A 72,089-nucleotide genomic window follows, 5' to 3' on the forward strand; every position below is an offset into this window, starting at 1 on the left:
TTCCATTGGTGTGGTTTTGAGATGCAGGCTGGTTTACTGGGTAATTCCTGCAGTCAACTGGTCAGTCAGTCCATTAACTTTAGTACGAGACACAGGACATGGGCACATTCTTCTCCAGCTCTGAAATAAAGTTATTGAAATGGCTTTGTCAGTAAAGCAAAAATACTATAAACTGAACGCACCTTATCAATGAAATATGGGGTCTGAGTAATTTGTACCTTCTCCAAGATAGGCAAAACAGTAATCATAACATTAAATGCTTGATTTAAGACACGGAAGAAAAAATAACGGTTTCAATTAACGCGCATCTAAACAGCTGCTGAACTGGTGAAATATACATGTGTGTATTACAGATCGAAATCATGGAACGATTATAAGGCCAAGTCATTATGAAAGAAAAATCCGGATACTGGGCTTACCGTAAGACGCTAAACACAATAAAAATACCGATATACGCCTATCATTCAAACAAATTTATTGTTGTTTTTTAACATTAATATTCTAAAATTTATACAATGGTACTTAACCATCCAACCTACTTAATTAACCATGGAATCACTTGTTCTGAATCATCAACCGAAAAACAAGTAGAAACTATCAAAAACACATTTTTTTCCACTGAATGTTGACCAGATAACATTCATATATCCAAAACACAAAAATAAAAAAATGAAAATTTGAAAGAAAATGATAATTAAATCGTCGATTGGAATTTATCAAATATGTGTCCCGTCGCTAACCGAAAGACGTTTTAACGAGGCAGTTAAAATTTACTTCTAAGTTGTCCGATGAAAAAAATAATGAGCAATAATGATGCAAAATGATCTAAATCATATTCTTATAGAATTATATTATTTGTAAAAAGCATATGAAAAATATTATGAAAATGCTCGAGACATATTAGGGAAAGAGTCGAAGATGTCATTAAAACATTATTGCCTAACCAAATTTTACAAACTTACTTAGATCTATGAATAAGGTATTTTAAATATAGAAAAATATTTCAAAAACCAACAAAGAAGTATTTTCCTTCAATAACATTTGCTTAGTTAAAACAAAGGTTGACCATATCCATTACACACAATCAGGTACAAAACATCACCAATTACCATCGAGTATTGCAACCCGCTATCGGAGTTGATGTTTAAAACAACACCATTATCACCCGATTGATGACAGCCCACAAAGTAGCAGCATGAAATGTTTGTAATGTTTAATATATATGTTTTACTTTTTTCGGCATTGTGTCACGTTGAGTCAATTCAATAAAAAATACGCATTGATCGACCGCTGTACGTATACAATTAATAATTGCGGGTAATTTTTGGCACAAAATGGACAGGGTAAATTATTGCTGATTTGGGTTAAGTAAAAAAAAATGTACAGTTGATTGCAGTGTAACATGTGCGGAGTGTTCCTAGCGGCTGTACACTATTTTATACAAACTTATGACAGAACTCTTTTATAAATGACAAAACATGGAACTATATAATAATTTTCCTCAAGTTTACTTCTACTTTTTATTGTGTACACATGATTTTGATTCAGATAAAAAAAATAGTCACAGAATATTTATAGAATGAGTTTCCAAGGCGGTACCTAACAATTCTTGATAAACATACCAATTATTTATATATATATACACTTTGCTGTTTGTAGAGTTGTGTGCTGTTCTATGTTTCTTGTTTGTGAATTTGTGTGCTATTTCTTTGGCGTTGCCCATTGCCACTAAACCGTTTTTATGTTTAAACTTTTTGCTACTGAGCATGTTTCTGTAGCTTTGTGCATATATATTAATTAATTGTCCTTGTGTCTTTTTGCCTATGCTCGGTTTATTGACTATAAATTTCAAACTTTCCAAATCTACTGCTATGTCAGTGACCCTCTGAATTAACAGAAAGCTGGGCTTTCTTTGAAAGAACACAAAGGGTAGATGCATTTACTTCCTATATGACGGCAATCGGCCTAGCAATAAGTACGCTCCAACTACGTCAAACAGGAAAGCAGAGATTCTGTGAGAGATTCTAGAAGATGCAACTTGCTATGTCTCACAAAATAGCTAAGGTTTCCAGCAAGTGAATTGAAATGTTGGCTTTAAATGAACTATCGTATTTTTCAACAACCCGGTCAACTCGTCAGCTATTAACTAAACAGTACGTCAAAGCTGAGCTTTTCAGTAAAGATGGTTAATATTTTAAATCAGGAACTACAAAGTTCAAGTTGATGAAATAGCATAGTGCACAGACAGAATGTAACCATGGTTGGAGCTACCCTAGTTGTTTAACGTGCCCCAGTGTATAGAACTGTCACACGGGACTTATATTTTACCTCCCTCCCGGAAGACGATTAGCATTTTAAGTGGTGCGGCGGAGAATCGACCTTCGACGCTTGGATTGACAGTCAAGTGTGTCACCACTTGACCACGAATCCGCCACATGCCGCGAAAAGCGCTCGAGCAAAGCGAGGTTTTCATTGGTTATTTAGACTAAGCGTCGATTGTTTGAAAACCAAGCACCTTGATCGGTCGCAATCAGGATTCTGATTGGTCAAAATTAGTCTCATATAAATAACCATCAAAGATGATTCTTGCTTGCTATCATTCTTTCATCTTCATTATGCATTTTAATATAAAATCATCGACTTATGCAAAAGGCTTATTAAAAGTTGAGTTTTACCGATTTATATCAATTATAAATAGGGAACATTGTGAGTCGATTGATCCATGGTGTTGTATCACTTCGAGTTTGCTTCGGTCTCGTGTGATACGGATTCTTCCACAAGCAACGAGGTCTGTCGGGTAATATTTGTACTTTGCTTGTTTGGATTGTCAAACAGATTGATTGACAGTTCTTCCTGCATTTACAATCTTAACTCTAAAAATCGAAAGGTCAATCTGAAAATAGAACCGGAATGGCGGATATTACCGAACATGTACGATCGAAAAAATGTAGTCGTGGCCTAGTTTGTAATACCAAAATAGAAAGCTGCAGTGTGTAATTCGGGATTTTTGTCCGATTATTTGTATTTTTCAGTACAAAAAGCATTTTGACAGAAAATATATAGGTTTGACGATGGCAGTCAGAATTTAAAAAATAGATTACAGTCAACAATTTTACACAGCTGGGGTAAAATTCGCCACAGCAGTTTTGTTCTACAATCTGCCATTAACAAAGTAATACCACATCAGAGAAGAAAAAACCTAAGTGTGCGTTCGTATATTTAATTATAGATAACTGTTTGTATTTGTTTTGCTTTTGCTTTTACTTTTAACCATATCCGTTCAATCGTATTTCGGTTGGCGACGGTAGATAACTTTTACAAGCTAAATCAGCGAACTTATTTTGTCAATAAATTCATAATTTCTAAATATGTTTGTGTAAAATTTGATTACAATACGCATAATTGATATAAGAATAGGATTTTTAAGAACATGTTTTATAAGAAAGCGTATTTACGTTTTTTTGCGAATTTCGGTAATCATCTCCGTATTTCGGTAATTTAACCTACACTTGGTTATCTTATTAGGATTAAAGAGTCAAATTACTCCGGTTTACAATAACAGTGTGCATCAAGGACTTTGTAAAGACCGACCGAAATATTGGTTAACATTGTAAACTTCACGGGGCCGACATTTTGTTTTTTGAGTGTTGGAGGTCGTCCGGTTGCGTCCGGTTGCGTGGTCACGTGACGAATTATAATAACATTTAGGGACCACGCATATTCTCTCTTTACCATAAAAAAATAACAATGGTACGGTCATTGATACGGAGCCTTGGTTGTATGTCTAAATCTCGAGTTGTTTTGGTTGTTGTGGGTTGTTGGTGTGTTCTGGTCCTCACGAAGAACATGGACTTAGGAGAAATTATTTTCAAGGTATGTTCACAGTGGATTGGTGACTTAAGCTCATTTGTACCCTATACTGTGATATGAATCATTCATTTGGGTTCATTCCGCCATATTTACACTAGCTTAGCCCTTATGTAGATAACACTGGCCGTCCATATTATATTTGTTCATTCAGCCATCAACGCAAGAAAAATATGCGACCAATCCTTAAGTATAGGGTACTTTTGAATTTGTCATATTTCATTTTATGTCTAAGACAAAGTTTAATATTGATGATATACATGTTGTATGTATAAGTATGTGTAAAATCAAATTTGTCTAGTTAAACTGATTTATTATGACTTATATGACCTCTTGTCATCAAACCACTGTGAGTATGTTAATTGTCCACGAACTATCATATAAATATACCACTGAAAATATATATTTGTTTTCCAAAATATTCACAGTTCATTTGTAAGAGCAACGGTAATGCGGTAGTACCACACATATATAGTGGCCATTTATATATATATATATATATATATATATATATATATATATATATATATATATATATATATATATATATATATATATATATATATATATATATATATATATATATATCAATGGACTTTGAAAAGTATTGCCTATTTCGGGCGACTCACGATTCATTACATACACGTTCGGTATGTTTCTACTTTTGTCATTGGTGTGATGTATTCCTTAACAACACGGAATCATTGTATAAACAGAATATTATGGAGCCTACAGCTTAAAAAATGGTTGCAACCAACTGACTAAACTCGTATTTAAAAATGACAATAGAGATAGCCACTTTGTTTCTAAGAAGTGTTTATAGGAGTGTATGCCTTCCATTACTGTTGTACATGAAATGTTGCATGCACATTGTGTACACACTTCATTCTGTAGTTTTTTTTTTTTTTATTTTGCTGTATATTCTTCAGTTTGAACGGGATCTTCATTACACAAACAACACCGTCAGTGAAGCATCATACTTCAGGACGTCCACAGATATGACACCACATGGAGACAGGAAATATATTCATAGACATATTTTAATAGAGAACGTTACCTCGTACAATAAGTATGACGTCACCGTTGTCACTGCGTATTTCGATCTTGGAACATTTAAGAAAGGATTTGCTGGCAAGTTCTCTACTGAGACCTACCTCAATTGGGGCAAAATATTCAGATATTTGCTTAACCCGTTAATAGTATACACCGATTCACAGAAGTTCTATAATTTAATGAAGAACATAAGAAATGAAACTGTCAAAACAACACGGATTCATCTGATCAAAAGAAACTCATCTTGGGCTTTCCAGCTGCAAAGCAATATATCAAAAGTATTTTCCCAAAAAGGTTACCCTAAACACTATCCTAATACAGTTTTACCCGAATACGCATGCACACAGCTCGCAAAATATGATGTCATATCCCGTGCTTCTCGCGACGACGAGTTCAAGACAAATTATGTTATGTGGCTGGACGTTGGATACTTCAGAAATAGAAGGGCAATCAACAACTTTTCACTAAGAAGGCCGAACGGCTACAACGAAAGTCGTGTAGCTATGAATGTAATCCACGCGAATACACACATGACTATGCCAGTGAATAATATATTCCGAAATAATCTAGTTTGGGTCGGCGGTGGTCTGGTGTTTGCTAATAGGGATATCATTCTTCGATACGAAACCCAGCTGAAAAAAGCCGTGGATTATTTCCTAAGCAGGCGTCAGATGAATACCGATCAGCAGGTTGTGTACGCGTTGTTTAGTGATGAGGGGCGACGCGCGATCCGCCCTCACATTGAGCTCCAGTTGTACACCCCTCCTGTGGACAATAACTGGTTCTACCTGGGAAATATCATGCTTCAAGAAGACCTTCCATTTATTTCAAATTCCACCAACAATAGAAAAAAACAGAACAAATTTTAGTATATAAAAGTTTGATAGTTGCCTATGTTACATATATATAATTAATACATTTCAAGTATATAATATAGTGAGCGACCTTCAGGGAATTGTTTAACTAACATATAAAGTGTCAACTGAAATACTAATAGAACCATTGCAAATCACCAGATTTTAGTACGATATCTTATAAGGGCAAATAATAATACCTCTTAAAGCTGCACTCATACAGATTTACAGTATTGACCTCTTATTCGTTTTTGTCACAGAAGCATACAGTAATAATGATGTACACAATTAAACAGATTTGCTGTTTCCCAAAAAACAATTTCCATTGGATGCTTTTGCGGTATTATTAAGTATGATTACAAAATATGAGCCCACTACAACATTCGTTCTAGTAATATAGTAAAGTTTAATAAAACAGACGTATGAATATTAACTTGATTAATACACAATTACACAAAAATATTTGTTTCACCTCAGTAGTCAAATCAAGCATCCCAACATTCATAAACATGAAGACAATTTTTATTATAATTATCATTAATTTTCTAGTATTTAACCCCAGCTTGAGCGGTAAGATAAATAATTAGCCAGAAAAGCTCCTGGGAAAAGGAGATAACTGGTTGTAGCACCTCCGTTGTTGAATAAATACAGCCTAACTTAAGTGGCGAAAGGTTACAAGTACAGTTAGCACCATTTTTCCAACCTTTTACCTGAACAAGTTTTACCTGAAAGTAGTTAGCTCAATATAATATTATCAATTTTGCCCATATAAGGAATGAACTTGAACTAGAAAATTTACCCACATATAAAGGGTACCTTGGTATGCTTGAAAAAAACAACAACAAAGTGTCATATTTGACCAAAATTGATATTGGCACCTTTTACCATTGAAACCTCGACTTTAATACTATACAATGTAAATTTACTGGGTGTTTAAACCAGTTTAAGTGCACACACCTCACTCTTATCCCAACAATCCTACGTGTACGGGAATTAGTTTATTTCCATACATACATAATAATATTGTACGGGAATTGTACACGCCCGTATATTTATCGTGTACGGGAATGGTATTATCCCGTACTCTCAAAGTGTACGGAGGAGCATAATTTCCCGTATTTTCAACTTATACGGAGACCGTACAAGCCCATACACTCGAGGTATACGGAGACGTATACTCAGTATTGTCCAATTTATTTATTTGTTATCATTCAAACCTCTTTTTAATTTCATCGGCGACGCGTTATCGAGAAATAATGTTGCAGAAACCTACCTAGAAATGTTCACAAACCAGTGCTAACATACTTTGATACTAAGAAACAATCAAGTAGCCTGGGCACAAATTGAAAAAGAAACAGCCGCGATTTTGTTTGGATGCCAAAAATTCAAACACCACATATACGGCAAGCGGACCGTAGTCGAGAGTGACTGCAAGCCAGTCATTTCAATCCTGAAAAAGCCACTATGTGTAGCCCCACAACGTCTGCAAAAATTAATTATGCAATTACAACCATTTGACATAGAAGTCATTCACAAAAAGGGATCAAACATTCCGATCGGCGACGCGTTATCGAGAAATAATGTTGCAGAAACCTACCCAGATATGTTCACAAAAATGTATGCCTACATACATGCGGTAAAATCGCTACCGATAAGCGATGAAAGAATAGAACAAATCCGTATTGAAACGCAAAACGATGAGCAGTTGCAGGCTGTTAAGCAGGCTATCCTCAAGGGATGGCCAGGCGAGCTGAAAATGTGTAACAAATTAGCCACCGAGTTCTGGAACCACAGGGACGAATTAGGTTATGACGATGGGCTCATATTTAGAGGTCCTAAAATTGTGATACCAAGGGCATGACATTTAGAGGGCCGTTCACATAAATCCCCTCGGTTTCCAGAATGTGATAAACCGCGCTCGCGACATTATGTTCTGGCCAGGCATGACAAACAGATTACGGAACACGTTTTAGCGTGCCTACTTTGCGAGAAATATCGCCCCGCAAACACTAAGGAACCATTACGACCGCATGAAATTCCCGAGCGACCTTGGCAAAATGTCTCGTACGACCCTTTTATGTTCGAAAACAAACAATACATGGTTTTGTCGACGCTTTCAGCCAACACATAGCGATAGATCATTTGCCAAACATTTCAAGCAAAACCGTGGTTAGGAAACTCAAAGTTCATTTCAGCCGATTCGGTAGTCCCGTGCAAATTAAAACAGACAACGCGAAAAATCTGACGAGTTTGGAAGATTCGCGAAATGGCGAAACGTATATTACGCAAAGCCAAAGACGCGAACACCGACGCATACTTCGCTTTGTTAGAATTTCGCAACACTCCACCACCATGCGGATATTTACCGGTGCAGCTTCTTATGTCCGGACGCCTCAGGTCGATTTTGCCAACTTCTAATGAGTAGTTTACCCCAAAACCGGTCGACATCAAATCAGCGCGTGAAAACATGCAAACCATACGTGAAAAATCAAAAATGTACTATGACAGAAATGCCAAGCCTTTACCGACATTGCACCCATGTGACCGCGTCATGTTTCAAAAGAGTGATATCTGGAAACCCACAAAAGTTGTTTCCAAGTATATTAACAGATCATACACAATACAGAGCGCGGACGGCACAAATTACCGCCGAAATCGAAAATTTATAAACAAATGCAGAACTGATCATTTGAGTACAACGTCTGATCAAGATCTCCCCTGTACATCCCCCTGCCTGATGAATCACCAGACACTGAAATTCCACACCCAAACCCCAGACAGCATTATGTCAATAGAAAAGGTCGAGAAGTTAGGCCGCCAACAGTGTACGAAAATAATGAATGGGTTAAATAAACTTGCTGTATGAGAGACTGAAATTTTTGTAAAATAAATCATACGAGCAACATATGAACAGTTTTTTAACCGTCAACTTTTTCTGTTAAAATGCATTTTGACATGTTGATAAAAATGTGGGAAATATTTGATCAGTTGCCTCAAAACAATATCAACAGTGTTGTAAAAATGCAAGCGCTCATCAATTTCCTTTCAGTATATATTCAGTATTCAAAATTTTCTCAAAACGAACGGAATGTTATAAATGTTTATACATGATCATATTGTATGCAGTGCGCATGCCCAGAACCTTACAGATACTCCCGCCACTACAGTAACATCCTGGCAGTCGTAATAGAATAAAGCATAGTACAACACGTATCGTGTGGACTCTCTCTATATATAACTCCAAACATAACAAGTCTTATCATATCACAAGCATCCATTTTCTTTCTGTATTGGAGGCCAAAAAGTTCTCTCAACTCTGGTGATGTTCTGTCTCTCACATGGGTAGAGAGAAAGGGTGCTACCCGCGCTGCCGGTAGCCATAGATAGCCATTGTCATCTGGCAGGACATTCTTCGGTTAACCAATATGGTAGGTGTGTGGGCCCCTATAATTCCGAGACTGAGGCATTGAAAAGTCGCTTCATTTTGTTTCCAAATACGAGGATATGCACATTTTGAATCCAATAATTAAGCACAGAAGAAATTTAAATTTGGTTTTAAACTGAAACAAAAATGATGTTCTGTAGTTTGTTTCTGAACAATTAGCAGTATGTATTTATGTTTTATATTAGCTACCATGTCAATTTAAAAATACGTCAATTTTTAAACAGTTACCATGGTAGCGTAAGAGTCAAGTGTTCTCAGGAATTTGTCATCGATGTCTAAACATCTTAGTATTTTCAATGTGATACTTTTGTAGCAAGTCGGTTTCAGACAATAAAATATATTTATGATTTAAACTCAAAGTCATACTTATATTACAAGTTGAGAGTTGTCTGATGGTGATCAGTTTACCGTTGCAACTAATATCAGGCAAATCAATGCAAGATATACTTACACAATTCTCCTTTATCAAAAAGCGATGCTTCTTAGCATTTTTTTCTATTGAGCGGTTACCATGGCGATTTTTGTTTGTTTGCCTTTTATCTTCATTTTTATTATACTTCTATGTGAAAATGCAACAAAGGTCCATCAGTGAATGTAAGAATATAAAGGTGTCTTTTACCTAATTGCTTTAAAACATACGACATTTTTAAAAAATCCTGAAAATAAACATACATATGAGGTAATAAAGGCAGTGAATGACTTAAAGTTAAATAAAGCTTCAGCCGGAGAGCTATTGCCTGCACATTTTAAATATGGTCTTTTCTATTTATTGCCATATATGTTACGTATTTATAACCAAATATTTACATCAGGTCAGTTCCCGAGAAGCTGGATGCTATCTATTATTATACCAGTGCACAAAAAGGGAAGTTGTAATAATCCTGATAATTACAGGGGTATAGCCCTTGTTGATGTATTTAGCAAAATATATATAAGCATTTTAAATAGAAGACTTACCTATTATACTCAAGTTTATAACTCCATCTCGGAGTCGCAAGCAGGATTTAGATACGGTTATAATACAATTGATAATGCTTTTGTTTTATATTCTGTTATAAGCAAGTATTTAAGTACAAAGGGTAAGAAGTTATATGTTGCTTTTATAGATTTTAAAAAAGCGTTTGATTCTGTGGATAGATCAAAATTATATACAAGCTTATTTAGACAAAATGTTAAAGGAAGGCTATTGGATGCTATTCAATCAATTTATAAAGATGTCAAAATGTGTATTAGATGCAAGGATGGAAAAACAGAGTGTTTTGACTGTCCAAGTGGTTTACGACAGAGGTGTAATTTAAGTCCAGTATTGTTCTCACTTTTTATTAATGAGTTGTATAGTTATATTGAACAAAGTGGTGTACATGGTGTTCAGCTGTCCCCTTCTGATATTGAAGTGTTTCTACTTATGTTTGCAGATGATGTTGCTCTGTTATCTGATACAGTTGTAGGTCTACAAAAACAACTAAATGCTCTTAACTTATTTTGTGCTGATACTAAGTTGCAATTTAATACTAGTAAAACAAAAATTGTTGTTTTTAGAAGAGTTGGGCAGCTGGCAAGTAGAGAAAAATGGAAATATTATAATGAAAATATAGATGTTGTATCAGGGTTTACTTATGTTGGTTTATATTTTAGCTGTACATTGTCATGGTATAAGATGGCAGAGAATTCTGCTCTAAAAGCTAAGAAAGCTTTACATTGTCTTTTTAAAGGCATTGCATCGTTACCTTTTGTTAAGTCTTCAGTGTTTTTAAAATGTTTGATACAAAAATATCACCTATAATGTTATATGGTGCTGAAATTTGGGGAATTACTTCATACTCATTTATGAATGCTATAGAAAATGTCCAATTATATGCATGTAAAATGTATTTAAATGTATCTTCTAAAGCTTGTAATGATGCTGTTTTAGGTGATCTAGGTCGTTTACCTTTACATATATATGCTTCGAAACGTTGTCTTAAATATTGGTTAAAAATGTTGAAACTTCCTGATGATAGATGTGTAAAGTTGTGTTACAATATGTTAAAATTGTATGATAGTCTATGTCATGAAAATTGGGTAGTGTATTGCATATGAATCTGTTTAGGAATGGTTTTGGATATATTTGGGAGTCACAGCATGTAGTAAATGAAAGTGCCTTTCTTAAAGAATATGTAACGAGATTAAAAGATCAACATCTACAATTATGGAGTCAAACTTGTTCTGAGAATATGAAACTTAATAAATTTTACATGTATATACAATCGTGTTTAAAAGCAGAATTATATGTGAACTGTGTTACAGTTGATAAATTTCGTAAATGTTTAGCAAATTTTAGATGTTCATCGCATCGCCTTGCTATCGAAACAGGCAGGCATACCGGAATTGACAAAAAATGAAGAAGTTTTGCAAAAATTAGTTATGTATTTGTATTACGCAGACAAAATAAAAGACAGTTTATCAATAATTGAATAACATGTATGATGCCATATTAACAACTAATATTTTGTGAATTCTATGCTTGGTCAACTCCACGTTGTTTATATGTATTTATGTATGCATATCTGTATATGGGCCGGAGGCCTTCATACAATACATATTTGAATTTGAATTTGAATTTGACATATTACTTAATACATAACTGTTACCATTTTTTTTCAGTTGCTGTGAAACAATATATATCTTTATTATCAAATACATCACTTTCAATTCTCCTATAATTAATGTGGAATTGAGTGATAAGTAATGGTTTCAAAAGATATATACAGTATCAAAACGCATGTCCTTAAGGTTTAATTCATAAGCTAGTCTGATGATTTGGGCTGAATAAAATATTGTATTCTACATGTTTTAGCATTTATTGGACAACGTCTGAAAATAAGGATTTGCCAGAGTGTTTAGGGATCGTGTAAAATAAATTATAGCATGGTTGTCTTCATTAATTCCGCTTTTTGTCCAAACAAAATTCAATTATATAAGAAAATATATAAAGTAGCAGTCAATAATGTTGCTGACTACTGACACAAATATAATAAAGAAAAACTTAACTTAATTATTGTGTACCCCCACCCCGGTTTGCTTTTTCTAGTACATTTATTCTTACTTCATAAGACAAAAAATAGCTGTGAAAATGCAACATAGGTCCATCAGTGAATGTAAGAATATAAACGTGCCTTTTACCTAATTGCTAGCTAATGCTTTAAAACATACGACATTTTTAAAAATTCCTGAAAAAAAAACATTTTTCATCAATTTTTGTGTAATAAGTTGTAAAAGCCATACTACCTTTTACAATTTTGTTCAGTGTTTAGATTTTTTTTTTACTTTTGCGTATAATACAAATTCATCTGAGGGGCGCTAATGCGTGTATATTTATCTCCCTTCAGCGCCTTGGCATGTATTTTAGGCTCTATGATTTATTCTGAAGTAAATCTACAATTATGTCAATTATACCTTGGTATGTAAAACTACCTTTAATCCAACGAAACGAAAATATAAAAATAAATCCAACGCACGAGTGACCACGCTGACCAGGCGGACACTGGTTTTCATATTCTGGCCAATAAATGTAAAGACAATTATTTAATACATCAACTATTTCATTGCAAAACACGCCAGTTAGTAAGAATATTGTATCAGGTTGGTGAATTATTTTGTAAATTACACATTGTATCATTTCATTACATCAGTTTGGTTCAAAACAACATTTACCCATGTATACAATAATCTATGTTCGTTTTTATGGTTTGTATATAAATTTCCAACTTCTGATAATCCATCAGTTGCCATTCGCTCTATGGTTCTCTTTAGCAGCGTAAACCGTGCAGGATTTTTTGGGTTTCCAGGGTCTGCCGAATGCGGCAATGCATAATACTGACCCATGTCTGGATTGACATGAGTTAAAACAACATTTTTTACTTTTAATCTAGCAAACAAATCATCATCCTCTCCTCCCCATCCGAAATATAGGTTCGAAAACCCATTTAGTTTCCGAAACTTGTCATCGGTAAGAGCAAGCAAACCTCCTATGTAGTCAGGGCAAGGCATTGCATATTTGTTACTTTTCAAGAAATTCCTGTTAAATGTTGACATGTGTAGAGCATTTTCGTCGCATAGATACATGTTTCGTTCGTTAGTTGGAATAAGATCAACATCATGAAAGATGAAGCAGTCATACGGTTTCTCAGACTTTGCCACTAAATACCCAATGTTCAAGAGTAGACCTCTATTAAAAGTTATTGGTAAAGCAAGTTCTAACACGTACACTCCATATCTGATATGTTGCTTTTTGAGAAATCTATGTATTGCCTTTACAAATATTTTTAAATGTTCCGGTCTGTCCCTATATGGCACAATGATGGCAACTCGTTGAGATGAAATGCAAGCATCCGGTTCATAAATTCCACCTGGTAAACTCCGTTAATATCATTTGATGTATTGGAACATAATTTATTAATATTCTGTACATCTATTTCCTCCCTGAAGCAAGTGTTTGATACGTTACAAATACCCAATGTCCAGCAATCTTTTTCTCCACGATTATTTTTTTGAATTGGAAGAAAAAGCCCCTTAAAATAAATCCCTTTTGCTGTAAAAACTATTGTAAGAGCAAATATAATCAAAACAAAGTTGACTAAAACTTTTTTTAACTTCATTTTGATCAAACCAGTTTTTCAAATGTAATATTAGAATCATATACAAATTTGAATATCAAATTGCAATAGTTAAAAGTTTTATATAACTTTTCGTTATTTCATAATGATAAAACCTGTGTTTCAATTGTAATTGTGCAGTCATATACTTTTCATATAATTATATCAAATTACTGAAATAAGAATTTAATCCACCGATCAAGAACTGGTAAAAAATTCAAAATTCGTGACATGTTGAAATGATACCCCCTTTTCGATACTCTTACCAAATTAGGATTTTGGTTAGGAATAGACATTTGGCGACTGCATCTCTGCAGTTGCTGAGCTGATCCGGGCATTCAATGTATCATTGGAACGTTTTTTTTGTGCACGCTTTCAATAACAGCTAGCTGCCCGGCCTTTTTAGCGCTCGGCCAAGCTCAAGGCCATCATTGTCCTTTTTCTCTTTATATATCAAAAAAGAAATTAAACGCACGGACATCGGATTTTAGATGTGATATCACCTTTATATTTTATCAAATTTGAGTATTTCTAGAAGTTTAAAACAACCAATACATTTAAATAGTCCCCTAATTTAGATGTTAAATGCAAATTGTAACACAATTAGATTTTCGCATTTTTTGTAGTATCAAGTTATACATTGTATTGAGATTATTTTAAGTATTTATAGCAATTAATATCAGATAATAAGCTAAACGGTATATGTATTGGTAATCAAAACACAAAGTCTGTCCCATATAGTGTGTTACACAATGAATACGTATGAGAAAAAACTACAGAAACAAGCTCAGTAGCCAAAAGTTTAAACATAAACCCCGTTTAATGGCACAGGGTAAACGCCAAAGTCATAGAACACAAAACAAAATATCGCAACAAGAAACATGGAACAACAGCACAAAACTCCACAAACAGCACAGTGCATTTATACTACAAAAAAAACTAGGCATCTTTATCAAGGATTGTTAGGTACCGCCTTGGAACGGTCAGTAAAATGTAAATTTACTGGGAGCTGAAACCACTTTACGTGCATAAACCTCACTCTTGTCCCAAAAATCCTGAAAAAAGAAAACTCTTTCTGCAGACGGAGGAATACAATTCAGCGCACCTAATGCAATAAATTTTCAAAGATACGATGCAGTCATTGTTTGAAACTATGATCATCACATACTGTCTGCCTTAGAAAATAAATGGTTTTAAACTGTGTGATCACAGAGTTTCTTATAAAAAGCATCATTATACTAAAGCTGAGAACAAATAAAGGAAACATTAGGCCACCACTTTTATATAAATTGGTTTACAAAACAAAAAAAGTACAAAAAAAAAAAAAAATTCCCTTTTTTTTCAATATTATTTTCCCGACCGTATTTATTTTGGTGCTAAACGAAAAAAAACACGAACAGATAAGAGTGTGAATGCAGTAGATCTAGACTGGTTTGTTGTTCCGTAGCCGTATTCGACAATTTCGTCATATCACTCTTTGAATGAAATAATTAATTAAAATATGCAAGAAATGTTAAAACAACAATAGCAATAAGCATTGACCAATGTAACAGATGACACAAACAATAACTGTCACGTGATTGTTGTTTTTCCCCGCTAATTTAGGCCATAAAAATATTGTTGTTTATAGATGGAAGATAAAAGTGTCAGCGGCTGCCATCGAATTAGTAAACACAACTAATTTTAAATTATGTGTAAGAAAAACATTTTATGACATTTTGTGGTTAAATATCGAATAACAGTGCACTAAGTGTGAGTGGTGAAATCGAAAGTAAAATTTCTAAGTTGACACCGGTGACCTAGTTTTACAATTTAATCTCAAGTTCGGTCGGTGGTGTTTATGGATTTTAAATCACAGAATTGTTTGGAAATACTTGTCATTGAGTCAATATAAAGCTAGTGTTTATTGTAGATTACATGTCTTTTCATGTTTGAGATAATAGTAGAGTTAAAACAATGAAAGAGTTGAACACATGACATTTACTGATGCCGGGAGTTGTAACTGTGCAAAACATTTAGATAAAACAACACCGAAAACTATTTTGAATAAGTCCATTTCAATTTGTAATGAACTTGATATTTCACTATAAATGAGATTTTTGTTGTAACCAAGGAATACTCTTTAAAATGAAAAATAAACCAGCATGAACTATAGATGCCTTTTGAACGCATACACAAAATGGCGGAGTTGGGAGAAAATATCCGATACATAATTATGGATTTCTCTGTCAGTTTACTATTATTGGTACATAAAGTTAAGACACATGCTAGATTATTTTGCTATGCGATTTTAATGTACTGATGTGGTAAATTGCTGCAAGATTTAAATTTGAAAAGGATTTGGTGAACATCCCATGGTAAATATCCCGGCCCGAAAATATACAGACTTAGCATGGATTGGGTTACAAACAACTAGGTCCGAATATATTCGGACCCCGCATGGTAAGGCTTAAAATTCAAGTTTCAAAATTTAGCGTCCTGTCAGCTCGCAACACATCGCTGGAAAATTTGCCATGAGGGAATGTCATTGTCGGTATGTGTTAATCATTGTGATGTTTTCGTTTATTCCTAGATCGCCTAGGTTGAGTCAATAAAATTGAAATGTATCAAATTGTATAGGGGTCATTATTTAACACTGTTTAACAAATGTCAACACTGCTGAAGGATTTTTTTTTAAATGTTTGTTCAATAAATGTTTTTTTCCACTGAATTCAATATTTCATCTTGATGCATAACCTAAATGTTCTTTTTGTGTTTACCTATTCATACCAACAATGCAAGCTCATTTACAGGTATGATGTACCACCTCCTTCCCTGTTGTGTATTAAACCCTGTGGCCTCCGTAATTGTGCTCCCAGTATGAAGCTGGAAGCCATGACTGCCGAAACATTACAAAAGCTCTCTAACCAACTGAGCTAGCTGGACGGCTGGACCCAACCCGCACACATCCATTAACTTTTAGGGAAAATGAAGGCACTCCTGCCATTTACCGCTGCCAACATTAAAGTAAACCTAGGTGGAAAAGTGCTCCTATTGTGAGGCTCAAATCCACGACTGCTGGAACACAAGCACGACAGTGAGCTTACTGGGGGTCTGGGTCCAACCCACACAATAAAGCCTGTGATAGATCAACAATCGAAAAAATGGTAAAGATTGTTTATGTTTTATGTTGATTGGGGCACATTTTATACACATATTCAACCATATCAATTAACGTTAAATAACGTTAAATAGTTGGTTGAAAAAAAAACTAAAAAAAATCGGCAGTGTGCTCATGGCGGGGATCGAACCCACTGAGTACTATTAACATTACTTGCATTTTATTATCTATGTGCTTTTATTCATAGTTTATGTGATATATTGAATCAATAGATTTCAGTAGTACATTCAAGGTATCCAATGTACAAAAATAAGATCTTTTAGGGCTCAATATTACTTTGATATCAATTGATTTGTTAATGCCTCCAAGTTCAACATAACTGCTATGTTAAGAAAAACACAGTCTGTTTTCTCTAAAATAAAAATGAAATTGAATACTGAATTCAATATTTTCTTACTCCAGCATCCTGAATGCCTTCTGAGTTGAGTGGGTGTTTACTATCAGATATAGAGCCCAAGCTGCTTTACATATGTCGGAAATCATGCAACTTTCTGAAGATCAACACAAATGAGGAAAAGTGTGATATATATTTTGTACAAAATCTATTGTGTCATTACAAAGTGAAGGATTTTGTAAAAACTATAAAAATTGCTAAAAGAAATTGAACATGATTAGTGTTTATCTTAGTTTGATTGCTTCATCTGTAAGATATATTCAAATATTCATTTGTACGTAACAATGTTATGGCATATTAATTGGCATCTCGAAATTAAGCATGTTTCTTTCAGAAGGCAAATAGTTATATGGAATTCAGTTAACATCAGCTGGATAATGATGACACCATTTTGAACCCCTTTATAAACATCCTGTGTTTGTTTCAATTTGATTAAATACATTTAGACTCTGTTGTAGTTTTATATGTAGAAATAAAATGTAAAACAAAGTTGTTTCTCTATTAATGTATGTCAGTACTGTCGAAATGATTGAACAATATTTTATTTTAAAATACCAGTGTTTAATTTCAAATTTATTTGCTCAAAAAAACACTTCATATATGATTTGATGATATTTTTCTTGAATCTTTTATGCTTATATGGATTTGTTATTTTTAACGTATGAAGAAAAAAATATCAAAAGAAAGATAATTATATGAGTGATACATTTGTATGTTGTTTCGTACAAGTCGTAATTGTATTTATTGCCATTTGGTCATTTTCTACTCATTTTGATACTTGACAATCAGTATTAAATATTTATTTTAACATCATATTGAATTTTACAAAAGTAAATTTAGCTGTTTAACACCTTTTTATGTATTGGTGCATTCGAATTGTATCTAAAAATATGTATATGATAATCAATGTGGCAAATTCCAGCCCTATAGTTTGAATATTAATCGTTATTGCAAATGTAATGTACATCCAATCAGAACATTGCTGTGATCGTACTTATTTCTGAACTCCAGTTGTTGTAACAGTTACTGACCTGACCGCATTACCACAAACACTTAACGAATTGATGTATGGAAAACATGAGGTTATGCAATCGAAATGATTTCTTGTTTACTAGCTATTCAACTGTCATTGATCAAGTTAGGATGGTTTGTACATGTTTCTAAAATGTTTTCTCATACCCAATTGGGTGTGGCGATTTGTTTGCTGGAAAATCATAATAGTATGTAATTCAATCACCTTTCAGAATGGCTGCAAACAATCATCGACCAAATTTATTGGATATCTATAATAGTAGACAGTTACTGGAGAGATACCGTCTGGAGAGAGGATAGAGTTTTTAGAAGCAGAGTTAGATCAGTTTATAGGTCCTGTGGCAACTAGGAACAGGAGCATGAATGGTACAGAAAAGATTCTGATACCACTGCGCTATCTTGCCACTGCGGGGATTCAACTGAATGATGGATATATCCATCATGTATCCCAACCCTCTGTCTCAAGAGCAGTAGGCCAAGTTATTGATGCGCTGGCAAATCAACAGTTGAGCAGGCAATATTTGAACTTTCCATTGACACCACAGACACTTCATGATACCAAATCAGATTTTTCTGGTATAGCAGGATTCCCAAATGTTATTGGAGTCATAGATGGGACACATGTCCAAATCAAGGCCCCATCACAGAATGAGCCAGTGTATGTAAACAGAATGGGTTATCATTCGATCAACACGCAGGTATAAATAACAACAACATAAGTTTACGGCTTGTTTTTTCCGAACATAGGAAAAACAACAATTGTTTAATGTACCTCAGTGTCACAAATAACATAAACAATTTCATGAAAACAATCTTGTTGAATTGAGATATCTTGCTGGATTCTGATAGCGATAGACTTCGATGCCTATCGGAAATGGAAATTGATCTACATATTTAGTTCTGCTAATGACAACATTCTGACCAAGTTTCATGAGATTTTTTTTTGCATACATATGGTCTCTTTTTTGTTCACAACATTTCTAGGATAAACAATGTATAACATTATGGCATTTTTATTGACACTCTGTGTTTATATTGGTTCAATACTTTATCAAGGCATACATTCAGATTCATGTAAAATTTAAATGAAAGATAAAAGCAATTTTCCATACTTGATATATTGACAACTTCTTGATGCAATGTGTCACAGTTTCAAACTCGTCCAAGATTGCATCTTTGCTAACATTTCAACTTTGTAAAAGTATTATATTTTGCAAGTTAAGGACAAACTGTCTGTTAAGAGATGAAGAAAGTAAAAGTGTGTGCTGAAAGATACTGAGTTAATCCTGAAATATTGACAGTTAGTCTTTGATTGCCGGGACAATACTATATATATTGTTGCAAGATGGCCTGGTGCTACCCATGATAGCAGAATGCTTAAAGAAAGTGGACTTCATGCTCTGTTCCAGAGAAGGCATGTACCTCGTGACCACAGTTACCTACTGGGTGATAGTTGTTACCCATGCAAAATGTGGCTACTAACACCTTATGCAAATCCCTAACCAGGAGCCCAAACTCGCTACAACAGGTCAATATGTTCATCATTAAGTAAAATTACTATGAGTCAATAAAATATTACTTTCTATGCTTAGTTGTTAATTAAAGTATGGACATAACAAAAAGATAAAAGTGTCGGTTTCGGTCATATTGTATTTTTTAACGAATTTTTGCTGACACATGAGAGGCAAACTTAGCTGTATTTTCAACAAAATTCAAGAATGAAACAGACATTGACTTTGTCAATCATTATATGCTGTATTATTACATATATCATTGTTTATACATCGTAAAACATACCCCAATACAGGATATTTAAAATGTGTTATGTATATGTTCTTACAGGTAGGCTTGAGAAAATACTCTTTAACACAGAAATATAACACAACAAGCTTTAAAAACTAACAGAAAATGACAAAATGACACACATTGCCTGGGTCACAGTCTGTGAGTATAATGTATTTTAATTGAAGACTTATATTGCTTGTCCATTTTTAAAAATTGGACAATTATTACAATAGGAAATAAAATTATGCACTTAGCAGAAACAAACCATGGAGAGTCCCTGGCTAGCGCCAAAGGGGCCGTTTTCAATATTAAAGCTGCATTCTCACAGATAAACAGTTTTGCCATTTTTATGTCGCAGAATCAAATGAGTTTGACATGAATGACTCTCATATACATAGGTCTCACAGGTGACAACTAAAAATAAAAGAAGTCAAACAAATGGTTAGCGTGTGAGATTGCAGCTTAAATGCAAATCTAACTTCAAAAGAATCCTTCTTGAAATGGTGTACCTGACTATCATGTTAAAGGTGCTGTCAGTAGCCATAGGTAATGCATCAACCACAGAGGCAGTACTCCTACCGACAACATCCATCATAGCCTTTGTGATGAGGCTGTATTTCGAAGACAATGGTCCCATCCCTTAAATCAATGAATTAGCATAATGATACCACATACATCATACTTTGCATGCAGTTGATTTTCGACAGATATAAGAAAACAACAACAAAACTACACAGTACAAGTCCATTAACTTTACTTGTTAGGCCTTCATTAAACACATTGGTTCGGGGTATCTTTTTTGCCTTGTATATTCTATTTATTATCATATACTCATAATTTTGTGATTTTATTAATAATGATAAAATTACTATGCATGCATATATAATACAGTTGATATTCAGCACAATGAAGTCGTTGCTTCAATCATAATAATGTAAACTGATTTAATTTAAAGTGAAACAAATTTATTTTCAGGTGGTTTTATTTTATGAAATATATCTCAGCTTACCTGTCATGGCCAGTGATTTTGGTGGTCAGCATAGATGGACCTGTGTTGCGCGCACAGATTGTCCCACTCTTTTTCCAAGTGGTCTGCATCCCGTTGCTCAGATGCAGACGCATTAAACTTGGCCTGTATCATATTCCAGCAAGTTTTCTTGGTCTAACTGGTAATCCCTTCAAAATACACATTCGCTTATTTAAGTTTTAAAATAAAACCCATTCACTGTATGTTCTTTTGAATATGTCTTCAATTTTACATCGGAATATTTCTCTAAATAATCTTGACAGGTAAATGAATAGACATATACAAGATTATTTCTTTTAGAAAAGTACCCAAACATTTATTTTACAGATGCTGTTGAACACATATGTGGATTATATCCTAGTCTAACTATTATTTTTTTACAATACAATATACAAATACAATGCAGGCGTGTAGCACTGATTTAAAATACCCCGTCCTACACCTACCCCACAAGGCATCGATCTGCATAATCCCAAATTAACCCTAGCTACGCGCCTGCAATGCAGTATGGTTAGTTCAGTAACCTGTCAGAGTCCAACTGTTGCTGTGAAAAGATCAACTATAAATACTATTTTAGCAATGTTTAAACTTACCATTTGTGAATCGATGTTTTAAAACACTGTTAAAAGACATCTTAATATTTGCAAAATGACATGCCATTGATCTCGAACATTAATCAGCTTTTATTTACCATTTCGTTTCCACAAGCATTACAAATAGTAAAACGCCATTTTAACCGGAATGGCAAACACTCACGATTAAAAGGTCATCGGTAAAATGCGTGGAAAGTAAACGAAAACAACACTGAACCTTTCCCTGATAAAAAAAAACGAATAATCATTATACATTTTCAAATGTTACATGTCAGCTTAAATTGTTCACACGTATATAACACATTTTATTGAGATATGTTTTTCATACACACATGATAAATTTTTAATGATCCTTATATGCGCACCGTTACTATATATAGGGAGGAATACCCCACGAAAATAAAAAAAAATAAGAATCATTTTTGGACGAAATTTTCAACTAAGAAATAAATTGAGCAAATAAATTTCTTCACTACTCTGTCCACGTTACGTCATCATTTGGACACAGTTTCGGATTTCGGACCGGATATTCTCGTTATTGTCATCGGAACAAATGACGTGTATTCTTACGATGTGACTCCACTGACTGTTGCAGCGAACATTACTGACTTAGTGGACACGTTATTGTTTGTTCACCATATCCCAAAAGTGATAGTTTTGCAGACGCTTCAAAGACAACCATGTCTTGTGCATACCAGATTTCCAGTCGACATACATTGGTTCAATGCGAGAGTTGACGACCTTAACATGCTGTTGATGGACAGGCTCAACCACACCAAACATCGCCGTTCCTATTTATGGCGTTTGAATGGTTTCTGGTCACCCGAATGCAAACACCGGAATTTTGCCCCGGATGGCTGTCATCTGTCTCATGACGGTCAGCTTCGCTTTGTTAGCAATATCATAGCTGCTGTGGTCACTGCCCTGCGAAAGTCCATCACTCATTGATATACCAGATACGTATCTGCTTGTTTGTTCCTTTTTCTTTGTTTACGTTGTTGCAATTGGTGGATTGCTTACCTCACTTTTCCAATGGTTACGTGCACTTTATTCTTCCCAACTGCAGCCCAGTTGTCGTGCTGTCTACCATTACATCTTCACATCGCCACAAACCATTTCTTTAGATGTATGCATATGGCTTAGTTTTCGTGCATATTTTTATACTTATCTGTATATTTGCTCGTATTGAACGCACACGTTAGTTTACGTGTTTTATTACTATGCTCCCTTCTGTATGGTTGACTAACATATGGTTTAGTTTTCATGTGATGCTCTAACCGCCCCCCCCCCCCCACACGCGCACACTTTTTGCTCGCATATGGCTTAGTTTTCATGCGACGCGTTATCACCTTTCTTTTGGTTGTTACGGTTTATATCCATGCCAGGTATCCAATGATACTTATGCTCGCATATGGCTTAGTTTTCATGCGATGCTTTATACACTCATTTTGCTTCCATGACACGTTTACGTTCGCATATGGCTTAGTTTACATGCGACTGTGTCTGTTGTGAATCTTTACCTTTGACATATATTACAACAGTATCTTTTGATGATTGGATAACTGTTAAACATGAATTTGTTAGTAATCTTATCATTCCTTCACTCGTGTGTTTTGTCATATTTCTAATTTTATTGGACAGCCGTAATTGTTTTGTTCAATTTTATATTACATCTTCTAGGGTGTATTTTTCAGATGAAGCCAACGAAGAAAGGTAAACGGGCTAATTCCACGCCTGCCTGTGCATGCTGCGCCACAGCGACTCGACCACAAGGAGTCCAGGACACTGCACCGTTGGTGGCTTCGCCTCTCTTGGGCTCATCTGACCATCCTAAACAATCTTAACGGGGGAAATCCAGGAAAAGAACTGCTGTTCAAACTCCGCTTCTTCAGAGATCTGTCGCTAATGGACCCAACCTCCCGCTCCAAAAACCCCACCATCATACCGCTGGTGTTCGACAGCGATCCCTGCTGGACACCTTTGTTGTTTTCTACATGGTTTTAATATGGGTTAGCACGGCCCTCGCCTTGCCACGTCTTCTTCCAACCTCAAATCCTGCTTTGACCAACCTGACAAGGTCCGCATGAAAATACTGAAGGAATTAGACACCGGTCGTGTTCGGGGACCTTTTCCTTCCCCTCCTTTTAAAAATTTACGTATTAGCCCCATTGGTTTGGTTTCTGAAAAAGCCACAGGTCAATTCAGTATGATTTATCACCTTAGCTACCCGAAGGGCTGTTCTGTTAACGACTTTATCTTTATTGACGCAGATTTGTCTACGGCCAATTACAGTTCTTTCGATGATGCTGTTGCACACCTACTAGAACTTGGCCAATGTACATTTTTTAGTTAGACCGACATTGATTCCGCTTTCCGCCTCATCCCTATTCATAACACTGATCACCACCTCCTTGGTTTCAAATTGGATGACAATTACTACTTGCCTTGCGCCATATTCGAACGTTTCAGTTCTGCTCTTCACCACATTGCCAATAATGTCCTTCATATTCATCATATGGTTCATATTCTTGATGATTTCTTGATAATGGGCCCATCCAACTCTTCCACATGCCAGACTGATTTAGACAATTTCTTACAATTTTGTGCCCGGGGTTCCGCTAAAATACGAAAAAACTGAAAATCCCCCCCTATTATTACTTTCATGGGTTTAGAACTGGACTCTTTGCTTATGGAAGCTCGATTGCCTCAGGACAAATTGATTAAGCTTTGTTCTCTTCTTGCCTCTGCTTCTAAATCCCGGGAAATCACTCTAAGACACCTACAGTCTTTGCTCGAATTGCTAAATTTCTGTTGCCAGGTTGTTCTACCAGGTCGTTGTTTCTTACGCCGTGTGACCGATCTCACCAGAAATGTCTCCAAACCACACCACCGGATCACTCTATCCCGAGAGAGCCGAAAAGATCTCCACGCTTGGCATTTATTTGTTGATCATTTCAACGGCCGCAATTTGCTCCTACATCAACGATGGGTTACATCTGTTTCCTTACATTTGCATACAGATGCATCTGGATCCCTTGGTTACGGCGCTACTTTCAATTCTCATTGGTTTTACGGCACTTGGCCTTCTCTTTGGCAGCCCAACGACATTACTTTCAAGGAACTACTGCCCATAGTTTTATCCCTTGCAATATGGGGCCCACAGCTCATCAACCAATGCATTACCCTTCATACTGATAATGCAGCTGTTGCTCACATCATTAATAAACAAACATGCAAAGCTGCTTCAGTTATGTCACTCGTCCGTCGTTTGGTCTTGGCCAGCATGAAATTCAATATTCTTCTACGATCGGAACAAACACAATCATTTACCTGATCTCCTTTCTCGTTTGCAGATCGAGAAATTCCACATGCTGGCTCCACACATGGACAAGCACCCCACCACAGTTCAAGGTCACTTGCTCCATTGAACCAAGCGGTGTACACCCTTCTTGAATCTTCCCTGGCACCTTCCACTAAATCCAGCTATCAGAATGCTCTTAAGCACTACCACGTCTTCCATCACACTTTTTACTCACAGACACCGTTACTTCCGGTTTCCGCTGAACGCCTTGCGCAATTCATTGCTGTTTGTAACAGCCGCGGTCTTCAAGCCTCCACCATAACTTCTTACATTTCCGCAATAAGCTACGTCCACAAACTACACAATATGGCTGTTCCCGCTGACTCATTTCTCATCAAGAAATTACTGCACAGTCTACGTCTTAATAAATGTTCAGACATTCGACAACCTTTCTCTCTAGCACAGCTCAGTGCCCTGTTAACTGCCCTTAATCATATAGTATCGGACCATTTTACGCGTACCCTTTTGCGTGCAGTGTTCCTCCTCTCCTTCTTCGGACTCTTTCGTGTTGGAGAAATCGCATATTCCACAAAAGGATCCCAAAACCTAGTCAAACGCGAGGATGTTTCTTTTCAATGCTGACACTCTATGGTTTCCTCGTTTTCTATAATTCTGAAACAATATAAACATTCCAAGGGACGGCCTTCTGCTGCCCCTTTTTCCCGTCAACATACCCGCCATTTATGTCCTGTCCACTCTCTTTTGCGCTATTTGTCGCTATATCCCACACTTCTGGCCCCCTTTTTGTGCTCCACATCGGCCTACCAATCACCACCACTTATTTTCGATCGATACTCCGAGCGTGTGTGCTAGCTTGCCATTTAGATCCCCAAACGTACACAGCACATTTTTTCGCATCGGTGGAGCTACTCTTGCTTCCAATAATCACATGTCTGCCCATGACATCCAAAAGTTAGGCCGTTGGAAACTCTCCGCTTATAAGAAGTACATCCGCACTCCCGCTCTTCCCTTGGCCTCCCAGTAGCCAGGAATCAGTATCCATTCAGCCAACATCTAGTTTTAATTATCCCCCTTCTCTTCCTTAAACGCCGATTCATTTCATTACTTTTTGCACTGATCTGACAGTTTAAGGCTGCATGTCTATATTTTCCGTTTGCAGGCCTAGTTCTGACAGTTTAAGGCTGCAGAACTAGTTACCTGTATACATTATGTGCCGCACCAGTGTTATGACAGTTTAACGCCTCGACCTGACAGTTTAAGGCTGCAGATCTCGAGATGTTTATTCACTGCTGGGGTCTGACAGTTTACGACTGCAGTCCTTCCATTACCTGTTTTATAAGGGTAATTATCTGACAGTTTAAAGTAGAACTGAACTGTATCTTGAAAGCCTATTTTTATCCAACTATCTATTTTCGAGTGTTCTCGATGTCAATTTGAGAAGGAAATAAGATCTGATATCGAAACTGAAATGTATTAAAATAACGCTCAAAGTAGCCTCTGTTCTAACCAATTTCTAAATGTGACATGACTGGTGTCCCCTTGAATACTCTCCGGCGTTGCTATGCCCGAAATGAAAACAACCGTCGAACTGTCAACATTTACAAAATGGAGCTACCTGCGAACGCTGAATGTAATAATATTTCGCCGTACTTGTATGAGCCTGAATGCGGTACGTGTGTCAGTTCATCTAACAGTAGTGAAGGTGAAACTGACGAAGAATTGGACGTTGAAGAACAGGTTCTTGGACCCGAACCATCGAACTGGTAATAAATACTTGCACTTTTAGTCAGTGTTAGAAAGAACTCGGGTTTTCATTTCGATTCCATCAGTCAGTAGACCATTTCGCTATTTCTTATTTAATTTGACATCTATTTATTAGAAGTGTATATGTAGCCAATTATTACGATCAGGTTAATTATAGTGCGTTATGTGAAATATTTTTTTAGAAAATGGTTGGTTATGCTTTATTTTTGGTTTCCTAAATTTTAAAGGTCGCTATGTGTGTTTTTCTTTAAATTGTGTACAAACTGATGATTATGAAACCTATTTGATTAAGTTCTTTAGCTATTACATTATGAAAGTGTCTGTGAATACAGTGACTGGTTTCTGCAGACATTTCTCTAATATAACGGTATCATCATTGCTTACTAGTCATTCTAAAATGCCGTCCAGGCTTTTTTTAATGATGGAATGCCGTCCAGGCTTTTTTTTAATGATGCTAACCATCATTAAAAAAAGCCTGGATGGCATTTTAGAATGACTACATTGCTTACATATTATCAATTGTACTCATGTATATATTATACATGAAAGTGTACATGTAAGTGTACATGTACTTTAATATGGTTCAGGTGCCAGTGTGGAAAATGCGTCCAAACGACTGTAATAGAGTCTGTATGCTGTTGCAGCATTGACCTTGTCCAGGCTAGGATGATGGAGCAGCAAGTCAGCTGTATTTCTGACCATGAGGGTTTTAAGGTTAGATTTAATTATGTATTACTCATATTGCAAACATTATGAATTTAGTAAGTTGAGTGAGTGGTTTAATGTAAATGAATGAATTAAAAGGTAGGGGTTTTTGAAACAATTAAAACACACATACAGTTTTGTCAAACATGATAGTATTCGCCATGGAAATGAGAGAGATGTATAACAATTGGAATGTAACATTTGTTTAGTTATGTATTCTAAAAGTCATTGCATACATATGAACCTATTTCTTTGCAGTCCAACTGCCTTAACCACTGGGTCATTGAGACGAGTTTTTTCGAGTACCTGCAACGTGAAGGCCCACCACTTGAAGATACACCAATGAATGAGTAAGTAATAATCACTGGTTGAAATAAGCACAAGCCTGCAAGCCCTGCACTGGCAAAATGTCTTCCAGGCTTGCTCAAATTCTGAATTTTATATAGACTTGTTCAAAAATATGATTCCATGCAATAGTATAAGAATTCGGGCTTGAACATCCGAAAGTCTAATTTCAATGACTGAAAATCAAATGGGTGCCAGGAAGTATTGATATCAGGGTTGATCATGATGAGAATATAATTACAATTATTTCAGTTTCTTGTTATGCAAGTCCACTGATAGATACTCTTTCTATCATGAATACCTAATCATGAATGCCCTAACCTGCTGTAAAGATAAGTTATTCAAATTTATATGTTTTATCCATTGCATGATGACACTGTATTGTTCTGGTGTGTACATTGTTCAGAACAATGCATAATGTATTAAGCATTTGAAACAGATTCTTGAAATGAGTTAATTTATGTCATTTAATATGATTGTACTTTATGCTTTACAGAACTTATCGGTATGTTTCATACCGAAGATTTGCAAGATTCATATGGAAGCACCTGCCGAAACATTCCAGGAAAGTGCTGCCATTATGCGTGGTGAATGCCATTCGCCAGGCATTTCCCTCTGAGGAATATTGCGGGTTTAAATATGCCTCAGTGTGATTTTACAATTTCTTTGCAAAAGCAGAATTTACACAATGGAAACTACACCAACAATACTTATGTAAAAAACTACAGAAACAAGCCAACCAGCCATAATTATATTAACATAATAATATGGAATTCCTTCTGTTGGTGGCGGACCCGTGGTCTAGTGGTAACCAATTGACTGTTAAGTCAAAGGTCACAATTGCGTTTCACTCTCATCACAGAAAAATACAAACCGTCTTTAGGGAGGGACTTTAAATTGGGATCCCGAGTGACTGTGCTATACATTGGTGCATGTTAAAGAACCAGGGTTGCTGCTTTTACCAGGGTAACATTCTGTCTGTGCACTATGCTTCAAAAACCTAACAATGACTAGCAATCGGAGCACGCTCAGAATGGGCAAAACTCAAATGCGAGTATACATAAGGTTACACACTAGCATACCTTGGATTCATGTTACCAGTGTTCTGATCTTGGTCCATTTTCATCAAGTTTCTTAGTGATTTTTTATTCTTAGTAGAAAAAAGACACTTTTATTTGTCTATAAATACTCTCCTTTTTTGAACGAAAGTATGTGTATGCATTTGTTATTTTGATATTTTCATGGTTTAATATTTTAATACTTTTGGTGAACATTTTGAAAATCATTATTAGTTTTCATTTAATTCAATTTCAGTAAGGAACTTGATGAATATGGCTCCTGCATCCATTTGTATGATAACTGATGTCAAATTATGATTGAAGTATACCTGATGTATGTAACTAGTGTAAAAATATATGTCACAAATCAACAATCTTGTAAAGTCTCAACCAAGATCTTGTGTGTTGGGACTCCACCAGGGGAACTTCCTGATGGCCACACATAACTTGCAACGCTCTGGTTTCGTCCCAAGAGACATACTTGAGAGTGATTCATATCAGTTTTAGCTGTCTTTCAGATTTTTCTGAATTATTTAAATTCCACTTTTTAATGACCACTCTTGTGATATCATTTTTGTATGTGACACTTAAAAATGATTTCAATAAATGAGCAATGTACAGATTTAAACATTCACAATTGCCATTGCATATGCAGATAAAAAAGTTAGCATTTTCTCTAGTCATTTAATGCTTTATTTTAAGTGCAATGTAATTCAGTTAAAGTTTGCACTCTTCATGTACAGCTCTTTTGAAGTGTTGCATTTAATACATTTCAATTCATGGTGTCAGGAAATAAATCTGTACTTCAATATTTCATAGTTATTATAATTGTACAGTACATATATATCCGATGCTTTTGTAATTGACTGATTTGTCAACTTTTTTCATTGTTTTTGTCTCACATCAGCTGATTTTTTAATCAGTGTTTCCAAATCAGTCATAAGATACTACACAATAGAACAGATCTGAATTATTTAGAAAACTTCAGATTTTTTTCTTGAAGCGTTAGTTTCTAGGCATTACACATCCAATTTCAAGCATTTAAAAATGTGATGTGATATTTAATCAGCAGTAATATATCACATTTGTTCATACATTAAACCAAATTTGGGTTTTTTCAGGCAAAACAAATGAAGATGATCGAAACAGTAAATCTTTGAGAGTGCAGCTTTAAGTTGCCAAGAAATTGTTTATTTTTCATAGAGTACAAAGAAATTCAAAAGAATATGAAAAGCACATGCTGGATACCTTTAAGAGAACAAAGTGCTACTGAGCTAACCAGACCGTATAATTGAACCATGTTCCTAACCTGAACCCCAAGGTCCTTGTGTGCTTAGGTTGCCTTGCTAATAGCTTAAACGGTGTACAACACATTCACCGTCCATCTTGATGCTATGTTACAAGCAGGTTAACATGCATCAGAGGATGGTTAAAAGCTAATGGGTACATAGACGCTGTTGGCATGCTGTGGCTGCTGCTGATTAGGAACAACTAAGAGTCTTTTTTAAGTTGAAACGGCTCAAGTGTTCTTCAACAATATCCATTTTGCACCGCTTTTGTTTCCCATCTGCCATCGGTTGTGGTCTCTTTCGTTCCTCCTCCAGTTTATTCCTTTCCAGCCTTGCTTTTTCATGTGTTTCTCTAGTTTGTCGTAATTTCAGCAAGGCTGCCAAAAGCGTTGACACATAATCTGGAAGAACAAAAGTCAATTAAAATATCTTTCGATTTCACTTGGGTGTAAATATATAAGCATCAATACTTAACGTTGAAATCAGGTTAAAAAGTTTTGGCAGTAAAAGTATTACAAAAAGCCGAAATGAAAATATAATTCAAGGGCTAAGGAAAAAGGCTGTAATATTGCATTCTAAATCTGTATTGATTTACAACAGTCCTGCACTAAAATTAATTGTGTACCATATGTCTGCTTTTCTTTCACCGCACTTGCCACGCCAACCTGTTTCCTTCCTTTGGGAAAACTAATTTTGAACATTTGTCGCCCATCTTTAGTCTTTTGCTGTGCTCTGCTGGAGTTTTCATTCCAATGCATGGCAGCAATCAGCATCCTGTTATATTCGAATGTACACTATAACTACCAAAATAACTTTCAGGTTTTCGGTTGCTTATATGTGCAAGTACACCAGATTTAAATATATTTACTTGTCATGTATTGATTCTATCTAAGACTGAACATTACCTGAGTCATATGTCCAATTGATTGTAATCTATAAATTTACCTGACTTCCATTTGTGCATGGTGGAAATGGAGATTCTTGGTGGCAAAACCACAAACAAGGCTATGGAATCCTTCCAGACCAGATGTCTGCCCTTCTGGAGAAAGTTTCTGGATGTCTTTTAAATGGGCCTTCCTGAGGATGATCTGTTCAATTTCATGATGTGGCTTATAACCTAAAAACAGTTGATATCTTCTGATAAAGAACCAAAGTATACAACATTCAAATTAAAGCAAAACTCTGAAATAATTATTGATAAGAATGCAGATGGGAAAATGGAAAGGTTTATAAGCTTTCCTGTACTTTCATGCACACTAAAGCATGTCTTTATTTGACTTAAGACTCAACATGCAGAGAAATTATAACAAGAGCTGTCACAGAGACATACTTTCATGCACACTTAAGCATCTTTTTATTTGACTAAAGACTCAACATGCACAGAAATGATAACAAGAGCTGTCACAGAGACAGCACGCTCGACTATTCAGCCGCTTTTCGGTGTATGGATTGAAAGGTTTTGGCGAAACATGCATGGATCACTATTAGATTAGATTTCGATGCAATTCATGATGTGGGAATACCACACCTTTGTATATTCACATGCATGACATATTATCTTCACAATAAGCCCAGTCCCAATTGCACATTTCTGTATGCTTGTACACATACCACATGATGTACATGTTGTGAGTAGTTCATTCAGGCATGATTCATAGACAATGAACTTTGCCTCTTCATGTTCAGAACATGGCATATTGGCGGCTGAAGGAGGGCTGTCAGGAGCCCAGTCACTGTCACTGTCATCCAAAGTGTACAGTGATCCAGGTGTACTAGTGCAGTCATGATCCGTCTGTGCACCCCTATCCTGTGTGGTTATTTCAGTTCCAACACCTTTTGTTTCATAGCTTGTGGAACACTAAAAAAATAGGAAATTAATTGAGTTACCACAATTGCATTGTGATGTGCTACAGCACATGCCCCAGTAAAAGTCAGCACAAGTTTTAACTTGCAACAGCTATTTCAATAGTAAGACAAACCAGTGGTGTATCAATGCACCATTCAATTGTATTGTAAACACACACACCCCCGGCTGAGAGTATACCACGTGGGGGAAATGGGCTGTGCTTTTACCTTTCAGATTGCCCTGCAGTGTTGTGTGCGGTGAATTTGTTTGCACACCGTCAACATAGGGGAATGGGTCATACCTAGGATGTCCATGTGATGCAGGGGCATTTGGCATGGATTTAACTAGGGCATCCCCGCATGGCTGGGATTTTACCCGGGATCAGCTGAACCGAAAGTCAAAGTGCCCGTGCGGGCGTGGTCATAATTGACTGCATAACAAAATCCCTCCAAAAGTCATTATATATGCAAACATGTTTTTCATTGTCTTAATGCATGAGCATTTCTTATCAACTATACACAATAACTTATGGTGATATGTTTTAGCCAAGCGTCTAGCTATTTAAAAAAAAATGAGTCAATGATGATTATTAGTTTAAGTCTTGCATATATTATTAATGCACAGGCACAGACAAATTAAACTATTTAATATTGTATAAACAAATATTATATACCAATGGCCAGATCGGTGTCTGACACTGGACATTGAACATCTGCGGTTTTGCCGTGGTAGCTCCTGATTTCTTCAACTCATTTGCCACTTGTAATTGGTCACTGGCATATGTGTGGTCCTTAAATAATGGAAATGACCAATCAATGCATTATGAAATGACATCATAAGTTAACTATCTTCAGATACTACATTGCCAAACGCATCAATGGCGTTGTCATACCATACATGCAAAATTTATGAGAGGCTTCCTAGGTGATTTTGGTCTGAACTACAGGGGATATTGATGTTATACAAGGGGATTTCTACACAGCCATTTAAGTGCAATATTTAAATTGATAACACGTACAATAATAAATACAGAAACACACTATTATTACAATATTTTTTGGACTTAACGCATGCATCACGGTCATTCATGGAATCTTATTACAGCCTCTTATTCTTGACAAGCACAGAATTCAATCACACAGACTTATCATAAGTTTATTGATAAACAATTAGTTTCAATAATACAAGTATTTATATACCAACTCCTCCAGATCATAAAAGCTGTACGTCCAATATGAACAAAAACCCATGAACCATATGTAAAGATTTATCAGTAATATGCATACATGTAGATCTATAAAAGAAAAATCATCATAAAAGTTATACCACCTTATTTTAGTATTCATGTCGTAAACAGTGCGTCTGGGCGATACAGACTAAATAAAACCGTATGATAATGATTACCGTATTCATATCGTACCGCCAAATGTGGCAGTATAGTAGTTCACAGTGTTGAGGGAAAAATCATAAATTGTTACCCAACCCACCCCCACACAACCACTTTGCAGTTTACAAACAGTTATATAAAACTTACAAGAAATGAGGTTCAGAAAATAAAATATGGTATGATTCTATTGCATTGATTGGAAACAAGTATGGAAGATTATGTCCTACTCCTAAAATAAACTTACTGTCTTTTCCCTTCCATTGAAACTCTCATGAAATATATGGGGAATAGCACCGTTTCTCAGTCTGTAGACATTACCTTCGCTTCCCACTGGTAATAAATCAAACTGAAAAATAAACACAACAATACAAATCATAAAAATTTGATAATCATATTCAACAACGTTATGCATTCTTTTCATATAGAATTAAAGGTCATTTACACTGTATAATGTTAGTTGTTAATTTATTTTGTCTTGCTGGCAACAGCCTACAAAACGCCTTATAATGTCTATTTGATACCTACAATCCCCCTACAATTACGTACATGATATTTAAAAGGAAAATGATAGAAGCAGCGATACGGTCATATTCCGAAAAACTATTGATAAATTTATGGAGCTTTGATGAATATGATTTTTAACAAAGGACGTAATGAATGAGTAACCTTGTCAAAATAACACACTATGTCGCCATACTTGCCAGCCACTGGCACCCGCGGCCCCGATACCTCAAGGACGGTTCTCACATCCTGTGGAGCACAAAGCAATTCATGTTTGTGGATGCTTTGAACCCATTGCTTTAGAAGAACAGCATCTCTTGGAAATGTAAAACGACAAACCCGGTTTGTCTTGCTAGAACTGTCGCAACAGCCGACAAAACACCTCATAATGTCTCTATTAGTTAAAATGTAACAATCCCGCCACCTGTCAACTGTCGTTTGTTTACATCCGAATGTATCCCAACATATTTGCATGATGGGAAGGGTAGCGCATGCGCATTTTCAACAAAGGGAGACAACAAGGTCTCCACTCATTTCAAGGGCATTAATTCATCTAGCAACCATAGAATGGGCAGAACAGAGGCCGATTTCCGTGGAAACGGTAGAGCGTTGAAACGAAATTTACGATTCTTATTTCAAACTTGAGCGCATTTAGTAGAAACATTAAATAAAATAAAGAACTAGAAATTACGGTTCAGTTCACCTTTAAGGGTGCAGATGTTCCCCTAATATGTTCCCTGCATGTATCTGACAGTTTAAGGCTGCAGGTCACCATATATATGTTACTTTTTGCTCTGTGAACGCCGTTACCACTATGCATTTATTCTGTATATTTTGTAAATGTTTGTTTTTGGTTTTTCTCAATGAGTGAAATTATCTGACAGCTTAAGGCTGCAGATGTTCCCCTTATATGTTCCCTGCATGGATCTGACAGTTTAAGGCTGCAGGTCACCATGTATATGTTACCTTTTGCTTTGTGTACGACGTATACATTTATGCTGTATATTCTGTAAATGTTTGTTGTTTTTGTTTTTTCTCAATGTCTTGCCATGTTTTTTTATGCCAGTTCACATTGTATATATTTATTATGCTCTACATGTTCATGTTCCGTACATTGAAAGTCGACGGTTTAAGGCCGCGGCATACCCAAAGGGTAATAGATTTGTCATACAATTCAAACTCAAGTACTAGAGCAATAGGCAAAAAAGATGTAAAATAAATAGCATTGTTATAATCATTATTACTTTGAACATTGACTGTGAGGGTTATTTTCTTAAAGATTTCCACACATTCACTACTTTAAGTGAGGTTTTAATACTAAAATTACATATTGCAAATGCATGTCGTTGTTAAAGTCATTGAGAGTGTGGCTATACACATAAAGCATTATAAACAGCATCCGGTATAAGTTTGCAAATCCGGTTTAATTGCAAACTTAGTTTTTTTAATTATCTTAGATATCAAATTCAAAAGTGACACATAAAAAGTTTGGGCATTAAATAAGAAATATTTTAAGTAAAATTAAAAAAAAAGTTTTAAGAAGTATGAAAATTTTAATTCCAAAATTGATTTCTCCCGTGGATTGGATTTTAGGTCCTCCGCGGGGTTTTGGCAAAACTCCAATTGGAGAATTTTCCATATGAGCCGAAACGGGGGAAAAATCAGCAATTGGAAAAAAATCAAATATTACAATTTGGAACAGAAAATTACATTTCTATTTATGTTTTGAGTACAAGAGTTATTTACTTTATTAAAATCTAAAAAAAATCAAAAAGTATGATTTTGTAAAAACGGTTCTCCAATTGGGGAAATTTCCAATTGGAGAATTCCACAGTCAATTTCTATTGATAAAATTCACCAATTGGAGAATAGAGAAGTTGGAGAACACAGAAGTTGGAGAAATCACCAGTTGCCAGTTGGAGATTTCCACAGTATTACAGCTGCTGGGGAAAAATAAAGTAGGGATATGTACATGTCATCATATAATTGCTAATTAATTTAATATTGATAGAATATTCAAGAAAATAACAATGCAATATAAAGTTGTTACCTGATTTCGCGTATACCATCGGCATTTTCAACTTGTGTGCGATCTAAAGCAGTTTTATTATATACAACTGCGTCAGATGTGTAGTTTTATTATTCCTTTTCAGAAAACTGTTTTATCAAAATGCATATTTCACTAATAAATCTAAACAATCAAACTGTTTTCTTAATTTTGCATTTTCCAAAGATACTTCCTGGTGGTACTTGGTTATAAGATTGAATTTTTAATCGACTTAAAGGTTAGAGAACACTGAATGTATTCCTTTAGACCACTCGGTCAAGGATTACCCGTGAAAGCGCAAGAACTTGCTTCAAACAGGGTCCTTTAATTATTTTTCAAAGCACCGATGAACGGGTACAATTTTCATTGGTTAAATCTAACTAAAATAAACAAGCACGATTTTGCTAAAGGTGAATAGCTGATACAATCACTCTCGAGTCCGTTTCCTGGCTAGAAACTGTTACTGTGTCATTTTTGAGAGGCCATCCATGAGAAAGTACCCCTGGTGGGGATCGAACCCACATCGTCGTGGGTTAGAAGCAGAAACCTACACCACTAAACCACTTTCATCCTTAAAGTACCGAGAGGCAGGCATCACGCGGCAAAGGGATCGAGCTAAATGTACCATGGAATGAACCCACGACTACGACTTCCATAGGCAAACGCCTTAACCAATAGGCTACGGAGACGGTATTAATGCATGTACTCAATTGCAGATTCAGGCGGGGGGCGGCGGTCCTAGCGCGCGCCGCCCTCCACCCCTTTGAATCGTCCGTTTTTACATTCTCAGTCAATATCGGGAAAAATACAATATTAAGATAAAAATGCACTATTTCGGACTATAAATTAGAGGAGTACACCTACCCCGGCCCAACATTTAAGCCATTATATTTCTGTTCTTAAGGAGGGGCGGATGTGGAAAGATTAAGCCAATGAGTTTCAGTAATCAGAATTGTTGTTTCATAATGCTATAGTTCCTTTAAACAGTTTAAACGTTTTATGACGTACATCGAAATAAACAGACGCATGTTCAGTTTAAACATACACTGTATACAACGTTCTCGTACTCCAGAGCGATGATGCTATGCATTATATTTATCATCCGACCTCTGATGAACAGGAATGACAACGTTTAAAAGCTATTATTTATACAATTATGATCATCTGACTGACTGAGTATCTGCCAAAACTTTTCTGTTTAAAGAGACTCTCTCATGTTCTGGCACCAGACATATTATTTCTCGTAATGCATCTGAACACTTATATTTATTTTACTCCTTGGTACTGAAATTGCAGAAATAATAGTAACCAGGTTGATTTTCTTTTATACTTCAATTGCATTTTTAAAAAACGATTAAAGTATTAAAAATAAATCTGGTTAAAGATGGGAGCAAGCCCATGCCGGTGCAGATAACACATACTCGTAGATTATGTCAATCAACTGATTGTGCAACCTTTTGTTGAATCGTGTTAGTAACGCATTTCAAAATTTTGGACTTCAAAGACTATATATTTTAGCACATATCAACATTTAGGGTTCCAGCCATCAATAGCTTAGCTTTAACACTTCGTTTGATTCACAATACTTTATTTCGTAATAACAATCTATAAAATCCAAGTAAAAGATGCATTTTCAAAACCCTGAACACTTCGCTTATATTCACTCAAAAACTCAAGTTCGACATACTAAAAAAACCGAGTTTCTTAGTATATAAATCTCTAATAAATTTGCCAAATAAAATTCAACATGGGTAAACAATTATCAAAAATAACGTATTTTATGTATCGCAACATCTTTATAAAAAAATAAAGTCAATTGAATGAAATGAACATTTTCAATGTACTTTCTTTCCCGCGGAAAGTGGACTTTTCATCTTACTCCAACAAGTGAGGAGTATGGTTGATTCTCTTCGTGACTGAAATCAACTTTTTGAAACACTTGGGTGTATTTCAAATCTAGTCCATAATGTCACGTAACGGAGTTACGTATAAAACACTTTAAAGTAATAACAAAAAATCAAAAGTAGACTTCAAAGTTTATTTGGAACGAAAAACAAATATTTCATCATAATTATCAAAGATAGATTTGTATGTAAATTGCCTAGACCTAGCTGTTGACAGATCGTGATAGCCGCTGGCTATTAGTCCAATTAGCTTGACAGTTGACTGTAAAAAGACGTTCTTTGTATGTAACCAGAAATTAAATGGGTGGTTGATAGGCACGCCTGTCAAGAGCTAGGAGTATATATGAAAGCATATTGGAAAGATAGTTAGGAAAGCGGCCTTGGGTCCTTAATGGACGGCAGTTAGGATGCGGGATTACCTTAAATGTCATGCTGTACTTAGACTTGAGTATTATATGTAAGGAAGAACAGAATATGAATAAAGACTTTAAACACGGGAACTGTTGTTGGTTGTGAACTTAAGAACTATCACGAAAGTTAAGTGAGCGGTGGCATTACGTCACAATATAAACATCCCCTTCAGATTCTTTGACGATTGCATTTCCATGGGAGATCACTGCGTAGGATAAACATACAAGTGTTGTTCAGCCACACTGTGGTTTCAATAATGTCATGGGCGTAGCTACCCCTCTATTCATGTGGATTCATAAATGTGCTGGGGCGGTCGGGGGCATGCCCCCCTCAGAAATTTTTGAAAACCATGGTGCAATCTAGTGCATTCTGGGCGTTCCGATGTGCATTATTTAGTACTGAAAAATAACCAGTTTTTGGATCATGTAGTCAAGTTAGCATGCTGCAACTTTGGTTGATTTTTGTTTCAGAACCATGTTTTATCAGCCGCGTATTCACGTATAGGCGGCTACACGCCTGTATGTTGTGCATATGTATGTATAATTTGGTTTAAATGATGCATCCTTAATGTAACACCTCCTTGCTGCTACACCAATAGAAACTTCATTGGATGTTAAAAGTAAAAGAACTAGCACTGACGTTCCCATTTTTGTCTGGGTCATTTAAGTAATAGAAAACAAATTACAAGATAAACAAATTTGTTTTGACTTCTTTAATGAATAATATAAACACATTGTACAAACATATCTTGACACTTTTAAACAAAAAGTATGGTTGTCAATTAAACAGTATGCTAACTTTAAAGATTGAGGCAAACCATTGGAATTTTACAGCGGTCTTAAAAATGTGTATTTAAAGCTGCAATCTCACTAATTGATCGTTTTGACTACCGGTACTCTTTTATTGTTGGTCTATAAATAGACCATTTTTTGCAGAAATATCTAGACCCAATTTTTAGTGATATAAGACTGCTGAAAAAAGATCACATTGCATTTTGTCATATTGTTGGCTTAAATGATGTTTTATGGGTAATAGCATTACGAACAATTCAATGTAAATGAACTTTTCGGCAGTCTTATTGGTTCTATTGTGAATTATCTAATATGACTGAATTAAGGGAATGATAACCAAATCAGCTGATTTTGAGACAAAAAATTTAAAGTGTCTAAAATGACAATGTGTGAAAGTGCAGCTTTAAGTTTTGATCTAAGGCTTCATAAACACATTGTTATATTGTCAATAACTGTTTAAAAGGTCGCATGTACAAAATGAGATAATAATTTTCATACAATATCTAAAACTGATTAAAATAATAAAGTACCATTAACATATTTCTTAATAGTGCTATTTCTCATCTGACAATACCATTCAAAGCCATCATTTTAACTATGAAGTTATTTTTAACTTTCAACTTTTTTATAGCATATGCAACAAAATATACCAAACATACAAGCCATGAACAATATGATTGTTCAACTTGCATTGTCCTTTACCTTTTAAAATGACCATTTTTCTGTTCTGTCTATTTGTAAGTTGTGCCCTGAGGAATGAAGTATGACTGTATGAATCACAAAAAGCAATAAAAACACTAAATAGTCCTCCATGACCCCTGTAATATCTAATACAGCAGTAAAATCAAGCAATTTTCAAGATTGATGGTGCTGCAAAATCAAAAACATGTTTGCCAAAACATTTAGAGCTGCATTCTCACAGATATACCGTTTTAACAACTTTTATTTTGTCTTGGAATGAGCAAATTTTTGCGTAAATATCTGCAAACTAATGGTAAAAGATTGCTGACAAAACATCAGATCGCAGATTTCATATTTCCTTCGAAATTAATGTTACGAACGATTTAAGAAAATCGCATAAAACATCCAATGTTTTAACCTAAAAAGAAAAGTCTGCGATTGAATGTTTTGTCAGTAGTCTTATATTACTGGTTTCCATACATTTTCGCAAAGATTGGATGGTACCAATCCAAAACAAACAAGAGACTTAAAAGGGCCTATGCTCTACTGGCTGGGTTTGTGTGGTCAACATCACTGTTTTCGAAAAGGAACCAACCCCTTATGGGTATTTGAATACTCAAAACTGAAGACTGTATCATATTCGCAAGCATTTATTACAAAATAGCATTTTTTTATACTATCAAGGCCCATCATCTAATAATTTCAAGGCCCATAATCCAGGAAACATTGGCAGATCACGTTTTCGAAAGGAACTGAGCTCTAATGGATATCCAAATACTGTACAAGTTTCATCAAGATGCAATCAAAACTGAAGACTGTATCGTGTTACCGAGCAATTGTTTACTAACACACTAATTTTTTTAATATCAAGGCCCATAATCTAGGCATGCATGGGCGGATCTGGCTGGTTTTTCGAAAGGAACCGAGCTCTTATGGATATGTAGATACTGTACAAGTTTTATCGAGATACAATCAAAACTGAAGACTGTATCGTGTTACCGAGCAATTGTTTACTGACACACTAATTTTTTAATATCAAGGCCCATAATCTAGGCATGCATTGGCGGATCTGGCTGGTTTTCGAAAGGAACTGAGCTCTTATGGATATGTAGATACTGTACAAGTTTCATCGAGATACCATCAAAACTAAAGGCTGTATCGTGTTAACGAGCAATTGTTTACATAAGTTTTTATACTATCAAGGCCCATAATCTAGGCATGCATGGGCGGATCTGGCTGGTTTTCGAAAGGAACCGAGCTCTAATGGATATATAGATACTGTAGAGGTTTCATCAAGATGCAATCAAAACTGAAGGCTGTATCATGTTAACGAGGATTGTTTACAGACGCACGGACGCACATACTACGTACACATTACCATCGCATAAGCTCTTCTGGCCTTTAGCCAGTAGAGCTAAAAATGAAAAAAAGTTGACAAAACGTCCAAAGTGGGAGAGTGCAGCTTTAACATTTGAAAGTAACTATGTTTGCCTCATGTCCCTAAACCGGGTTTAATAATATTATATGAGCAGTGGGCTTGTCCCTGTATTTTTTATTGTATGATTGCAGTAATGAATACTGGTCTTATTACCTTCTGACAATTTTTCATCAAATTTAAGGAAACAGAAAACACATATTAAGCTCTAAAACGCTGTACAAATTTAATCTTATTCATTAGGTTGAGATATAGTCCCTAAAAATATTAATTGTGGAAACATCTTATTTAAATACATACAGGAAATGGCGACATCATTTACCCTTTAGTATGAAAAATGCAGTTTCCTGATATTTGAATAGCATTTCTTTATATAAGCATCTCAATAAGCATCTCAATTCATTCAACATACACATAGTATGTATCAAGTTTCAAAGGAAACCAAATCATTGTAACAATTGTTTTCAAAGCAAATATTCACACTCTTGACAAACTTCTTTTCCTAGTTTCAACTTTTGAGACTTTTTGATGAGCAATAAAGTAAAGCTAAAAGCTCAAGATGCACAGCTGGTGAACAATACTGCTGTGTTGATAGTTAGTTGACAAACTGCACACTTGATGCAATAAATCATGTCCATCAACCCCCAGAATGAAGAAATGACGCAGCACAGAATTGATTTCAATTGGACCTCTCTGTACTTTCATCCCTTTGTTGTAGTCAAGGACTATGTCTTAGTGTGCAATGCGGGGTCTTAAGAAGCCTTCTGCTCGTCTGATGAAGTAAGTCTGGCAGAGTGTGAAACTCCTGTCTACTCATATGGCTAGACGCCTGTGATCTATGTCTTCTTGTGTGTGCCCAACCATCACCTGAAGATAATTTAGAGGAAGTTAGTGCTTGATTACAAGTTAATGTGACAAAGCAAGGTCTTTTATTTATGTCACCAAGATCTAGTATTTCAAGTTTCATATATTTTGTATGTTAACTCAAAGCAATTGAGCATAAACTGTTTGGTAATTTATTTTAAGTCACAGCTTCCACTTATACTATCAGTAATATAGAACATGAACTGACTGACCCAAATGCTATTCTAAATATTTTATGTGCAGAAACCTTAATCCTATTAACACAAAAGTTATCCAATTGTATGTCTTCACAAAACATTTTACAACAATATTTGTCAATTCAACTCAAATATTGATCATTGTTTTTTTTTTGTCAGACAAACACGGAGATGGCCCTATATATTGCTCACCTAATTTGAGAAAGGATTCTAAATTAGTTATTATTTGAACACTTTAATACTGGACACTTTTGGTCTGACTTTATAATGCAGCTGGTGAAAATATCTAAAACTGATTAAAATAATAAAGTACCATTAACATATTTCTTAATAGTGCTATTTCTCATCTTACAATACCATTCAAAGCCATCATTTTAACTCTGAAGTTATTTTTAACTTTCAACTTTTTTATAGCATATGCAACAAAATATACCAAACATACAAGCCATGAACAATATGATTGTTCAACTTGCATTGTCCTTTACCTTTTAAAATGACCATTTTTCTGTTCTGTCTATTTGTAAGTTGTGCCCTGAGGAATGAAGTATGACTGTATGAATCACAAAAAGCAATAAAAACACTAAAACAATCCCCCATGACCCCTGTTATATCTAATACAGCAGTAAAATCAAGCAATTTTCAAGATTGATGGTGCTGCAAAATCAAAAACATGTTTGCCAAAACATTTAGAGCTGCATTCTCACAGATATACCGTTTTAACAACTTTTATTTTGTCTTGGAATGAGCAAATTTTTGCGTAAATATCTGCAAACCAATGGTAAAAGATTGCTGACAAAACATCAGATCGCAGATTTCATATTTCCTTCGAATTAATGTTACTAACGATTTAAGAAAATCGCATAAAACATCCAATGTTTTAACCTAAATAGAAAAGTCTGCGATTGAATGTTTTGTCAGTAGTCTTATATTACTGGTTTCCATGCATTTTCGCAAAGATTGGATGGTACCAATCCAAAACAAACAAGAGACTTAAAAGGGCCTATGCTCTACTGGCTGGGTTTGTGTGGTCAACATCACTGTTTTCGAAAAAGAACCAATCCCTTATGGGTATCTGAATACTCAAAACTGAAGACTGTATCATATTCGCAAGCATTTATTACAAAATAGCATTTTTTATACTATCAAGGCCCATCATCTAATAATTTCAAGGCCCATAATCCAGGAAACATTGGCAGATCACGTTTTCGAAAGGAACTGAGCTCTAATAGATATCCAAATACTGTACAAGTTTCATCAAGATGCAATCAAAACTGAAGACTGTATCGTGTTACCGAGCAATTGTTTACTGACACACTAATTTTTTTTAATATCAAGGCCCATAATCTAGGTATGCATGGGCGGATCTGGCTGGTTTTTCGAAAGGAACCGAGCTCTTATGGATATGTAGATACTGTACAAGTTTTATCGAGATACAATCAAAACTGAAGACTGTATCGTGTTACCGAGCAATTGTTTACTGACACACTAATTTTTTTTAATATCAAGGCCCATAATCTAGGCATGCATTGGCGGATCTGGCTGGTTTTCGAAAGGAACTGAGCTCTTATGGATATGTAGATACTGTACAAGTTTCATCGAGATACCATCAAAACTAAAGGCTGTATCGTGTTAACGAGCAATTGTTTACATAATTTTTTATACTATCAAGGCCCATAATCTAGGCATGCATAGGCGGATCTGGCTGGTTTTCGAAAGGAACCGAGCTCTAATGGATATGTAGATACTGTACAGGTTTCATCAAGATACAATCAAAACTGAAGGCTGTATCATGTTAACGAGGATTGTTTACAGACGCACGGACGCACATACTACGTACACATTACCATCGCATAAGCTCTTCTGGCCTTTAGCCAGTAGAGCTAAAAATGCAAAACAGTTGTCAAAACGTCCAAAGTGGGAGAGTGCAGCTTTAACATTTGAAAGTAACTATGTTTGCCTCATGTCCCTAAACCGGGTTTAATCATATTATATGAGCAGTGGGCTTGTCCCTGTATTTTTTATTGTATGATTGCAGTAATGAATACTGGTCTTATTACCTTCTGACAATTTTTCATCAATTTTAAGGAAACAGAAAACACATATTAAGCTCTAAAACGCTGTACAAATTTAATCTTATTCATTAGGTTGAGAAATAGTCCCTAAAAATGTTAATTGTGGAAACATCTTATTTAAATACATACAGGAAATGATGACATCATTTACCCTTTAGTATGAAAAATGCAGTTTCCTGATATTTGAATAGCATTTCTTTATATAAGCATCTCAATAAGCATCTCAATTCATTCAACATACACATAATATTTATCAAGTTTCAAAGGAAACCAAATCATTGTAACAATTGTTTTCAAAGCAAATATTCACACTCTTGACAAACTTCTTTTCCTAGTTTCAACTTTTGAGACTTTTTGATGAGCAATAAAGTAAAGCTAAAAGCTCAAGATGCACAGCTGGTGAACAATACTGCTGTGTTGATAGTTAGTTGACAAACTGCACACTTGATGCAATAAATCATGTCCATCAACCCCCAGAATGAAGAAATGACGCAGCACAGAATTGATTTCAATTGGACCTCTCTGTACTTTCATCCCTTTGTTGTAGTCAAGGACTATGTCTTAGTGTGCAATGCGGGGTCTTAAGAAGCCTTCTGCTCGTCTGATGAAGTAAGTCTGGCAGAGTGTGAAACTCCTGTCTACTCATATGGCTAGACGCCTGTGATCTATGTCTTCTTGTGTGTGCCCAACCATCACCTGAAGATAATTTAGAGGAAGTTAGTGCTTGATTACAAGTTAATGTGACAAAGCAAGGTCTTTTATTTATGTCACCAAGAACTAGTATTCCAAGTTTCATATATTGTATGCTATCTTAAAGCAATTGAGCATACACTGTTTGGTAATTTATTTTAAGTCACAGCTTCCACTTATATTATCAGTAATATAGAACATGAATTGACTGACCCAAATGCTATTCTAAATATTTTATGTGCAGAAACCTTAATCCTATTAACACAAAAGTAATCCAATTGTATGTCTTCACAAAACATTTTACAACAATATATGTCAATTCAACTCAAATATTGATCATTGTTGTTTTTTTGTCAGACAAACACAGAGATGGCCCTATATATTATTGAACACTTTAATACTGGACACTTTTGGTCTGACTTTATAATGCAGCTGGTGAAAATATTTAATGTCCCTTTATAATGGGCTTACAAAAACATGAAAAAAATGTATTTGTTTAAAAATTACAAAAGGTCATAATTCTTTATTCTTACAATATAAGTTTGTATTGAGCAGAATAAAAAGGCTTTGCCTAAAATACAACCTCAGAACTATATTTACAAGTAAAACAAAAAAATTCTACAACTTGAAATATGTTTGCTATATCTGGTTTTGAGAGAGAATGATCAGAAGAAAACATCACACATTCACAATCATATTAAAAAATAATTTAGTTTTTTTTCATTATATTCTATTTCAAAAACACTGCAAAAGACAAGACATTTAGATTTCAATTTCTTGATTTAATATTGATGATTATCAATTTTCATGAAGCGAGATGGGTCTTACACTCTAACCAGTGCAACTTGCATGTTCTTAGTTGCTCAGTTATTACCTTTTTTAAATTTCCCCTCTTGATCTGAGCCACGCCAAAATGATGGGAGATGCTTTTGTTGTCTTTTCCATCAGAATGTATAGCACCTCTGTGTTTCTGTTTGTCTCCTGAAACAGTAATAGTTTATTAATAATAATAACAATAATAATAATTAGTGACTTTAATTGGAATTATTTTCACTGCTTGTGCCTTGCACATTTGGGAACAAAGTTGACGTTCGGAAAAATACAAATTCAGGCCAACATTGATACTATATTGGTAAAATATACATATTTTATTTATTACAGTAAGCAGTTGTTGTTTTTTCAAATCCTACATAATTATATTATCAATGATATTTCATAATAAAATATAATTTGTATAAAAATTGAAATAACACAGCATAGTTGTTGACAGAACATGAAAAAATAAATGTGTAAGACTACTACTTTATGGGGTGTAAATAACCCAGGGCTTTCACTTTAGGGACATTTGAACACTTTTGGTGAAGATCCACCACCACACCCACCAATCCCACCTTCTAAAACCATATTTTTTATGGATCAACATATGGTAAAGGAATTTGACAGATGGTAACCTTAGGAACATTTCTGTGACATTATTTTGAAAACAGGCCAGCAGGATCTGAGGAGAAGATTTTTCCATTTAGACATATAGCAAAAAGAAATCCGCACCTTACAGCAAGTTTTTTTATGAATCAATATCCGGTAAAGAAAATTCAAACAAGGTATTGAAACATTTTTTTGCTTCACATGAAAACTTTTAACAAAGATAACATAACTAGCTCTTCATCATATTAAATAACAATTAGCACAATCTATGCTGCACACAGAGCCCCGCATTTGATCTTTTACCAACGTTTGATTGAGAGTTTAGTTTCTTGGCACACTATGACAAGTCTTAACAGGTCTATTAAAGCTGCACTCTCACAGATTGATCGGTTAGAAAAAGTTTTGTTTTTTTATCTTGGAATGAGCCAATTTATGCGAAAATGCATGGAAACCAGTGATATAAGAGTGCTGACAAAAATCAGATCACAGATTTTATTTTTTAATTTAAACTAGAACTCCGCGGGTCGGATGTGTCGCCTGACGAATTATTTACTGTTGCATTATAGCTGTTAGATTGGCATTTTATTCATTTATAGACAATGATGTTGCCATTTAACTTTCAAGTGTAGGTGGCATTTGATAGTTTACAAGATATGCCACGGACAAAACCTAAGCAAGAAAATTAACAAAGGGCAATAACTCTAAAAATATGGCAGCAAGAGTAACGGTTCTTGTGCACTGCACTTGCCCTCAATGAGATCTATCTAGCTATGAAGTTTCAAGTTGATACCTCTTATATTCTTCAAGATATGCCCCGGACAAAACTTTAAGAATGAAAATTAACAAAGGGTAATAACTTTAAAACTAAGAAAACAAGAGTTACTGTTATTGTGCACTGCACTTGCCCTCCATGAGATCTATCTACATATGAAGTTTCAAGTTGATAACTCTTATATTCTACAAGATATGCCCCGGACAAAACTGTAAGCATAAAAAATAACAAAGGGCAACAAGCATTTTCAGTGAAAAGATATCCCCCGCCAACGATGGCTTGTTTGTGGACGCCACCTTTAAAAGCGGCGTCTTATCTGGAACTGCACTATTTTCAACATCATAGGTATGCGGTGAATGGGTTGAAAATCGATATTGCAGAAATAAGGGAATGTCATTTATTATTACTTAAATAACACAGGAAAAATATGAATACTATCATCATCGGCATCATCGCAGTATGTTGGTTCATATCTATTTCAAGTTTCAAGAATTTCTACCAACTAGTTACTGAGAAATGGCTGTAAATGAGAGTTTTTCAAAAATTCAAGGGCAATAACTCCAAGTACAATTGACCAATCAAAAAAAATAAATGAACAGGCATCATCCCAGTATAGTAATTCATATTTATTTTAAGTTTCATGAAATTCTGCCAGCTAGTGACTGAGAAATGGCTGTGAATGTGCATTTTTCAAAAAATCAAGGGCAATAACTCCAAGGACAATTGACCAATCGAATTTTTTTTGGACGGGCATCATTCCAGTATAGTGGTTCATATTCATTTTAAGTTTCATGTAATTCTACCGGCTAGTTACTGAGAAAACGCAGGTGACGGACGGACGGACGGAAGGAAGGCCGGACGGAAGGAAAGACGGACGGACGGAAGGACGGACAGACAACGCCATTTCAATATCCCCCTCCCTATTTCATAGGCGGGGGATAATAAACAGGCATCATCGCAGTATGTTGGTTCATATTTATTTCAAGTTTCAAGAATTTCTACCAACTAGTTACTGAGAAATGGCTGTAAATGAGTTTTTCAAAAAATCAAGGGCAATAACTCCAAGTACAATTGACCAATCTAAATAAAAAATGAACATGCATCATCCCAGTATAGTAATTCATATTTATTTTAAGTTTCATGAAATGCTGCCAGCTAGTGACTGAGAAATGGCTGTGAATGTGCATTTTTCAAAAAATCAAGGGCAATAACTCCAAGGACAATTGACCAATCCAATTTTTTTTTGGACGGGCATCATTCCAGTATAGTGGTTCATATTCATTTTAAGTTTCATGAAATTCTACCGGCTAGTTACTGAGAAAACGCAGGTGACGGACGGACGGACGGAAGGAAGGCCGGACGGAAGGAAAGACGGACGGACGGAAGGACGGACAGACAACGCCATTTCAATATCCCCCTCCCTATTTCATAGGCGGGGGATAATAAACAGGCATCATCGCAGTATGTTGGTTCATATATATTTTAAGTTTCAAGAATTTCTACCAACTAGTTACTGAGAAATGGCTGTAAATGAGAGTTTTTCAAAAAATCAAGGGCAATAACTCCAAGTACAATTGACCAATCCAAAAAAAATAAACAGGCATGATCCCAGTATTGTAATTCATATTTATTTTAAGTTTCATGAAATTCTGCCAGCTAGTGACTGAGAAATGGCTGTGAATGTGCATTTTTCGAAAAATCAAGGGCAATAACTCCAAGGACAATTGACCAATCGAATTTTTTTTGGACGGGCATCATTCCAGTATAGTGGTTCATATTCATTTTAAGTTTCATGAAATTCTACCGGCTAGTTACTGAGAAAACGCAGGTGACGGACGGACGGAAGGAAGGAAGGACGGACGGAAGGAAGGACGGACGGACAACGCCATTTCAATATCCCCCTCCCTATTTCATAGGCGGGGGATAATAACTCTAAAATATGGAAGCAAGAGTAACAGTTCTTGTGCACTGCACTTGCCCTCAATTAGATCTATCTACAAATGAAATTTCAAGTTGATACCACTAATAGTTTAGGAGATATACCCCGGACAAGCGAAAATGACGCCGCCGCCGCCGTTACAATTATGTTGAATTAGTTTGCTTATGTGTCAGAACCGCCCAAAAAAGATGCCAACACTACTAACCTTGATGACTTAATGATGCGACCTTCGAGTTGTTACACTAACATTTACGGCAGAAATACCGGAATCCTACTATTCAACATTTTTTGTTTTATGCTTTGATCGAAACAACATAGAAATAAAATTCCCAATGTTTTATTAATGCAATCAATGTATAAAATTTTACGACATTTTGGCGCAAAAATTAACATACACATTTTTTCGGTCGTCTGCTCTTCCAGTATGCACCACACCTGTTGGGCAGTCTGATTGATTGATCAGCAGCTCTACTTAATATAAACTTGAGTTTTCACAAGCCAGATGTAATAGTCCAACTGTTTCTTAATCAAAAGCACTGACATATGACAAGATCTTGAACAATGACTTATTTAATGCGTATTTTACGAAAATCTAAAAATAGTACCAACCATCAAGTTTTTGAGTGCTCCCCCTGATGGGTTTATGTGTGTTTACATCGTGTCAACCTTTTAAGTGTTTTAAAGTAACAAACTAGAGTGAAATGCGAATTTAGTTATAAAAAATGGACAGTGAAACCACAGGTAATCTCAAAAAAGTATATTTACGTCGAGAAAACTCCAGAAAAATGACTTTATAAACGTTTTATATAAACCATTAGATCGTGTATTCTATGCGGACATGTTATAAACAAGTACTATCGATACAGTATTGAGGTAGATAATACAGTATGGTAACAAACTAGCTGCCTAATACACAGCATGAAAATTTTAAAATCTATACTGCTGAAAAAAAGTATGCAACAACATGAACAAAAAAAGAACTAGGGAAAGTGATAGTAGTATTGGTGAACTTTATAGTAGTACATCCAGTACAAGTAAACATCAGTCAGAAAAACAACAACGGAAAAAGAAAGGAAAGAAGGAAATGACACAGGCAAAAAGGAAATCGGAAATGCTAGAAGAAAAAGACGAAACAGAAGAGAACGTAGGGAAAGCTATTAGCGGGATACGAAGCGAGCTCAAAGGGCTTAACGAAAAGCTAAACAAAGTAGTCCTTAAAAATGACCAAGCACTGAAAGAAATAATAAAAGAAATAGTTGATCAAGTGAAAGAAGAAATTAGTGAAACGTTTGAAGAAAAAATTGACAAATTGGAGTCACGAGTATTTGATGCAGAAACAGAAAACGACAAACTTAAACAGCAAATTACAGAGCAAAGTAAAAGAAATGAAAAGGATATAGATGACAGAAATCAAGAAGTAAGAGATCTAGAAGAGACGGTACTAATACAAGGTGGAAAAATGAATGAAATGGAACAATACTCCAGGCGAAACAACTTAGTGATAACTGGCATAAACGAATCATCCCCGCAGAAAAATGAAACCCCGACGGATACATTAAAGCTCATTATCCACACATTAAATAACAAAATTGAAGGGCTAAATATATCCGAGAGCGATATTGACATATGTCATCGATTAGGAAAACCGCTTGGAAGGTCAAGACCCATTATAGTGAAATATGTATCGCGGATGAAACGAAATGAACTACTAAAGCGTAGAAAGGAACTGAAAGGTACCCAGATATATATTAATGAAGACCTTACAAAAATGAACAAGATTGTTTTCGGTATCATTAGAAAGGGTCTACAGGAGCCAGACAAATCATCAGAGCGAGTTTGGGTATGGGAAGGAAAGATTTTCCACAAAGGGGACGATCATAAAATTCGCCAAATACACCAAAGAGACTATAGATACTGGACAGGATTACAGCAGTGGCATACGATTGTGCGACGATCAATGACCGAGTAACGCTTTAATCGGAGTGCAGTATACCAAAACTCGTTTTTCACCTCGTGGACACTATACTATTAAACAATAGGACACTATCCTAAAGCATGTACTTAAACCTTCAGGATTAAATACGGGCAAATATATGTGAACTGAATTTACAAGTAATTTATAAAACTGTATAATTGAAAATACCGTCAAATATTCTTAATTCAAATTTATAAGAAATAAGTGTAATTCAAATACTATTTCGTATCTTAAACATTTTTCATTTGAAGAAAGAAATAACTTGATTTATAAGAGCATACATCTATTATATAAGAAGTAAAAGATATCAAGGTTTAAATTTTTACACTAATGATATATAAGTTGTTAACTTAAGTACCATCTCATATACTTATCCACACATTTGCATAGTATTTGTAATATTAGTTACGCACTTGTATAATTATGATACGTTATATGACGGTTAAGAGACCATATTTTTACATGCATTATGTCCACATTAAAAAACTTATATATTTTTTATTTTATTTTTTTTCATCAATTCATAATTTGATAATACTCTATTAATCTGTATCAACAAGATAACTTGAAGTATATGTTACATCTGTATATCTTTATTTTTTTTAGAAGTATAATAGTTATTATTGTATTGGCTTCTTTACTTTTAGAACATATTCATTGCTTACATGTCTGCTACTATGCACAAGAGGTAGCAGCATAAAACTTTGTTATATAGGCATCTCATACCTTTTCAACGAGATATCTTTGATTATGAATAAGACATACATAAAACTCTCTAAACTTTGAAAAGGTATGTTTTTATTTTTGTTTTGTTTTATATTATTATTTTTGTATTTGACTGTGCCTTTTCCTATTAATGTGACTGCTACTCTAGCTCATGCACAAACAGTAGCCTAGCATTATTTTGTTGTACACTTTTGGAACATGCTTTTGTAACAGTTCCCTTTTATATTCATTGTATTTTATGTTATGATTTACATACTCACTTTATCCCAGTCTCAATACACCAGTGTAACATATCTTGCCTAAAGTGACTATTCTTATGGTTACAAGACCGGTACTACAACGATATATATAACATAAATACTGCACAATCCAAGAACCTTTATAAAATATAATTATACACGTATATTAAATGAATCACCAATTAATATCCGTTTTAGTCAGTGCATAATATAAATAGTAAATACAACAACTTATCATCACTCCAGAAGAAGTATAATAAATTATTAAATAACATAACCTGAAAACTAACTAAATTTTTAATAATTACGCGATCTAATGGTTTAATCATAATATACACCTATGCTACTCACTAGTATAAATCAAGACCCACCACATATGGTTAATGCGTGCTACGTTATCGTGATTAAACACTTACTATGGAAACCCAAATAGCAACACTTAATGTTCGAGGTCTAGGCAATACTTTGAAACGAAAACAAATATTTGAATGGTTAAATCTGAATAACAACGATATCTATATGCTCCAAGAAGTACACTGCACAAAAAATATATACCAAAGACGGAAATCAGAATGGGGCGGTGAATGTATATTTAGTGGAAATAAGTCTAATAGTGAAGGCGTCGCAATACTGTTCAACACAAAACATAAATTGAAAATTATAAGCCAAACCGAAGTAATAGAAGGAAGAATTTTGGCGATTGAAATAATTTTTAACGATTTTGAAATAACACTAGTAAACGTATACGGCCCAAATAAAGATGACATAGATTTCTTTACAAAACTAGGTGACTATATTTCAAAAAACGATGATAAAACATTAATTATTGGTGGAGATTTCAATACAGTTATAAATGAATGCATTGATAAGAAAAATGGGGCGACAGGTAAACACAAACGCAACAGAGAAATTATTACTAATACTATGACAGCTGTAAACCTTACCGACGCGTGGCGTCTGAAACACCCCGATAAATTACAATATATATGGCATTCAAATAGTAAACCCCGCATCCATTGCAGACTAGACTATTTTTTAATTTCCGAAAATCTAATAAACATTTTAATAAAAGCCCAAATAAAAGCAAGCTTTAAAACAGATCATTCACTGGTCATTATAACCTTAAATATGATAAAAACTAAAAAAAGGTCCTGGATACTTCAAACTTAACAATTCAATTTTAACCGATGAAAACTATCAGAATAATATTAAAAGATGTATTGAAGAAACTGTTCAACAACAGCAAAATTAACTGATAAAATACAAGCATTCAAAACAAACAAATAAACTTCTTTATTCAATACAGCAAAAACATATTTTCAAACCACCATCTGAAATTAAATGGCAACGCGTTTTTCCAAACTTAAATGACAATATACCATGGGAAACTATTTACAGACAAACTTTTACAACGTCAATAGACTCGTCCCTACGAAGTTTTCAGTATAGGTTTCTGTTAAGAATAATACCAACAAATAAATACCTGTATATGTGTAAATTAAAAGAAACCAATCTATGTGACTTATGTAACATGGAGATAGAAACTGTAGAACACCTATTCTGGGAATGTCTGAAGATACAACCATTATGGAACGAACTAAATAATTTCATTCCATCTAAATCAATGAATATTTGCATTACCAAACAGGAGGCGTTTTTAGGAATTCTTGTAAAAGGAAAAAACACCCTTATTTGTAATTTCCTTATTCTGTTAATGAAATTTTTCATATTCTCAGTAAAATATAAAAAAGCAGTACCAACATTTCAAGCGTATAAACAATACTTAATACTGAGAGAACAAATTGAATCGCAAATTGCACTATCAAACAACAAATATGAAACCCACATAAGGAAATGGCAGTGTTTAAAAATCAAATAATAAAATAAATATCACAGCAATAATAGCACAAACCGTAAGAAGCTGTTTTTTTCTACTATTTATGATATAATAATACTCATACAAATCCATAGGGGAGAGCAAGAATGTATGCGTGTGTGTGTGTGCGTGTGTGTGTGTGTGTGTGTGTGTGAGTGTGTGTGTGTGTGTGTGTGTGTGTGTGTGTGTGTGTGTGTATGTGTGTTTGTGTGTGAGTGCGCGTGTGTGCACGTGTGCGTATGCGCATATAGAAAATGCATAGAATTTTGTTTTTGTATGAATGTTCTTGATCTGTTTGTTAAAATGAATGCTATGCAAAAATAAATGAGAAAAAAAAAGTTTTTGTTTACATTGTACCTGGTATCCATCTTTGTTTTTGACTGAAAACAAAAGGGACTTAGACATTCTACCGCTTTTGAACCCAATCTACTGACTAGGAGACCCATACCTTCCTCTTGCCATCGCCAGAGGTTCATATGTCTGACAATGTACTATTAACTTGTCATTACATGCTGTTGAAAACATGTATAATATAGTGTTTAAAAGACACTGTATGTGCATGTTAGATTTATTATTAAAACAGGTTGAGTAATGTAAAAAAATGGAAGGGACTCCTAATTTCAAGAAGGGACACCTGATTTCAAATGTTGGTGTCCCTTTGGGATCCCTTGGAAAAATGATTAGTGTCGACCCCTGAAACCAGTTTTCCAGTTTTTTAAAACCCTTTAAACCTTTTTGAAAAGTTTTTTTTTCAAAATACCCTATGCATGGCTAAGTTAAAGCCTGGACACAAACACCAATGGTCACAGCCACCTGCCTGCCCAATGGCATATCCAAATCTATTTACTAGGTTTTCACTTTTTCTTAGGAAAACTTGGTTAAAAATAATTCTCTATTAAAATACATTGTCAAATCTCATGCCATGGAAATGACTAGACATAGGTGACTTGAACAGTATCTCACAAAATGAATATAGGCATTTGCAATCAAATATAAACTACAGCTATCACTCTTGCTTTGACTACACGATTGGCCTTGGTAGCCATCAAAGTTCTGGAAGAGAATTTACAAAAGAACCTACACTGTATTGTAAACCATTTCAGCTGAAAATATGTCACAGGAAATTCCGGCCAGCGCCAGATTGATTTTAGGCTTTCTCAGAATTTAACGCCTATCTTTTTTAAACTTGCGGATTTTCCTTTTTTTTTTTAGATATCTTGTTCAAATTTAGACAAGTAATTAAGAAAACACAAACATATATATAAAATTAAAAGACACTTTTACTTCTGTTGTACTGCAAATACTGATTGTGTCAATTTTCATATATAGCAAAAAAATATTTCAAGAATATGCAATATTTTGTCATAGAAAAAAACAATCAGCATAAATATTTAACACTTGAATGATTTCCATATATAATTTAAATATACACACGAACATCTAAAACATCTACAAACATTTATTCGCAACACAAAGTGTGATTAATACCTTTTTCCAATCACACAGTCTGACACTATTTTTTTTATCCTTTTTGACTAATATTCACAAAATATACACAATCTGGCTTGTTTAATGTTTTTTGTGTGAATGGTAATGGTAATGGTCGGAGAAATCTGAAATTTGAATAAGCAATATTATACATAAATGTTCATTTTAGTATAATGTAGTATGCATTACTGAAACAGTTTGATGATAACAAAAGAAAGGTGGAGCTCGTTTCTTGGCCAAACTGTATTTTTCTATTACTTTACATGCATTGCATATGAATTAAATAAAGACTATACTCAGATCTGTAGCAAAATAAAAACAAATATGCATCGAATAATACAAAAACTACATCATATTTGCTATATTAACAGCAAAGAAGTTAAAATACACACCTGAAGTTTTTACCTGGACAAGTGTAGTAAGTATAGATGACCGATTGGAAACTGTCTTTTCACTGTAAGGTTCATCCGAATTCCTGTCAAACATGTCCGAACCAAATTCACTTTGTATAAACACTGTCATTCACGATAAAATTCAGCACTTCTTGTCCAGTATATATACGTCTACTTTTAGCGGGAGCCAAATTCAAACAAACACATTTGTTCAAAATTTAATCAAACTTTAAAATTGTCATTTGTTAACGTAATTTTCAAGAATCATGAAGTGAAGTGTTGCCAATTAAGTCTCGATCATCTAGACGCTTGTATCCGGGTCTATATCGTTCATTGAGTCTAATTAGAGCGGCTGCATGATTGAGCCGGTGCTTTGATAATTGTAACGATCGAAAAACGCGGTGGGGGAGGCTACATTCTACTAAACAAATAAGCGCTCGTAAAAAAATATAACATTTTTTTAAGATGGTGCGGGCGAAACAGATAAAAAATAAAAAAAATTGTTTTGCTTTTTTGAAGAAATAGGTGCGGGAAATCCGATGAACAAGTTATTAATTTGGTGTGGCCATAGTTAATTCAAAATGGTGAAGAAAAATAAAAGTTGTCTTCTGTTTTAACTTTTAAGTCATTCAAAGGAATATTGCCTACTGTTGCAGCATTTGTGACCACACATATCATGTGGTATACACACACTGATATATAACAAAACCAAATTCATTTGTCTCAGTATTTGCCAATTTTGGGGTTTCACTTCTTCAACATGTTTTGAGTTTTAGTGATCTGAAGAGGCTAATGTGTTTTTTATGACAATGAGGCAGGTGATCTAAAACATATTTTTTTCATCAAAAGATCCAGGAATGAACAAATATTTTTTGTGTGAAAACAACAGTTCAATTCATTTTTTATGAAATTTAGTTAAAAACAATATTTATTTAAGTTAACTATATACCTCTATATAATTCTATTATTTATTCCAAAGAATATATTCCCACAGCAAATTTTAATGATATGCTTTTTTCCACCATTCCAATTTATTTTGTCAATAAGATCATTTAAACTATTAGCAGGCAATAACCACCCTTTTGTTGACTATCTTTAATAAATATCAGTAGGAAAATGACCAACTAAGATTATTTAATTATACACAGTAAAGACAGTTACCATGACAATACTTGGTGCTTTTAGATGAAGGCAAAGATAACAGTCAGAGAGTTGCTACTGAAAAATTTCTTATCAAAATTTGATCAGGGTCAGTAGCGTTCAATGATATATTTATGTCATGTATGGTTTATAGGTCCGTGACTTATGTTTATTGAATTAAAAATAAATAGAAATGGAAATTTATTTTACTATATTCTTCTTTATATCTTAAATTCTGAACAAATACATTTTTATTGTTTTATGTCACTGAATGCATGACTTGTGTTCTTTTTTAGTTGCTAAACTATTAATACTAACATGCCGCACATATATCAATGTTTTATGCTGTTTTCTTAAATCGTTATTAAGGCTTAAGCCATTAATCATTAGTTTTCGAACAAAATATGCCAATCTTTGATCTTAGCTTTTGTCAGCAATCTTAAACATTGGTTTGCAGATATTTACAAAAAGATTTGCTCTTTCCAAGACAAAATAAAAAAAAAGTTTTAACATTGGTAAATCTGTGAGAGTGCAGCTTTAATTTATTATAATTTGGCGATTAATTTACGTTTACATATCATATATATCAGAAATGGACCTTGATTGGATATTTTAAGTATCAAAATATATATTTGATAATCCTATGTGAGTGTCAACAATTAAGTGTGTCAACATTAATATACCATCCTCCACAGCTCCAACCCTGAAGAACATTCGCACAATATTGTCCCCCACCGCCCCTTAGGAAAGTCCCAATAAAATTTAAAACATATTGACCTTAAAACTACTTGTGAATAATAATTTATAATTAATATACTGTCATTTAAACCTTAAAGTTGGTGAAATATAGCTGCATTTTCGACATACTAATAAGTCATAAATAGCATAATTCTAGGCACCAACATACTTGTAAGTTTTCTTTTTCTAAGGCTAAATTTAAGTTACTATGTAATGGCCTTATTTATTGCTTTTCCTATGTATTGAATGACTTCGTTCTTTGTAAAAGTCCTTTTCATTGTTTTTATGATCCTTGGGGGAAACAGTGACACCATTCTGTGTATATCATAAACTTGTCAGACACTTAAATGTCCCCAAAGTAGGACTGCAGGAAAAACCTTGACACTACCTAGTACAGAAAAGATGCTACACTAAATATTAAAAGTTGTAAGATTTCTGGTTCTCAAGCTTTTCAAATTTGTTTAAATTATTACATATAGCTCGATATTTTTAGAATCATTCAAGTTTTCAATTACTATCAAAGTGAGGAGTTTGATAAAGATTTAATTTAATAAGTTCAATCAATAACCTTTTTGATACTATAAAATCTATTACTTTAATTATTTTTCCCCCCAAAACCATTCCCTCATATTATTACAAATTGTTCAATGAGGGTATGATTTAGTAAAATCTTCTATTATAAAGAGTACACAACTTTCACTGCACTACAATTAAAAAGACAAAGCATTTGCAAAGCAAAGCAGTACATTAGGTCTCTGACTAACTGATACATTCACTTAATCGTATGACTGAAAATTTTCTTTCTAATATTTCCTTTTCTCAAGTTCTTCAACTGTCTTTAAAAATTCTAAAATGGAAAATATGACATGTATATCTCTACTTAAAGAATAAAATATATTATAAAAAATAATTTAAAAAAAATCTTTTTCAGGTAAAGAGTTTGATTTAGATTTGAATTTTATAAACTTTTTTATGTAAAATCTATTATTTTTCATTGCCTTTATTCTAAAAGCAAGCCCCTTTAATAATCATTACCAATCTTTCAATGATAGCTTGATTTAATAAAATCTCCAATTATAAAGAATTCCATATTCATTACAGAAACACTGTCTGTTTCACTAAACTAGTCTAATAAATAAGCAAAGCAATTATTTAAATTTAAAATGATATGATGATGTAATAAAAAATGCTAGCAGCAATATGGGATTTTATTCACATTTAGAAATGGGATCAAAAATGAGACTTGACATTCTAAATGACAAGAATGCTTAGAAAATTTACAAAAATATGGAAGATATTTTTGTTTCTTAATGACACAAATTCAAAGTAATGTTCCTTTGTTGATTGGGTGGGACTAATTTAGCTCCGCCTTCAAATTGTTTTGTCAACAGATTAGGTAAAACAAACAATCTGATTGGATCAAAATCCTGACCAATATAATAAACTCTGAATGAAGGCATCCAATCAAAATCTAGTAATATTTCCATTTATTTCCAATTGATTGCACCAGCAGTGATTTACACAATCAGTGATTTATGGCCTTTTAACTTGTAATGGTCTAGTAGCAAGTGCATATATGACTTATGTTAAATCATGTTTTAAGAGCTAAATAGAATTTTAAAGTCCAAGCTATGTGACAGAAAATTAATACCAAAATCTTTTTTTGAATTGTAGTAACTGATTCTTTTGCATTTGATGAGGTCAGACATTTTAAGATATATAATATTCAGTGGATATGTGTTGATCAAGCATTTAATAACATGCCACAAAGCAGAATATTTATTAGGTCATTTTTTTTTTACTTCAGACCCTGGGGCAAGTTTGGAAAGTTACACAGAATGCTTAAAGAACTAAAGTGTTGGGAATCAGTTCCTGTTTGACTATTGGTAATCAGTTCCACTCACATTGCTGTTTATTAATCATAGAAGAAATGTTTTTTGACAATACCTGGTACCATATTGTAATTTTATTATTGTACAGAAACTCATCATCCTTTACTGTACTTATGTTAGGTAAAGGATTGAAAATATCTAGTCAGTGTATTTTATGGAATTATTTTTACCACCTGTACAATGCAAATTGGGATAAAAAGTTGACATCGGGAAAAATACAAAATCAGGGCTTAAATATCTAATTTAGATATTAATTGCAAAATATATCATCGAAATTAGAGTTCGGGCTGAACAAGCCTGAATTATTACTCTATTGCTTGGCATATTTTTATTTTAACAAGCCTTGGTATATTAAATTCATAATTAGAGCAAGCCCGGAAGACATAATTTTTACCAGTGCAGGGTTGTGGGCTTGTGCTAATTTGGACCACCGGTATACTACATGTTTTAAAGATTTTTATGAATACATTATTTTGTTAAATAGTAAGTCTTGTCAAGATTTTTTATTCATTAATGTTATGAAATCTCCACTTATCAAATTTGGAAAACATAAAATATGGTGAAAAATGGACAAGTTTTCACTAGGGAAGAAGGCAGTAAGGCAGTAAATTCCACCCAAAAAAAACACTTTTAATGTTGTTGTTGCTTTAGCCATATTGTTTATGATTAAAACTGAACAAAATTGACAAGATGAAAGAAGAAAAACTGATTTCAGGAAATACCAGTTATTTTTTCATTATAATTGATCATCAGAACATCACTAATTAGTATAGTCTATCTATATCAGAACATGTAAGTTATATTGATATAGTATATGAAACATACTACTTGAAACTTAATGAAAACTCAAAACACTGAAGTATAAGCAATAGTGTTGTGCCGATGATCGATTATAATCGACAATTGATCGGAAAGGCCTACATCGGCGACAATAGATAGTGAAATTTGAACAATCGATTATAGAAACAAGAGACGTAACCACTACCACTACCCTTTAGCACAGTGCTTGTGCTAATTTCGACCACTGAGATTGTCATGAAAATATGTTTTGTTTCTGGTCAATACTTGTTAATGTTGAAATGTTCATGCGGTACTATGTCGTGTTATCTAGTCATATTATCATGTCAGTAGCTCACTACAGTACCTTATTACAAATTTTCTTCGTAATTTAACTGCAAAAAGATTGGTTCTCAACATCTCATTTTTGTGGTTTTAAAATATGTTATTGTTTACTTCTTATATCATGTAAGAATTTAGTTTTCTCAGTTTTCTGAAAGAAAATGTTCTTGTAAAACATACCGAATATTCAACTGCTTGTTTTACTTGTTACTGACTGATTATCAAAACGAAATTGTTATTTTTCTTTGTGTTAACTTTATACATGTATTCAATACCGTACCAGGGCTTTTTCTGCCCATTTTGGGAAAAAGACCCTAGACATTTTGCCAAATTTTGCGTCGTGAAAATGCGGAAATTGGGAAATTTTACAGTGAAAAGAAAGAGCTCTAGTCTAGTCTCCTGTGAATTAGGAAATGATTTAATATTAGTTTGTTTTCACTTTTAAAAGACCCACAATGGCTGAAATATCAATCCTTGGGGTGTAAATATCTATTGCAATAAATCATGAAAGATAATATTTAAAATCTCGGAATGTGATGAAAATCAATGATTTCTGAGTTCAATTACCAAAAACACTTCACATCACCTAATTTATTAGGATGTTGAAAATGAACCAGTATACAGGTAAAAATAATTTCTAAAAAAAAAAATGGGATTGGGATTTTTTTCTGAAGATTAGGGAAAAATATCTTATATTTTGCTTTGGGAATGGGTCCGATAGTCGGACCCGTGGGTACTATAGAAAAACCCTGCGTACACAACATCTGCGGTCTCATGATCTGTAATAGTAACTTGTAAACACTTAAGTATAGTTGCGTTCTGAATAAATAATGTAATTTATACAAATAAATGTACAAATAATATTGTAAGGGAACATTAAATTTTGTTCTTAAACTGGTTCATGTAGTGTATCTATATGCCTTATATATGATGACCAAAGATAGTTAAATAATGATTAAATCGATTAATAATTAATCATTGATTGTTTTCGTTAACCGATTATCTATAGTATTTTTTCTGTCCGATTCCCAACACTAATAAGCAATAAAAACAGGTCCGGGGAATAGTGGGGACTTTCATTTTCGGTCCAGCCAACCCCGGCTTTAGCTACAATAATTAGCGATCAGGGATACTTGTTTATTATTTTGACATTTGTTATGTATCCCTGTCTCGAGTCTGCCATAGTCTAAAAATCTTCAAAAGACTTGTTGACGGCCATTTAGGTGGACTAACCCCGGCTTAAATTCCTTCCCTGCAGGGATGAACTAATGGTAAAATGCCCTCGCACCCAAGGGAACCTAATCAAGGCCCATTCCCGGGGAAATTTTGCTGGGAAAATGCAAAGACAAAGCCTTGCGTAGCAATGTCACTATGTCAGTATGTGGGGGCGCATACCTGTGCGTGATCAAAAATAACAAACAATTCTTATCATTTAAACCATCATGAAAACAAACGGCATTTAGACTTACCATACAGTTGTCTTCAATAAGTCCATAGCCCAAAGTTTTATGATTGTCCATTTCAATCCATTTTTTACACGAATGTTCTCGTCTGAGCTCACCGGAGTAGTACCTACTTGGTTTGACTGCTAAACCGGGTTAAGAAAATGTTCGTCTCCTACGCAGTAAGCTCCCCTATTGTACAGTAGCAAATATAAAAGCCATCACAAAATCTTCACATAACTCTCGTAAATATGATTTAAAATATGTTAATATTTAATCAACGTGTTTAACGATCTAGCATTCATCTTTAAAACATTATTACAGTATCTTTATCCTCCATTCACAAACACGTGGACATGAAAAGTAATGACAGCAAAGTACATGCGTATATTTGATAAACGAACAAAAACATACAAACAGGTAGCAGGACGAAACAATATGAACAATATCATTCCTAATGCTTAGAACGTAGTCTTGATCAAAGATAATGACATTCAAGACATGAGTTTTTAAACTATCATGAATTGCGTGAAGGGCTATACACTTTTGCAAAATATATTCCCCTTGCAATAGTATTTGGATATATTTACTTCTTATTTATCAATGTTGAACTATCAGTTAGTACGGCAGGTGTTCAATGTAACTGAACACAATTTAAGAGTGTAAACGAATATCGTCACTGCTTTTATATACAGTACAGCTCCTAAACCCTGACAATAAGTGATTCGAGAACATGGCTCCTTTTCAAAAAATCATTTGAAATGGATGAATTCTAAGTCAATACACAATATTATAGAACATTTATAAATAATATCACTGACATATAAATAAGTATTTAACCTATAATAGGTTCGTGATAGTGTTATCATACACAATATGTACCCATTTCATATGGCAAGAAAAATAACATACCGTGAGTGATGAAAACGAAATAATAAACAGAAGCCACTTTTGCATAGGATAAAAGATACATATAGAAAGTTGTTTTTCTTTAAATTGGAGTGATCAAATGAAGTTTGTCACTAAGTCAACATAGTTTAATGTACCTATTGACAATATAAGATGGTGTACTCTAACCATTCGATTAACTGAAAGACACAAATTGAGCCCACCAGGAAATGAAAATTATTGGGAAAATATTCTTTTTAAAAGTATTTAATATTTTCGAGCATCTAGGACCATAAGGCTTCAGAAAAGGAAAAATAATTCGCAAATCTGACGCAGTTGTATATAAGATCACTTTTTTAGATTGCACACAACGTTACAAGTGAAAACACCGATGTAATACTCGAAATCAGGTAACATCTTATTTTCTTGAATAATCTACAATATTAAATTAATGAGCAATAATATCATGACATTTATATATCCCAACTTTATTTCTCCCCAGCAGATGTTATACAGTGGAAATCTCCAACTGGTGATTCCTCCAACTTCTGTGATCATCAACTTCTGTGATCTCCAATTGGTGGCTTTTATCAATAGAAATTGACTGTGGAATTCTCCAATTGGAATTTTCCCTAATTGGAGAGCCGTTTTTACAAGATCAAAATTTTTGATAATTTATTAGATTTTAATTATGTTTATTAATCTAGTACTACAAACATAAATAGAAATGTAATTTTCTGTTCCAAATTGTAATATTTGATTTTTTTCCAATTGCTGATTTTTCCCCCGTTTCGGCTCATATGGAAAATTCTCCAATTGGAGTTTGCCAAAACCCCGCGGGGGACCTAAAATCCAATTGGTGGCCAACGGGAGAAATCAATTTTGGAATTAAAATTTTCATACTTCTTAAAACTTTTTTTTTTAATTTTACTTAAAATATTTCTTATTTAGTGCCCAAACTTTCTATGTGTCACTTTTGAAGTTGATATCTAAGATAATAAAAAAACTAAGTTGCAATTAAACCGGATTTGCAAACTTATACCGGATGCTGTTAATAGTAGTATTACTATTATGGACTTTATCCCAGTATTTTATCATTCTTACATATATATATATGTATTTTATATTTTTACTTTAAGGCATGTATAGATGATTTTCAAAGATTAATTCATGCACAGGTTGTTTGTCAATCTAAAATTGTGTTTGGTTCAAGTTCTCAGTAATGCAGGCATACAAGGAGTCTGTCATATTTACTACTCTATACTATGTGCAGGCTTTGCTGTTTGTGGTTAACCAGTTGTAAATGCACAGGTTAGCCAGAAACTGACACATGCACCTGCCTTTATAGCTCCTAGTATAATATATCAACTTATGTATAGAATTATGCCACCAAAAAACAATCATTGTTTTCTTTTCCCACTTCGTTTCTTACGCATCTTGAGAGACACATGTAATAACACTGTAATAACACTGAGCGTCATCTCCCACTTATGCTGGACCGAAAAAATAGACCAGACTGGGCCGGGAGTCGGGATGCCAGCTTACTATGTACCGATTGAAGATCGTCATAGACATATTCATAGTCAGCTGCGTCACTAACAAAAAACAGCATATTTCTTATAAAGGCAGCCAAAGTTTTACATTTGGACGCTATGGACATAGGTTGTTTGTTAATTATGCCACCACTGCACATGCTCAGAGTTGCCTTCCACTTTGCAGAAACATTTGCAGATGAAGGTGAGTCACCAGAGGCATGGTTATGAACTTGAATTTTCCACAAGTATATCTCTGTCACAACACAAAAGTGCTGCATTGATAAATTCCTTTGACAGTGTGTGCAAAAATTTGCCATGAATGTTCATCATGACATACAACATGTGCTTGCAAGCACTGCGGAAAATGGTTGAACATACGGGAAAGAACGGCACCGTACATCTTGAATATACGAGCGTGTTCGGACCAGTACACCCAACGTACACTAATACGTATACGGAACACCACTTGTACGGACTTCCGTATATCCATTCCAGTACTCGTGGATATACGGAGTTATCAATGTATATGAATAAAATTTGTCATTTATTTTTATTTCTTTTACGTATTTTTGAAGAAATACATATTTTATGCATAGTATTTTTTGGCAAAAATATATGATTGGATGAACGGAGCCCGTACACTCGCATGTTCGGGATGGATATACGGACTCCGTTCATGCAACGTGTACGGGATGAATATACGGACCCCGTACATGCAATGTGTACGGGATGCATATACGGACCCCGTACACGCAACGTTTACGATGAATATACGTACCCCATACACGCAGAGTGTACGGGGTGTATATACCGACCCCTTTCACGCAACGTGTATGGGATGGATATACATACCCCGTACACGCAACGTGTACGGGATGGATATACGGACCCCGTACACGAAGCGTGTACGGGATGACTGTACGGACCCCGAACACGCAACGTGTACGGGGTGGATATACATATATATAATTCGGTAATAAAATATCCCGCAGTATATCGAATGAATTAATAAGTTTTAAAATGTGTGTGTGTGTTATCGTTGTATTTCGTATAGTTTTATGACCCACTGGCCATGTGTTTTTTATAAGCAAATGATCATGTCACTAATTGACATGACGCGGGCTGTCAGTCAAACTAGCTGGCCAATACCCGACTGACCAATGAGCATCAAAATAAGGCGTGCCTTATCAGTTTCCCTTTGCTATTCACCTTGACCTCCGACAATCTGCACTTAAGTAGTGCAATACGGTTTTTTTTCAATATATTTATTACATATGTGTTCTTCATAATTGAGAGAAAGATAAGACAAATAAGGAGAGCCAAAATACTGACATTAATACAATTACATTGATTTTGACTTCCTCTGCTTTGTCAGCAGTCTTATTTCACTAAATTCAGTAAAGGGCATCTTTATTTCATCTCCCTCATACCAATGGGAGGATAATAGTTAACTGCTTTCAATGAAAAGGAAGATCATAATAGGAATCAAACTATGAGGAAAGTAAGCTAACAATTAGAGCCATTTTAAATAAAATTAAGATAAAAACAAATCTGGCTACTTAAAAATTAGAACTTAGTTCAATTTAAATAACATGCAATAAGAACACTTGAAATTACATATTTTGCTGTTTTTAATAAGTAATTGGTCTCTTTTGACGCCTTATCTTAGATATGATCAAATTTTATTAGCATTTATCAAAGCAGATGACACAATTAATATATATTGTTTGAGTACAATGATAAGTGAGATAAACATGCTGGATTTATTTATTTATTTATTTATTTATTTATTTATTTATTTATTTATTTATTTATTTATTTATTTATTTATTTATTTATATTTATTTATTTATTTATCTATTTATTTATTTATTTATATATTTATATATTTATTTATTTATTTATTTATTTATTTATTTATTTATTTATTTATTTATTTATTTATTTATTTATTCACATGTGTGTTTGTTTTGTGTTTGTTTGTTTGTTTGTTTGTTTGTTCGTTCGTTCGTTCGTTCGTTCGTTCGTTCGTTCTTTAGTTAGTTCGTGTGTTCGTTTGTTCGTTTGTTCGTTCGTTCGTTCGCTCGCTCGCTCGCTCGCTCGCTCGATATCTATCCCCGTACCCGTGGATATACGGAGTTAGCAATGTATATATAAATATGTTTTTATTTCTTTCACGTATTTTTAGCATAGCATTTTTAGCAAAAATATATGTATGGATCAATTAGCGCCCAAAATCGGCCCATAAAATGAGAGCTTCGAATTTTGTAACCATTCTCATGTTATAGTTACATTGGTTACAGGCAAATAAATAGAACATATTGCATGCAATGAAAACAAAGCCAAAGTTCAACCACAAAAAATCTAGTTTTCAGGTCGACATATGATCAGAGTTATGCGGTTACATTAGTTACAATGAGTTACAGCACAGGTTTTGAAAAGTTTGAAAAGGTGTTTTTATTTTATCTCAAATATTGGGTTAGTTACAACTGGTTACATTGGTTACATTGAATTTTTTCATCAAAAATCGAGTTTTCAGGTCGACATATGATCAGAGTTATGCGGTTATATTAGTAACAATAAGTTACAGCACAATTTTTGAAAAGTTTGAAAAAGTGTTTTTTTCTATCTGAAATAGCGGGTTACGCGATTACATTGGTTACAACTGGTTACATCGGTTACATCAAAAAATTTCATCAAAAATCGAGTTTTCAGGTCGACATATGATAAGAGTAATACGGTTACATGAGTTACAATAAGTTACAGCAAAGTTTTTGAAAAGTTTGAAAAGTGATTTTTTCTTTCTGAAATAGCGGGTTACGCGGTTACATTGGTTACAATTGGTTACATCGGTTACATCGAAAATTTTCATCAAAAATCGAGTTTTCAGGTCAACATATGATCAGAGTTATACGGTTAAATTAGTTACAATGAGTTACCGCAAAGTTTTTTGAAAAGTTTGAAAAAGTGATTTTTTCTTTCTGAAATAGCGGGTTACGCGGTTACATTGGTTACAACTGATTACATCGGTTACATCGAACAAAAATAAAGTTTAACATCAAAAATCGAGTTTTCAGGTCGACATATGATCAGAGTTATGCGGTTACATTAGTTACAATGAGTTACAGCAAAGATTTTGAAAAGTTTGAAAAAGTGTTTTTTTCTTTCTCAAATAGCGGGTTACGCAGTTACCTTGGTTACAACCGGTTACATCGGTATTATTTTGTATCAGTTGAAACGGTTTTAAGATGTTCATGAGAAGGGCAAGAATGTGGTAGAGGTATACAACCGAAAATTTTAAGAACACAATTATATACTGCAATAATAACCTTACATTTGATAGTGTTTGGTCATAAATTTAACATATCATTAAGCTATGATATCAAAACTATATGAGGGACATTATGGGTATCATCATTGAACACAGTTACTAATGGCATGATGAAATAACAAGCTAAGTTTGATGTACTTAGTATTTACTGTATATACTATATATTTTATATACAGTTTCGGATACTTTAATATGTTTATTTTGTAACGTCATCAATTCTAATTCGTACCCAATTACTAGATGATAGAAATAGTAGCTGAAATATATTAAATTAGAAAAGATGTGTGTTTATGGACTTCTATATGCTAATCTTGGCTCTATCATGCAACTAATCTGGCTCCAATTTTGAACACTATTATGACAGGATAAAGCTAAGCTGACTATTATTTGTTGTGTTTTAATTTGTTTTACATTATAAAAAGTTTGTGGACTTGAAAAGGAAATTATCTCTACTACGATTACGTTAACCTAATTTTTATACAGTAAAATCAAGATTTAGAACAAAATATGGTTTAATGAAATAAGCTACTTAAGCTACTTAAGCTTGTTATGGTTTAGAATGTTAGTGAAGTTGGGGCCAGGATTTTTGTATACTCCGTCTCAAACGGCGCGCGAATCCCATTGATAATGCATGTCTTCGCGCCGTTTAAGACCGGTTTTGCTTTTTGGGGCATCCATTGAGAGCGCGTAAAACACAAAATAATATGTTACATAGCCTAGCGTTTGAACTTTTAAGAGAAAAAGTTGTCAGAAGCGCAGTGATTAATTCCAGTAAAATATCAATTATGTTTGTACCAACATCAATCATTTTCGTAAATCCCGGGTAATAATAATAATAATAATAATAATAATAATAATAATAATAATAATAGTAATAATATAATAATAATAATAATAATAATAATAATAATAATAATAATAATAAACTACATTTTAGCAAAATAGTATATGAGACAATTATTGAATGTGTTTGTTTCTTTATATCAAGAATCTTTTTTTTTTTAAAGGATCTTCTCAATTATTGGGGTTTCTCAATCCATGCCATTTTCTCGTATTTAAACGAAGATTTTACTATTATTGCTTTATACTCATTTCAGGAAAAAGCAATTTATTATCAAAGATCGTTACCGTACCAAAGAATGACGTGTCATGGTTTTTTTAATTGAGTGGCATAGCAACCCCGTGGGTTATAATTAAACATGAAACATCGGTCTCATACACTAATAGAAGAAGAAGTGTGCATATTAGCTTACAACCCATGGGTTTATACATGATAGACGATTTTATAAATAATTCCGGTTCAACAATTTTCTTAATTGTTAATTATGCCTATACTTGTACAACATATGTTTAGAGACGATAAACCATACATTAAATACTTAAACAAATAATATATATATATATAGTAAAGTACCTGATTGAGTATACTGAACGCCTGTTTTCTACGGGAGCCGGACACCGCCCCCCCCCCTGCCCCCCGGGACAAAGCACCTCCCGCACATTTTGTTTAGGTGGACTAAACAACCCTCATCATTTTTACAAGGGGACAAACACCCCCTAGGGTTTTTAACACATTGGACAAGAGTTATTTTTGAACAAGTTTAAGTTAAACAGAAAATAAAATATTCATCAAATTGGTATAATGGGTGTTTTGATAAGGGAGAGTTACATCCATCCTTTTAAAAACCCTTAGACAGTGCTTTGTCCGCTTGTAAAAAAAAATGAGTTTTTTCTTTCACCTATACAAAAATGAGCTGGAGGTGTTTTATCCGGGGGGGGGGGGGAGGTGCTGAGGGAGGGAGCGGTGGGGGTGGGGCAATGCAATCCATCGCATTCCTTTCAGAGCCGTCTTCACTTCTTCAGCTGGTAGATTTAATCAAATATGTATAATATAAGGCCGTCGATATCACCAGACCTTCGACTCGGCATTGAATGAAAATCGCCCTGGGCTATCTTCTTTGTCCTGTTTTATGGCCCCAATTAGTGGTGGCATATATGCAGATGTCACCATGTCAATACAATCTGGGATTAGGATTTCGACTGTAAAACCATTTAGCAAAAACAAATTTATTGTGTTAATGAAATCGCAAAACGTCATCATAACAAGAATTCTAAGTAATTTTATATGTACCAAGCATTTCGTCTTAGGAATTAAGTTATAAATACTTAAATTAATAGTATACAATTATTAATTGTATACAAGTACGTTTTCATGTGGATATTTGACCATTCTATTTTTTGGAGTGAGTGAGTGAGTGAGTGAGTGAGTGAGTGAGTGAGTGAGTGAGTGAGTGAGTGAGTGAGTGAGTGAGTGAGTGAGTGAGTGAGTGAGTGAGTGAGTGAGTGAGTGAGTGAGTGAGTGAGTGAGTGAGTGAGTGAGTGAGTGAGTGAGTGAGTGAGTGAGTGAGTGAGTGAGTGAGTGAGTGAGTGAGTGAGTGAGTGAGTGAGTGAGTGAGTGAGTGAGTGAGTGAGTGAGTGAGTGAGTGAGTGAGTGAGTGAGTTAGTGAGTGAGTGAGTGAGTGAGTGAGTGAGTGAGTGAGTGAGTGAGTGAGTGAGTGAGTGATACGAACAAAACGAATGAATGAATGAATGAATGAACAAACGAACGAATGAACGAATGTATGAATAAATGGATGAAGATTGATGGATGGATGGATGGATGGATGGATGGATGATGGATGGATGGATGGATGGATGGATGGATGGATGAATGAATGACAGACGGCTGACACAAACGAAAGATCGAACGAAAGAATTAATTTATATATTAATTAATGTATAACATTGTACCGTGTTTGCTAGCACAAGTGCAATTGAAACCTTCAGGATTTTATTTTTGTATATTGATGCCATTTCAAACAATACAAATCTCCATTATTTTATTTAGACGCGATGATGATGCACAAGTTTTACAAGATTTCATTTGATTCATATCTACCAGTCGGAATGAAAAGCAGTACTTGCCATTTTATAGCTTAAAGGGACGTGTTTGGTATCAAAATTCTTAGAATGTGCTCAAGCTCTATATAAAACTTGAATAAAACATGTGGTTTTAAATGATATCCGATAAGTACAAAACTTGAAGTTTAAGTTGAAATGTGTCGGAAACTAAAGAGATTGGTAAGCCACTCCCCCAATCGATCTGGCAGACCTTTCTCTTTTGAATCTTCTCTCTGATTGGCTGAAGGCAATATTCTGGCATATTGCGATATAATTAGGTAGCCACGCCCACAAACTTATACGTTCGAGGCATATCCTGTCCCCTTTTATGGCCCTTGTGACACGAAATGCGCAATAAAAATACATCTATTGTATATTTTAGCTGACAACCTAAATATATAAATATGAGTTAAATTCCATATCTTTAATTGTAAAAGAAATATAGAAATATCAAGGAAATTATCAATATCTTTTCGCAAACAATATAAATTCAATGTTTAGCAGTGAAACAATCACATTCAATTTTTGCATTAAAAAGAAAACCAAAATTTATGAGTTTCCGTCTGAACGTAAGATGGCAATGCAGTATACATCAGAGCCCCGAAATTAAAATTTATTGAATCCGGTTAAATCAAATACTTCTATATGCTATTTCCAATTTAGTTCAACTAAAAACAAAATTAATGAACATAAAGACTTCCAAATAAAAAATAAATGATTCATAAGAGAATTATTTTCTATTTCATAATATGTTTTTGCAAGCAGTTGAAAAATCGACGTATACAGAATTCATGTTTTACGATCATTTTATTTCTTTGTATTGAACTGATACAAGAAAATTAATATACTCTGTATAAAATGATGTTTACTATGCCAATACTACATATAATCGCATCGATTGTGTACAAATTGGGTGTGTTAACTCTATGATTCTACGATGATACAGCTTACTAAAGATTGAATTACCCATACTAACAACACATCATTCAAAGAAAACGTTGTACAATCAAAACAAACAATTTTCTATACTTGATATTACTTTAAACAACATTAACACCAACTTAAAAATTAAAATGGAC

At 34.3% G+C, this 72,089-nt stretch overlaps 2 protein-coding genes across 2 annotated transcripts; both read left to right on the plus strand.

The window, feature by feature from the left end:
- Positions 1-3,568: 3,568 nt before the first annotated feature.
- Positions 3,569-6,156, plus strand: LOC128218242 (uncharacterized). The gene is made up of 2 exons (XM_052925853.1): positions 3,569-3,873; positions 4,797-6,156. Exons 1-2 carry the CDS (start codon positions 3,748-3,750, stop codon positions 5,787-5,789), a joined length of 1,119 nt encoding a protein of 372 aa, XP_052781813.1. The 5' UTR covers positions 3,569-3,747; the 3' UTR covers positions 5,790-6,156.
- A 20,615-nt stretch (positions 6,157-26,771) lies between these two features.
- Positions 26,772-28,633, plus strand: LOC128216194 (P2X purinoceptor 7-like). The gene is made up of 4 exons (XM_052922767.1): positions 26,772-26,929; positions 27,518-27,644; positions 27,894-27,985; positions 28,477-28,633. Exons 1-4 carry the CDS (start codon positions 26,772-26,774, stop codon positions 28,631-28,633), a joined length of 534 nt encoding a protein of 177 aa, XP_052778727.1.
- Positions 28,634-72,089: the final 43,456 nt, after the last annotated feature.

The sequence above is a fragment of the Mya arenaria genome, chromosome 14, assembly GCF_026914265.1.
Source record: "Mya arenaria isolate MELC-2E11 chromosome 14, ASM2691426v1".
NCBI classification, from domain to species: Eukaryota; Metazoa; Mollusca; class Bivalvia; order Myida; family Myidae; genus Mya; species Mya arenaria.

Excerpts from the sequence above, each read along its gene's own strand:
- LOC128218242 (XM_052925853.1), top strand. The coding sequence starts at position 3,748 with ATGGTACGGTCATTGATACGGAGCCTTGGTTGTATGTCTAAATCTCGA. Across the intron at positions 3,874-4,796 it reads TAGGAGAAATTATTTTCAAG|TTTGAACGGGATCTTCATTA; the intron begins GTATGTTCACAG and ends TATATTCTTCAG.
- LOC128216194 (XM_052922767.1), top strand. The coding sequence starts at position 26,772 with ATGGAGCTACCTGCGAACGCTGAATGTAATAATATTTCGCCGTACTTG. Across the intron at positions 26,930-27,517 it reads GGACCCGAACCATCGAACTG|GTGCCAGTGTGGAAAATGCG; the intron begins GTAATAAATACT and ends AATATGGTTCAG. Across the intron at positions 27,645-27,893 it reads CTGACCATGAGGGTTTTAAG|TCCAACTGCCTTAACCACTG; the intron begins GTTAGATTTAAT and ends ATTTCTTTGCAG.